This window comes from Melanerpes formicivorus, unplaced genomic scaffold (assembly GCF_026170545.1).
Source record: "Melanerpes formicivorus ecotype bairdi unplaced genomic scaffold, bMelFor1.0.p_v2 SCAF_76, whole genome shotgun sequence".
Lineage (NCBI taxonomy): Eukaryota > Metazoa > Chordata > Aves > Piciformes > Picidae > Melanerpes > Melanerpes formicivorus.
In genome coordinates this window covers 1,131,447-1,201,440 of record NW_027142428.1, presented here as the reverse complement: position 1 = coordinate 1,201,440, position 69,994 = coordinate 1,131,447, and the positions used below count along the sequence as shown (strand labels likewise).

The following is a 69,994-nucleotide window of genomic DNA, read 5'->3' as shown; positions in this document are numbered from 1 at the left end:
TGGGAAGCCTGTACTGGAACAGGGCTCAAGCATGACCTCTGGACCCGTGCAGAGAGGAGTCTACGCTGGAAGAGGTTTGCTGGCAGGACTTGTGACCCTGCACAGGGCTCACACTGGAGCAGTTCATGAAGAACTGTAGTCTTTGGGAACAATTCACATTGGAGAAGTTCATGAGGAAATGCAGCCCATGAGAGAGATCCTATGCTGGAGCAAAGGAAGAATGTGAGGAGCCTACCCCCTGGGGAGGAAGGAGCAGCAGAGACAATGTGATGAACTGACCCCAAAACCCCATTCCTCCATCCTGCTGTACCACTGGAATGGAGGAGAGAGATCAAATCAAGATTGAAGCTGAACATGGGAGAAGAAAGGGGTGGGGGAATATTTTAAGATTTATTTATTATTTTTTGTTTTCTCATTACCTGCTCTGATTTTTGATTGGTAATAAACTAATTTTTTCCCCAGCTTCTTTGCCCATAATGATAGCTGGTGAGTTATCTCTCCTTGTCATTACATTAACCCATGACTGTTTTGTTATAACTGAGGAGGTGGAGGGATAGAGCAGATTTGATAGGCACCTGGCTTCCAGACAGAGTCAATCTACTACACCTAGGAACTAGTAAAACATAGTAAGGACAACTCCTCTGTCCCTTCCTAAATGAAGGAAATTGCAGAAGGTCAGCTGGCTCTGCTAGGCTGAAGGAGTCATTCACTCTTTCTCAGCTGGTTCCCTCCAACCTGCTAAAGGCAGGAAGGAAAGAGGAGAGGCAAGTATGGCTATCCCCATGTCCTTGCCATGCAAAGCAGAGAAATCAAGTGGTGACTCAGCAGCTAAGACCTGCAAGAACATCAAGCAGGAATGGGAACCCAGTGGTGAAAAGATGAACATGAGATTGGCAAGGACTAAGTGAGCTCTGACGCAGGAAGGAACGAGGTCAGAGGGATGGAGAGAGGTAACCTCAAACCACCTTCTTATTTCAAGCAGCTTCATCATGCAAGGTGAATTCCTTAGCTGGCCTTCTACACTACTGAATCTTCTCATGCTGCTGTTAGACTCAGTCATTGTTGCATGCCCACCTCTGACTGAAATGGCTTTCAGTGATCTCACTGAGAGCTCTGTGAGAGACATTTGGCCACACTGAATAGGCTTCCTGGCAGGAAGAATTTATACCTACAGTAAGGCTCAGAAAATGGGGAGGGAAAGTGCACTCAGAGGAGCAAAATACAGCACTTGTGTGGTGGAATGCTGCTGTTGATGTGGCTACTGTTAGTTGCTGGCACAGAGCAGAGACAACTGTTTTGTGCCCTAAGAACCAGGCTACTGGCACCACATGAAGCCTCTAGGGAGTGGAGAGATGTTTGGCCAAACCTTTTCCAAAGGACAGAGACCAAGTCTTGCTTCTCTTTTCTCTCTTGTTTCCCTTGGCCCATGGGGATGGTACAGCCTCACAAAAATCTCGTTCCAACACCATGGGCCCTGGATGCAAAGGACAACAGCTGTTCCGCCCAGGGTCTGGCTTTGGAAAGCAAGGGATAGAGCTTAAGACAGAACTCAAGAATGAGACCCTGGTGCATAGCTGTAGTTGAGAGGTATGTTTAATTGCCCTGAGCCCCAGGTGGGACACTTTCAGATGTCAGACAAGTAAGTCATTTACCCATCAAGCCCACAGGCACATCCTTTACCTCCTGGTGAGGATGTCTGGAGGATTAGCTGTAGTGTAATCACCGAGGCAACATTCTGGTGTAGGTGACAGCATGAGGCCAAAAACCTTTTGCACATGTGCTTGGTGCCCCATCCTGAGCTGTGCACTGTGACTGGCATATGGTTCTTGACCACTGAGTCCATCAGGAAGCTCCTGAAATGCCTCACAGTGAGAGAGAAGCTCAGTGCAAGCAGTCATTTGAGAGACCTGCAATATCTGACGTTCCTGGATATCACTCAGTCTCTGAAATACATTTATGGTCTACGTAACAAGTGGTTTATTTTCAACACCTAGAGCACAGAAGGCAAGTGAGATGATGGGCTGTCATCTAAGGCACTTTATACTTGTTTAGTGCCAACTATGTTACAATATCATTTTGCTGCTGAAATATAAAAAGACCCAACAACAACACCCATTGCTAAACAGCATTTCTGAACAGGGAGAACTCTGGGTTTGTTTTCCCTTACACCTGCTTTTCATGACTTCATTGGCTTGTTCAGAAGAGGAGGACATAGAAAACAAGTGGGGGGCAAATTAATGCATTTCTGTAATTTTTTTAATCCTTTTAATTATAAAAGATCTGAACAAACCCTTCAAAGATACCTGACTTTGGCGTGTCAACATGTAGCAGATGTCATAAAGTATTCATGGGGGCTGGAATTAAAGCTGACATGTTTTAGAGTGATTAAATTGGAGATGATGACTAGAGCTGGTTTTTCATTATTCCCTTGACATGAGCATAGAATTTCAGAACTTGAGAGTGTCTAAGTATTCAGCACATCTCTGTGGAACCCAAACAAATGGCCTAGGGAAAGCAGTACAAGTAGTACTCAATGATGGCTACACGAGTCTTTAGCTGCATCTCTAAAACCCCATTTCTCATATGCAGTACTTTCATACCAATTTCCTTCAGAAATCAGCCACAGCAGGCTTTGCAAACAGACAATGGCTCCTTCATTTCTAGATGTCTCTCAGGAAGCAGGTGTCAAAGCATTTACCAGCTGTGGAGGGAGCAAGTGGTGCCTATCAGGGCCAGCTCTGCTGCTGTAGGAGAGACAGATACATTTACAATCATCCTCTCTAGCTATATCTGCTGGGTTTGCTACTGTGCTGCAAGTGGGACTGGATGGAGGCTCCTACCCTGGAAGCATTAGACACAAAAGATGTGGCAAAGCAGAGCCTGCACACCTTTGGGAGAAATTGCTGGACACAGAGGAAGTCTGAGGCCTCTTCGAGGATGTTTTTCCAAGCAAAATATTCTCTCTGCTTGAGTATAACCATCTGGTACCAGCTCAAGGTCTCTCTCAGGAGACCTGTCCTCAGGAAGGGTTTTGTTCCCAGAAGGAAGAACTCTGCAGAGGATCACTTTGCAAAGCAACCTGTCATGAGGGTTTGTAAATGAGCTCTGCAAGGACCGAGCGCTCCAAGACAACACTTCAGAGTGCATGGGCTGAAAAAGGTCCCAGCTCCCTGCAGGGAAGGCCAGGGAGACAGGTCAGAGGTTAACTTTTGAACTGCTGAGCAGCTCTAGGACCTAAACTCACACAAGAGGAAGGGATGGCATAGGGGAGGGTGCCCAGCTTCTTTATCCTCTTTCTCAGGACCTTCCCTATTCAAATTGCTCTGGCAAAAGCTGGCAAGACAAGACTCAAGCTTAACAGGGCAAGGGGAGTTGAGCTAAGCTGCCAAGACCGGTGGCACTGACATGAGAGAAACTCCCCAAACATTCCTTCTCTCTTCCTCTTCCTCCTCCTCATCCCCTCCAGCCCTGGCAGCACCTCTTTGCAAGGGCCATGTAACAACAGCATGCTGGCATTTGCCTAGCAGGGCTCCTGCAGCTCCTGAGTACACCCATCTTAACTGACCCACATCTTTCCACAGGCTGTTTCTGGGGCAGCGTCAGTGTTTTGCCAGCACTGCTCACATCGCCCCTGCCCTGCTAAGGCAATCTTCCAGGCAGGGCAAACGTTTCATCATCATCTCCTTCATGTTTCTTTTTCTTGCTCGTTTCCCTTTCTCCACCCTTATCTTTTTCCCTTGAATATTGCCTAATTTCCACATAGGTGCAGGCAGCGGGATGAGCTCACATCTCAGCACAGGAGCCAAGGCCAGGCTTCTCTATCCCAGCATGGGGCTGCAGGGCCCACAATAAGCCTCTTCACCCAGGGCAGCTGTTGGCCCCACTGTACTGTGGTGGGAGCTGGACCACTTCCTTCAGCATCCTTCATGAGAGGTCATGCCTTACTGAAGAGGAGAGAAGAGCATCAGCCCTACTATGGTCCTCATCTCTGTGCAAAACCAATCCATTTCAAAAGGGCTCATCTTCTCATGTTCTCCACGGTTGGGAAAGCAAAACCTTGTGTTTCCATGGGGCTGGTCACCTGGGGGTGGAGGAAGCAGAAAGTGAGCAGAAACCACACACAACTACTGGGCTAAGCTGCTGCTTTCCTGCACCTTCTCAGCTCACACCTCCCAAGAGACACAGCAGGACCATGCAAGGAAATGGTGCTTTCTGCAGGAAAAGCATTTTTTTTTTGTTCCATTATTTTCTCTTTCTACTCCTATTATTTTTCAGACGGGGGAGGGGAGTCGAGCCGCAGGATTCACTGGAACTATATATTACAGGGGAAGAAAGTATCCATTTTTTGTCCAGTAGGGAAAATTTTCTTGATGCAGACAAATATCACTGCCCAGAGGGCTGAATTGCTTCTGCTTCCAGTTGCTGAGGACTACAGTTTGTTAGATGGGAGTTTGATGAAAACTTTAAGTCGTGGCAAAAATGGAAATTTTGCAGAGATACTTGCTGGAACCCTCAGAGAGGTCATGCTTTGTGGCTTGAAAAGATGTTTCAAACCTTTCCTTGGACTAGATCTTTCAGCAGCATGGCTTTGCCAGGGAAGAAATAAATGGTTTAGGACAAGGGGATGGCACTGGCTGTCTTAGGGATAAATACACTGAGGAAAGATGAGATAAGGAATGAAGGTCTCCCAGTGCTAGCACATAGGCAGGAGGAGTGACCTAGGACTGGTGGATAAGAGTATGGCTGGGGTTTTGCTTGGGGACTTTCAGTCTCCTAATTCTAGATCTGGTACCAGCAACTTGCATTCTGCCCTGCTCCTACCCCCCTAACCCCCCCCCAAAAAAAAATTATAATATTGGTACAGTAATTCAGAGTGCTACAAAGGTGATGCTATGCAAATTTCTGGTGGGAAATACAACTGTCTCAAAACATTGATATCCTGTGGTTTCATTTATGTGGTGGATGTTAATGTGTCTAATGGTTCTGAGGAGAGCTGTCTGAAAGAATGAATTTGGAGTTGTTTTGTTTCATGAGTAGTTCTATAAAGTGAGGAAGGAGGGAATTAGTTCATATTGCAGCTAGGGCTATTTATTTAAATTACAGCCAACGTGAAAGGTGAGGAGAAAATGCTGCACTTTGATTTGGAGCAATTTACAAGTAAAATGGAGGGGAATTTCAAACTGAAATAAACATTGCAAATGTACTTTCTTGGATTTTTTCCTTTTTCTTTTTTTCTTTTTTTTTTTTTCTCAGGACAAACAATTTAGTACAACCAGCACTAATGCTCAAAACTATTTGTCACCAAATTTGCATTTTTCACACAAGGGAAGTTTCAGGTGAGAGAATTTCACCCATCCCCAGCTGCGAGCCTGGGAATTGTGGCTATCTCCCAGTCCTTTGCTACTGTGTGAATTAACTCAACTGGATGTTTGCACCCAACATCTCACTGCTAAGGACACACCTCCAGTCCAGGCTTTGCATGTTGTGTTTGAGCAGCACTGTTCTTTTAACATTTTGGCAAGGTTTCCTTCCAGTGTGGTGCCACATAAATAGCAATCAGGTGGCACACAGAGCTTCTCCAGCTCCTGGCTCTGTGTGTGTGGGTCACTCTTCTTCCCTCCACACTGAGACAATCTGTCCCAGGCCCACAGCAACTGGGTCATGAACCCAGAGACAAAGATATCTCTCCCAAGCACACAGTGTGAGGTCCCCACATTGGCTGTATGGATGCATAAAACCTGAGCCTTTGGGGCTTTGCACCCTGACGAAACTCTTCTTCTTAATGGGGAACATGGCAGCTGTTTCCCTCCACCAGCATGCAGGGCTGCAGGGGACAAGCACTCTCCTAAGGAGCAAGGGCAGATCACACAGCACAGCCCAGGTGGACCTTGGTCAGCCCTGTCATTCTGAGGTGCCAATGAAAATAACCATGGTTAATAAAATCAGGTAGACAAGGTTAGGTGCAAACATTTTTCTCAGAGGTAAGTTAAGTGAATGGAAATGGGCTTTCATCTAAAATTACCTGAAAGTCCTTTTTATAGTCATGTGCATTAACTCCTTAGTAGCAGTAATGTTTCGAGACTAATGGCTTTCATGAATCTTTCAGAGTGGGATGAAACAAAGCAGCTTCAAAACCAGTTTCTATTTTCTGAAATGTCTCCAAAAGTCACCATTTGGCTAACCTGGATTTCCCATGCCCCAGAAGCTAGACAAAGAAACTTCAATAAACGCAGACATTTCTAAGTCCAGCCCCCCATTTTTCCCTGTTGCCTGTGCAACTTAAACAGCAAAGCAGTGTGCTGGGACCTGAGAACCATTCATTAACATTTGTGAGACATAGATAATAGGGAAAGAGAGCCTTAGAAATAGTGCACACAAATACATGAAAGAAATAATATGTTCAGCCTCTGTGACTCTTCATGCTCTCAGAGCTGAACGGTTGCAGAAGTTTTCACAGGTTCAGGCTTTGATTTGATCCAAAACCACCTTCAGACCAGGCTGCTTGCTTCAGCTGCTTGGCTGTTCTGTGTAGGAAGGGGGAAGCTGTTGGACATCAGGAATTTGGCACTGTCATCGCATCACTTCAGCCATGTTAGTGATCCGAGGGAAGGTCACTCCCCAAAACACTGTGTTGGTAAATGCTACAGAAGTGTGGAGCTGGGGAGGTCCATAAGGGCAAACACTGCTTAGGTTTTACAGTACAAATTACACTAAGAACAGAAAAATGTCTTTCCATTTTTCTTGATCCCAGACATTCCTGGGAGCATAGGCCATGGCTGCTTTATTTTTAAAATCAACAAGTTCATCCGAAGAAAAAGCATTTCTTGATCTCGTGACTGCCAGAGCAGAAAGATTTGTCCCCTTGCAGCCAGGCAATGTGCTTCCTGCCAGCTGGACTCACTCGCTGCCTAAATCCTGTCCCAGCAACACAGAAGCTGTCTCTTATCGGGTAAGTCAGACTGGAGCAATGGGATTGAGACATTTCAAGATATCATCTGTGAGAGCAAGATAAATCGAGGTGAGTTGATTTGTCAATCTCTGCCGCCCTCTGTAACCCTCGCAGGCGGCACCTGGCCCCCGCAGCTCTGTCAGCCCCATGTGCTCACCAGCAGCTTCACAGCCCCCTGGGCAGCCCACCCACCCCTGCACAGCCAGGCATGGGCATACCGCTCTCCAGGAACAGAGGGGCTGCTCTGCAAGGTCAGGGGCACATTATTGCCTCATCTCATCACACACACAGACCAATACGCCTGGGAAAGGCCAAGGCCACCCTTCCTAACTGCTTTGCCATTGTGTCTCCTAAGCAATCCCAAATGTCCTGTACCAACTGAAGGAGCCATATCAGTGCTGGATTGTGCAAGCGAAGCAACCTCTTTCCTCTCACCATGAAGTTGGATGGAGCTCAGTGAAACGCCTGCACAGTATATTTTACATGGAAAAGTGTTTTGCTCCAGAAAACATGCAAAACTGATCCTGCTTCCAGATTCTGGCTGCATGCATGTTCTCCCTTATCTCTGCATTACATCATGCCGCACTGTGCCTGCAGGCTGCCACCCCATCACCAGGCTGCACCGCCTTTCAGGTGCAACCTTCTCTTGTTTTTAGCCCAGCTCCCTACTGGCTGCTTTCTACTAGTTGAAACATCTTATCTCCCTTGCTGGATCAAGGTGTCCCCGCTCTGTGTTGCAGTTTCGCTGTCTGGTACACTGAAATAGCAAGTTTCAGCCATCACCACTGTCCTGGCCCTCCCTGCAAGAAATGCCATGTTGCCCTCCTACTTGACTGTTTTACAGAACATCCTAAACCTCACCTGCTTGCAACAGGGTATAAGCCCTTGCTTCCTGCTAAGGCTGCATTCAAGCTTTCTGGTGGATAAGGAGGGAGTTAAGCCTGTGTCTCTCTAAATAAGCATCCAAGTGAGGAAATAAAGCTTGACATATGGGTCTGACAGAAGTGATGCTTGAAAAGCCCAGGGAGGCAGGAATAGCCTGGAGGTCCCATGCTACCTTCAGGATGGGGACAATTTCCACTTATTGGGGCAGAAATCCCTTCAGAACCAGAGGGTCACACAGGCAAGGTTCAGATACCCAATCTGAATGACACAGTGGCATCTGTGAGGCAAAGACAGAGCAGGATGAATAGTGAGCCCTAGCATCCTGGTCTGGGTGAGAGAAGCACTCTGCAATCAACAGTAAACTGAAAATCAGGCTGAGCTCAGCTCCCAGGAAAGCTGATGTGGGGAGGTGGGTTCAGAGGGGTCTTCCCCTCTGATGATAGACAGTATAATGCAGGCACTGCTCCTCAGAGCAACATCTCTAGTAGAGTGAATGTAAGAGTACTATGTAAGGGTAGCAAAGCAACATCCACTCTAATAACACTGTGCACTTGTAGTGGCCTCCACCTGGAGGACTCTGTGACATTAATTAACCTCTCCATCCTCTCTCAATCATAAAAAACAGTTAACCACCTTCTGCTGTGGAGTCAGCAAAGAGATGGAGATTCATATTTCCAAAGCCTCCTCTGACTTTCCACTCCCTGTTTTAACTTTGGAGCAGCATAGGCACAGCCTGGCTCCAGAGCAAAGCACAACTCAGCACCAGTCCAGCAGACCCAGCCTCTAGGAACAATCAGGGAACCCCAAGTGGAGATTGTATGAAGACCTGCAAGGCTGGTGCTCACATCTGAGACAGGCACCTGGATGGTCCATAAAGGTACTTGTAGGGCTCAACCTGCCCACCAGAGACTACTTCTTTGAGATGAGATGAAGGGCATCATTGGAGCATCTGGTTTTCTGCACTCATTACAAAAGCAGCACAATCAGCCAGTCCCATGGAATGTGCTCATGCTGGAGTACCTGCCCAAGCTCATATTGCAGCCCATCATTGAGTCCAGAGGAGAAGCACTCTACACCATTTGCCTGTTCCCCTCTTCAGAGCCACTCATTTCCTTACCAGCTCTCAGTCAGCAGATGTTGTTCTAGTCTTCACACTGAAATTGTTGGCGTTATCATTACTGCCACAGCATCTAGAGGGACCCAACCAAGACCAAAGGACTTGTTTTGCTGGATCTTACACATCACATGCTTGAAGAGAGTTTCTCTGCCTTGCTAAGTTCTTGGTCTTGCAAACTCTTACTAGCATTACCGTAATATCTATGAGAAATTACATGGAGAGGAAGATAACCAGGTCCTACAGAAATGGTCTGTTCCTGTCCCTGAGTTTAATTATAGTTTCATAGTTTCATAGTTTCATTCAGGGTTGGAAGGGACCACACGGATCATCTAGTTCCAACCCCCCTGCCATGGGCAGGGACACCCCACACTAGATCAGCCTGGCCAGAGCCTCATCCAGCCTGCTCTTAAACACCCCCAGGGACGGGGCCTCGACCACCTCCCTGGACAACCCATTCCAGGGTTTCACCACTCTCATGGTGAAGAACCTCCTCCTCACATCTAGCCTGAATCTCCCCACCTCCAGCTTCATTCCATTCCCCCTAGTCCTATCACTACCTGAGATCCTGAGAAGTCCTTCCCCAGCCTTCCTGTAGGTCCCCTTCAGATACTGGAAGGCCACAATTAGGTCATCTCGGAGCCTTCTCTTCTGCAGACTGAACAGCCCCAACTCCTTCAGTCTGCCCTCATAGGAGAGGTGCTCCAGCCCTCTGATCATCCTTGTGGCCCTATCCATGGGTTTAAGGTGCTCTGAAACACCATATGGAAGACGAAGGGAGAGCTTGGGAGGAGTTAATGACCAAAGGAGAGTGTTACTGAGCCAAGATGGTGGCTCTGCTTGTCAAGGTCCTGTGGCCACATGCTGCTCTGGGGGGGGCTGCCCTCACCTGTGGCTGATGCCTTCCACGTATTTGACTGCTCACAATCAAAGAATGAGTCTAAATGTCTCTGTTGAGACATTTTCCCTTGGTTTCCTTGGTTTACATTTCTGCCCCTTGCATGAATGTTTATTATTCCTGAGAGCCATCTTCCATAGACCCCCACACCTGTGTGTGATGGCTGCAGCACTGACCTCTCCAAAGCTGGATCTGCAGAGACACTTGAAAGTCTGTGCACTGCCTCCCTCAAACACAGAGCTGAGATCTGTAGTGACCCACTGTGAGCCACCACATCAGCAGTGCCTGGCCAGCAGCTGCCTGCTGGGAGCTTTCTCTAGCAAGTTCTCTCAATGACAGAGTTAGACCTGATCTGTGTAATAGACTTGCTCCCTCCCGAGGGAAAGCTCTACCCCATCATCTTTTTGCTTACCCAGACAGACAGACCGATGAACCCTTGAGATACTGGGAATGCTGTCTGCTAACAAGGTTGGCCGATGCCTATGATGTCTGGGGGCTGCGGGCGTCCTAGCTGAGCTCTTCCTGCTCAAGAGAAGGCTAATTAATCAGCTCTGCTATTCTGGCATCACCTAAAAGTGAAAATACTTTCTGGCAGGGCAGCAGGCACAAAATTAGCTGCTGCATTAAACTGCCAAATCTCCTTTACTCCTTTATTAGTTGCATTTGGTGATGATGAGGAGCGAGGCATTAACCGGTCCCTGATGGATAAAGAAACTATTACTCTGCTTTCTCTTTGCAGCAGGGAGGAGGAAATAGGTTTTATTACTGAGATTTCCTTGAAGACATTCACTTGACTTTGTGGCATCAGAGACAGAAGAGAAATGAAGAACACAGAAATCTTGGCGCACCAGGAGAGATTGTGCACAGATAATAAAAGGGAGGAGCACTGGGTCAGCTGGGGTCTGCAATACACTTAGATGATTGAATCCTTGCATTGGGTCGAAGCCCTGACAATCCAGACTGGGCTCAACCAATCTCAGCATTACAGCCAAGATCTCTGCGGGCCTAAAGCAGGAAACTTGCTGGGAACACACATTCATCATACATCAGAATGGGATAGAATAGAACACAAAACATGGATTATCAAGGTGTTGGGGGGGGGTGTGTTTAAGTTATTTTTCTTTTTCAAAGGAGCTAGAATTTATTGCACATTTAGCTTTAGACCTTGATCCTGACTAACATGGCACAACCCTACTAAAGGAAGATGCAGACTAGAAAAGTCTGTGTCAATCACATGTCCTGAAATCAGAGGGTTCACTCCTGAGAGATCTCAGTCCTCTGCATGTATCCATGAGTTACAGTGTATAATGGAAACCCCTCTTTAGCTGCCACAGCTGTTTCCAACAAGGACTCAGGAACCAAAGCCCCACACAGTAACTGCAGAAGGAGGTGGTGACAAGGGCATGGGGCAGCTTGGTGGCTGGGTTGCAGAACACATGGTGCATTCTGCTACCACTGCTCTAGGGCCAAAAAGAGGGGCAGGGATCAGTCAGGAAAGGGCAGAGATCTATTAAATCACTTTGGAATAAGATGCTGAATTTTCTAAGGCATAATCCAAAATTCTTGAATTTTCTACCCATTTGGAAACAAGACAAATGCAGCCCAGACACAGATGTCCAAGTGACCTAGTGTATACAGAAGCATGAGGGCGAAAATGGTACACAGTTGACCTATGCACGGTGGGGGATCAATGCTCTATGAACAAACATATGTTGGATAATGGAAGGAGCACCATAACCATGTGGGGAAAGAGGCAGCCAGAAGCAAAAAGCCAACTTGGTGAGCTTGTAGCTTCCAAAGAGGAGGTGGTGGCCCAAAGTTTTGGGGACCAGGCTCCAAAAGCCACTAGATCTCTTCCTGGTCACTGAGGGACTGTCTTCATCTCATGAGATTCTGGTGTGTGGAGCCCAGGCACCGTGAGGGTTAGGAATAGAGTAGAGTAGAGTAGAGTAGAGTAGAATAGACCAGACCGGGTTGGAAGACACCTTTGAGATCAACAAGTCCGAATCACAGGAAATTGTTTTGTCCTATCATTTCTGACATTCAAGGGAGATGACTTGGGCTGGTGGCCAAGGGATACTCTCCTGACTAGAGTGTGTTTGAACCTCCCAAGAGAGAAAATTCAGGCTCCTGGCTCAGAATCTGCCTGAAGTATCAGCGTGTCATGGGGAGATGAGCTTGCCTTGCCAGACAGGTCCACCGAAAGTGTGGTGATGGCCAGAGCTTCGCTTTAGGTAGGCCTTACTGGCTGCTGCTTGGGGCAGCACTTCCCAGCACTGCTGCACCTCCAGTCCTCCCACCTCCCTACGCCTCACTTTCCACATCTACAACATGGAGGTGAAGCTAATTACAGCCCCTAGAGCAGAGCTGTGTGGCTTGATTTTACTAACATTTCAAAAACACTCAAAGATGAAAGGTGCTTAAGAGAGCAAAGTATTGTTATTACTAATAATTACAAAAATTAACCAAATATTTGTCTAGTACACATTCATCCCTGCTACTGTTTCTTACATAAAATAGATACACGCTCTGACTGCCAAACCATAGCCCCAGAATCACTACATCAGCCCTACAGTATCGAGAAGGGGAGGAAAAAAAATGCCTTGGGTGTAAAACAGGGTTGTCTGTTCCAGCAATAAATTTAATTATCCTAAATATAACCCAGGTATACTGCAGATCCAAATTGCTCACTGACAACAAACCCAAACAGGGCCCACAGGCTGCAAAGCAGCAGGTTAAAACGCTGCTTCTGAAGCTGCTGGGTTGATCCTGGCACCCGAGTATTTTTCCTCCTGGTATTCGCCACTGCTTGCTGCTGTGGAGTTGGGCTCTTGTAAAATGTTTATCAATGCCTGGTCATCTTCCAAACCGAGAGAGGGTGTGTGAGGAGAGAAGTGTCCCCTTGCAGTCAGCAGGGATCACATTTTAATTCCTGGTTTTATAATTTCATTTCTTCCCCCCCCTTTTTTTTTTTCCTAATAAGCTCTTCTACCACCTAATAAAATCAGTCCTTTTCCCTTCTACTTACCTCCCCCTGCTGCCATCACGATTACCTAGACAAGAAAAATACAGAGCACGGGGTCCTGCAGGCTGAGGTTTTAGTGACTGATTTCAACCAGCGTGAGCAGAATCGGCAATAAACTTCAATGTCATGGTATTTTGATTCCCCCTCCTTCCGTATGGCATGGAATATCTGAAGGGGACAAACGCCAAGGAGTGAGAAGAATTCTTTTGGGTTGTATAGCCAAAAATGAAACTAAGAAAGGAGCCATTTCCAGAGAGGGAGATGCAGTCAGCTGTGCAATAGTTATCCGTAATAGATGGCATCTCTCACTGACGTGATCTCTATTATCCTCCTATCTCAGCATCTTGCAGTCTTTAAAGGATTCTTCCCTGCAGCCTCTTTGCAAGACCATGTCATTGTCCTATATGCATTTTACCAACTGGGACCAGAAGCAACAGCAGGTTAAAACCCACCTCCCCTAACCTGTGTTGGAACCCAGTTCCCACTGGTCAGAGTCTAAAAATCCATTCATAATCTAGGCATGGCACTATTTGAGCATGAATTTATTTGTGAAGGTAGATAACAGGCTCTGTGACCACAGAGAGGCAAATAAATCTCATAAAACCCAAGTTTGTTATTTCCTGCTCTGTGTTCAAAACAAAACAATAATTTTAGCAGACAATTAAACTCTATGATTTCCAAGGGAGGCAGGCACACAAATACTTTTGAGGATCTGAGCCCACATGATTATGTAAGGAATTAGCAGGAGGGAATTAACCCAATCACTGGAGCATCCTTGTGCAAAGGATCTCATCCACACTCAGGGTAGCCGAATGGGAACGTGCCAGAGTGAAACATAAAACTCAGAAATACCTAAATTGAAATCAGGGAAGGGCCAGAAAATGTCACAGCATTGCTCCAGGTCAGGGGAAGAGCTGACCTGAGCCCTCATTACCTCCTGCCTTACCACTGTGCTGCCTGTACTCCCCAAAGCCAGGAAAAACAAGCCCAAAGTTGCATGACCCCTTCCAAGCGTGCACAACCTCCATGCAGTGCAGGCAGAGCCGTGGCAGCTGTCTGTGGTCTGGTCGTCCATACATTGCCCTCTGTGCATAGACATAAGCTCTGTGTCAGCACAGATAGATACTCCCTGGGCCTTCATGGGAAGTGTGGCAAGGGGGCCAGAGGTGCCAGTGTGCCAGCCCCATGCTGAGCAGCCATGGAGATGTAGGGACAAGGCAGAACAAGCGTGAGATTTCTATGACTTGGTGAGGATCTCACATTCCTGCCTCCACTCTGGGGTTGCTTATTAAATTTGCTGTCAGATTAAAACAAAACTACTTCAAAAAATAGTAAGTAGAAGCAAGCAGAATTTGGGGAGGTAATGGGGAAGGTTGTGGGCCTGATCCTGCTCTCTCTCAGGCTGGAGTAGTGAGGAGTATTGGGTGAAGTCTCTGGGAAGGCAGGTCTGAGGCAGGCTCCTTCATTCCAGCCTGGGTGGGACAGAAAGGAGATTTGGCTCCTTTCCCATATTTAATGCTGTCACAGTCGAATTTATCATGCTGAAAGCAGTGGAATTGTTTTCAGGAACGAGGACGGCAGCAGCAGTAGCAGCCCTGGTGATGCGGAACACGGCCAGGGGCAAGCAGCCCTCCCTGCCCGGGACGGATGCAGTTCCCAAGGTGGCACTGACAATAAAAGCATACCTTTCCCGGGCAGGCAAAGGCTGCCTGAACTGTCACTTTAATTGAAACCTTCTGCAGTCATATACTTCACCTTATGTTTAATGATTCACCTCTTAAGCAGCCCACTTGTACCTTTGTAATCTCTCTGAAGGTTAACTTGTTGATCCTAGAAACTTGTCTGGAGAGAGCAAAGCAGTTTGCAGAGAGGCTCAGAAGAAGGGGGAAAAAAAGTATCGTGTTTTCTGATGAAAAGTGTTTCTCTTGAGGGAGAAGGAAGGAGGAACAAACTGCAAAGTTTGAAGGAGAAGACGAGACTTTGGAAAGAAAAAAAAAACGGAAAGAAAAGAGAAAAGGGAAAAAAAATAAAAGAGAAAGAAAGAAATACCCATTAAAAAAAAATAAATAAAATAGGAGGGGGTGGAGGGGAACGACTGAATTTAATTTACAACTCCTGGGGGACATTTCATTTCTGCTTCATAGGAATTAAAAAATGCATTTGCCATTTATGAGATGAAATAAAAATAATCCTAAATTATATTTAGGACATTGAGAGTTACGTTCTTGCAGGCAATGATCTGTTTGCAGCACTGCAATGGAATGACTGGCAATTCCACATGGCTTCAGGATCGATCCTTCCCTGTTTGCCATCTACCTATGCAAATAAATATCCCATTCGATTCATGTCCATATCGTAGTAGCTGCCTGCTTCTTCCTCGGGCCTTTAATATTTAATTATTTAAAACAAGGAGAGAATCTCAGGGGAATTTTTGTCTCAAAAAATAGCTGACTTATTCTTAGCATTGGAGAATAACAGAAAAAGGGGAGAAAATCCGATTCTTTTCAAGCCCTAAAACTGAAACTCAAATAAGAAGGACGAGGAGGAAAAAAAAAAAGAAAAAGGAAGAAAAAGAAATCTTAAACCCCAGAAACCAAACTTTCCTCCCTCCCTTTTTGCACGAATATTCTGGGGTTTTTGCTGTAGCTATTCATAGTCATACCTAAATGTAGGCTATAAATCAACTAATATATTATTTAACACTGTAACTAGTAGTATAAAAAAAAAATAATCAAATATTCTGTTGGCAATACATTTAATTGAATCCTTTTCAGAGGCAGCTTGTTATTTGCCAGGCATGCTTTTAGAGATAGGACAGAGAAATGAAAGAATTTCAGGAGGCAGCAAAACAAAACAGTTATCATTTTCACCATTACTTCCAGATACCCTCTCATGCAGTCACTGAAGGCTTTAAGTCTAAAGCAAAGGGTTTGAGGGAACAAAACTGTACAGATCACATCAAAGAATACAAAAAAAGAATACATCGGTGCTTTATTTGCAGAGAGAAATTAAAATTCCCGTAGCACTCTGCTGGCTGAGATGTCCGAGGAGTTACTTGCACAAAAAAAACCAACCCGGGCTGGTTTAGCCTGGACTTTAGAGGCCTGTGTCAAAATTATTGGGATCGATGCAAATCCTTTTTTAATTTCAATGTGCCCGTGCCCAGAAAACTTTGAGGCATCATCCTTCTTCTTAGGCTCCCTTCTGATTTTTAATATCACGGATCTGCAAGATTCTCCAAGGCATAAGAGTAATAAATAATACTATTAACCATCCAAAGCAAGCTCTGCCTTTATTTACTCCCCCCCCCCCCCCCCCAAACAAAGTAACTTGCATTTGGTTTGAACCACCTCAGCATAACTCCTTATCAGGAAAGTATCTGTAGGAGTTAGTGAGGATTTTTAAATCCTGACAGCTGAAAGCTGACAGATCTGCTGAAAAGGAAAGAGGTCAGTGGTACCACTCAGCCATGGGCCAGGGACTTGCAGCTTCCACGGGTTACACTTTTCATGTTTTCATGGGTGTCAGGAGAACAAGATTTGGGGACAAACAGAGAGAGTGAGATGGGGATGATGTTCTGGTGCAGGGTCCCCCACCACATACCTGGCCAGAAGGTCCTTGCCCGGCACAGCCTTACCAAGACAGTGCCAGGCTTTGGTCCATAATTAGTTAAAAATTGTTTGAGACAGGGGAAGGATGGGAGGGAATCATTTGTAGCTGGAAAATCTCTGGTTGAAGCCTCCCTTTTAAATAAAAGACGTGGCAAAGATGGCATGGGGCTGGAGGTGCTCAGTGGGACAGGGACGATCCTTACGCACCCCATGGTAACTGATGTTTACTCACAGAGAGTGTTTGGGAATTAGGTAGGCAGACAGGCCTTCACCCATGTGGGAGGAAAGCCATTTTTGACAGGCAAGTCTGCACTGTCTCCTGGCAGTGAGAGCCAAGAAGATATGCCAGTTATCTGGGCAATTTTACAAGAATATTATCCTGGGGTTTCATCTCAGCACGGCATGAATGCAGAGCTCTCCATCATCAGAGCAGTTCTCACAGGGTCTTGGTCCGAGTGCGATTCGTTATCCCAGGCAGGGCGTCTGCATGTGGTATGGAGGCAACAACGTGCTCTGAGGCAGAGCGGGGAGCCACATTGCTGCACCAAGGCACCGCAGGCCAGCTGCCTGCATGCCCCTCCACAGCTTTCGCTTGTCCTTCCCTCCACCTGTCCTTCCATCCCACTGGTCCCATCCTCCAGTGTGTCTTGTGCCAGCTCCCCCCCGAACTATATCAGTCCAGCTTCAGATGTTAGCGGATGCCCATCGCTACCTACAGACACCTAAAGCTTCTGCATGAGGCACGTTAGGAGCAGCACAAACTGGACTGGGAGCTTGCTGATGGGCAAGGGGTCTGTAGACTGACTGGGAGCTGGACTGGGCAGGGGCAAGGTACAATCAGGTGTGCCTGGGGTGTGCTGGAACAGTCAGGCTCTACCACAACATTCAAGTTTTTCCACTTCCAATCTTTTCCCTCACAGTAAGAACCGAGTCAGATCACAAACATTCCAATTAAAAGAAGGGGGGGAAAAAAAAAATGAGAAAAAAAAAAAAAATTTAAAAAAAATAGGAAAGAAGAAAATAAAAGAAAGCAAGAAAAAGAAGCCCCAAGGAGCATCGCAGTACTTCACTCTCTGCCATTTCCATGCGCCCGGGTGCTGCTCCCTCTTCTCCTCCCAGCCAGAGCCCATGCTTCTTCCGATACCCAGGAAAACATTTTGTTCTGCACTAAAGGCTAAAGCTAACACATGACCAGCAAGAGGCAGCAGTTTGTTTAGCTCTTGGAGTTTATTTTAATTGTGGCCTTGTTTTGTAATGAGGACGTCTGCGGCAGGGGGAGCCTTCTGGGATCCGGGGGGCTGTTCCGGAGGAGTTTCCTTATCAATAAAAAGAAGTCTCGTCTATTTAAATTAACAAGAACCGGATGGGATGTGTGCTCGGCTGTTTTGTTTTCTTGGAAGTGAAACCGTACACATTTGGTTATTAAGGATTTCAGTGGCTGGCTGGGATTGCCGGTCCCCTCCGAGTGCTACCTTGAACATCCCCAACCTCTGTCGGGGAGGAATAGGAGGGAGAGAGACGGACACTTCATTCATGCTGACAGGCAGAAAACAGCCTGGTAAACCTGAGTAGTTTGTTATGATGATACATGAAAAAAAAAAAAATGAGGAAAAAAAAGTAAAACCATGTGAATTTTATGCAAATCAGGTAAATTGGACGGTTAAAAAACCCCTAAATGTCAGGTAGATAAGATCACGTACACCTAGAGCAGTGTCATGATATTCTTTGTACATTACATGCATACTGGAAACCAAAATGTGTTACAGAAATCAGACACCCACAAAATGCTCTGAGATTGCACTGAGAACAGGTTCCTGCAAAGCACCAACCTCTGACAAAAAAGAAAGGAGGAAAAAAAAAAAAACAAAACAGAAAAAAGAGAAAGAAAAAAAAAAAGTAGGTTAGATTAGAAAACAAGATAGCTCAACTCAGCCAGGGAATAGGCTGTCCCCGTGCAGCATGCAGCCTGGCCTCGGTGTATGCACAGTAATATGCACAAAACTCCTTTTAAGTAACACTGATGCAGTGGCACCCAGTTCTGAAACGCTCAGGCTGCTCCCACAGCCCATGCTCGACTGCCATGGGGAAGGGGAGCGATTTACAGGCTCTCACCTGTCAGGCTGAATTTTTTCCAGGCTGAATTTTTTCTCTCCCAGACACCTTTATTTTGTTTTTATTTTTCCCCCTTTTGTGTGTGTCTGTGTGTATCTTTAGAAGTCCTGGCAGATATTTTGCACCGGCATGGGTAAGTCTTATGGCCTGAAGGAGTTAATTTCTAAAGCAAAAATAATAGTGGGGCACTGTTTATTTAAACAGTATTTTGTAAAAGATGAGGCAATTCTTTCCAGAGGTGTAGTTCACCTGGGAAAAATATGCACTGGCCTCGATGCTGCTCAAAAACCCGCTCCATGTACCCTAGGAAGGATGACCCAAACCCTGGTGGGCTCCCTCTTCCAGGCTGCAACTTCAGCTCTGAGGAACATCAACACCAAACTGTGGCTTTCACGGAGTGCTCAGTAATTTCACACTGCTTCATGCCCCACACGTCAACATACAGGGAGAGGAGTTGCTTTTCATCGAGGGAGGTTTTCCAGAGTGGGGGGAAATGAAGAGGCTGGAGTGGGACACTCCACAGGGGTTGCAAGGCACCTGTAGCAACGTCCAGCACTGCTCCAGCCTCCACTGCTGCTTCTCGGAGGCACTCCGGTGTGCCCAGCAATGGCCCTGACAACTCCAAGGGGACTGTTTTCCATCAGCATCACTCCTGCCCCAGCATCACCATCCATTTGCAGGGCAGTGTGTTGTGGTTCAAACCCCTGTCTGGGTGAAAGGCTCTTTGCAGGGGTGGAGGGTGCTTTTTGAGGTGGGAGGGAGGTTTGGCTGGCCCCCCACAGTAGGGTTACAGCAGCTTCCCACAGCAGGGCCCAACTGCTGCCCCTCCACATGCCACAAAGGCACCTCACGGGTGTGCAGGGGCCACTCTGAGGACAAGACCAGTGGAGAGCATCCTGCAGTCAACACGGGGGCTACTGGTGGCTTCCAAACCACCTCTGCTCCCCTGTAACCCTCCCCACTGTGGGACCACCTTCACGCTCACAGCAAAGCCACTTGCTGTCAGTCAGCAAGAGAGGCCATCCTGCTGGGATGTCATTGCTCTGTCCTCCTGGCAGCCACCACGACCACCAGTGACTGCCAAGCTGGTGCCCAGAGCTGGGACACAGATGAGACAGGCAAGAGAAGAGGATGACAAGGCCTCAGTTGGCACTGATGCCTCTGGCTGGTGGAGAAAACGGGTCCCAGGGAAATGACCTCATCCCTGGCACCCCAAAGTCCCTGGTGAGGACCACAGAGACTGCTGCTGCTGCTGCTTTTGGGAGGCAGAATGAGGCAGTGGGAGGTGGGAGCGGGTGGCAGAAGCCTCTGGGGAGTTGCAGCCAGGCCCCAGGTGACAGAGCCAGGGGAAGAGAAAGTATGAAACCAGAGCAGAAAAGGTGCCCAGGTCACCCAGTTCCCAGCATGAAGGGGATGCTGGTGGCTGCTCTCTACGTCCTTGTAACGAGGAGGGTTAGAATGGAAACTCTGATGCAAGCCCAGCTTGGTAGTGGCCAGGAAGAGCAAAAAATCTCTACTGTAAAAGTGCTACTTAGACAGAAGCCGCGCTCGACCTCAGGCCTCTACCAGAAAAAAAATAGAACCCCCAGCGGCAGCCTTCTTGCTGCTCCGGAGCGTCCCGTCCTGTCCTACAGGCGCTGGGCTCTGCTGGGCTCTGGCTAAAGCGAAAGCGTCATATGCTGCGGAGAAATGACAAACAGAAAAGATCTACCTCCCCTCAACAACCCCCCTTCATTTTAATTACAGTGCTGTAAAGCAAAACAAAACAATAAATATCAAAATCGTAGAGCAGAGTTCATATTATTGTGTCTGTTTGTCTGTTGGCCGCTTGCAGACACCCGGGAGCCTCCTTCCCTGCCCGGGAACGGAGTGGCACAGCTCAAGCTGCCCATACTAACTGGGAATTACATACTGCATTTTAACTACAGGAAAGCCATCTCTCCAGCATATCTGTACCATCTCAAGTGTCTCGGGAGTACCATCCCCGTCTTGTCACCGGGCTATTTTTAATGATGAGTCGCATTAGCAGAAGGACTTTCTTCCTAATCCTCTCTCCCCTTCCCCCGGCTTTAAAACATTTTGGTTCAAGAGCTCAACTGAGAAATCAAAATAAAAGCAGCACCCGGGGACTTTGCATCCAAGGTGACTGCTCCACGGACGGGGCTCAGCAGTGGCTGAATCAGTAGCTCTGAGCAATTGCATTAGAGGACCGAGAGCACTGTGACCCGCGGTGGTTACTCTCATAAACAAATTTCTATTAATTGCAAGGGCCCGGGAATGCCATCGCAGCCCGGAGCATGCCATCTCCCTGCTCCCTGCCACCACGCCTCGCAGTCCAAAAAACCGATGGGGAAAGAGAAATGAGACATGCAATCTGCTGATCCATTCCCCCCCCCAGCCCCCCTCGCAAGACAAACAAACCCTCGCAGCAGGCCCGCTCGGAATAAATACACAAGGCTGGGGGATAGGCAGAATCTCGAAGGATTTACATACAGGGCAATACATTTCCATACAGGTCCCAGGTAAGGCTGGGGTGTCCGGCTCCCTCCCTCTGCACCCCCCTGCACAACCCATCCGAGATACGGACTGCAAAGGCTTTGCATGATCTCCCCCACCACCCCGCACCTCCCAGCAAAGGCCTTCACTCAGCAATAGGCAAAGTGCCGAAATAAAACCCCTTCCAGAAAAGCCAACGCGGTTTCGCATCCCCGGCACAGTGCAACATTTCCGTACAAGCAGAGTATTTACAGACTTACAGGTTATTTTGCATTAATAAACAACAACAGCTACAAAGAGTGAACCCACCACTGCAGAGTCCTGGGAAGGAAAAGAAAAAAATGGCTAAGAGGAAAAAAACAAAAATAGAAAAAAAAAATGGGTTGGATCTGCAGAATCCTGGCAAAGGAATAAATAATAATAATTAAAAAAAAAAAAATTAAGTACAAATGTAAAACAAAAAGGAACAACGGAAATGGAGTGGAGGGGGAAGTCTTTGAGAAAAAAACAAAACACAACAACGTCTTTCCCCTAGAGTAAATCCCGTCGGAGGCCGTGAGCTGAGAGTGGCTCTTTGCAAATATGCTAAAAAACAAAAACCCTGGTTGAGGAAAAAAAAAAAAATATTAAAAAATTGCAAAAATCCAGTGCAATGCAGCAAGAATCCAGGCTTTGCTTTGCTCGCTGGGCTACTGTTTTTACGAGGGGGGTTGCTTTTTAAACACGAAAAGTGCCCCCCCCCGCCCCAAATTTAACGCCAAAAATAAAGAATAGCTTTTTAAAAAGCAAAGCCAAAAGCAAAAAGCAGGAAAAAAAAACCAAAACGAACAAACAAACAAAAAAAACAAAACTAAGAGCCGGTTTTGTGCTTTTTTTTTTTCCATCTCTCTTCCTTTTCTCTCTCTTTCGGAGAGGTACAGGAGAGGACAGGGGAGGGTGTTGGGGGGGTGGGATGTGTGTTTGCACCGGCGTTGCACCCGGGACCCCCCGATCGCTGCCCGCGTGTCGCTGCCGCCGCTGTCGCTGCTCCGCTCCGCGCGCGCCGGCACCGCGGCCGCGCGCCACCACCCCGCCGCGCCCCCACGTCACACACAGCACCCGCCGGCCACGTGACCTCCCGGCCGCCCGGACGAGACCATTGAGAAAGGGGAGAGGGGAGGGGGTTGATGAAGGGAAAACGACTCGATGAGACCCTCGCCGCTGCCGTCGCCCTCCCGGGTCCCGCGCCTCCCACCGCCCCGCCCGTAACGGCCGGCGCGGGGTGGGCCGCGGGACCCGGGAGGGCGGCGGCGGCGGTGAAGAAGCGCAGGGGGGAGGTCCGCGGCCCTCCCCGTGCTCACCGCGATGGTAGAGTCCGCAGCTCAAATTCCGAGAATTGGGCTCTGTTGATTCTTAGAACTGGGGTTCTTAGAAGTGGTGATGCAAGGAGTTTCTAGGAAAGCCCGGAGACCAGGTGATTGCTGCTTCTATTGCCGCGGCCGATTTTACCCTTTAATTCTCTCTCGCTCGCTCTTTTTTTTTTTTTTCCTCTCCTCTCCATTTTTTTTTTCCCTCCTCTTTTTCCCTCCCTGCCCCGCTCCGACGCCTGGCGCGGAGCCGCCTCTATATATTTCTACCCATTTATTTTTTTTCCCTCCCCTCCTCTTCCCTTCCCCTCCTTTCCCGCGGCAGGTGCTCCGGCATCCCTTCAATGTTATTCTTGCTATTCTCTCCTAAATGTTAATTATTGTTTTGTGCTTTATTTACTTAATTCCACACACACCCCCTTTCCTTCCCCGCTGTGAAAAATAGGGGTGTCTGCATGTCTTAACGCTGGGACGGTGTAGAAGGGTAGGGGAAGGGGGGGGGGGGGGGAGTGTCTCCCCTCCCCGTCCTCTCCCGGGGATTATCGGTGATCCGGGATTATTGGCTTTCCCGCACGCGTGACGGCCGGGTGGGGATGGGGAGGACGGCGGCGGTTCTTCTGCACCTGCAGCCGCCCGGCGAGCGCGGCCGCGGGGCTTGGGGTGTTTTGCGTGACTCGGGGTCGGCTCCCAATGGCTGGATCCTTCGGTCGGGGTGTGTTATTTTTGTTTCCTTTCTTTTTATTTTTTTTTCCCCTTCCCTTTTCTTCTTCACTCTCTCCCCCTCCCTCCCGGTCCACCCCCCCCACCCCCCTTTTTTTTTTTCTTTCTTTTTTTTCCCCCCCGCTCTGTGCGTGTTGTGTCGCTGTTGTCGTTCCGTCGCCGCACAAAGCCGCCGTAGAGCGGGGCTAGCGGCAGCGCGGGAGCTCGGCACCGGGTACTACCGCTCCGGCCTCTCCGCATCGTTTTCCCTCCTCCCTCTCTGTTTTCATTATTACATTAATATATCGTTGTTATTGTTATTCCGGCCCCCGATGCAACTGCGAAACGGCTGGTGCGTTTTGCAACCTGTGGCGGGGCTGCGCCGTGATCTGTCAAGCCCCGGGCTAAGAGCGGGCGGTGATGGAGAAGACTTGCGGCATTTCTGTGTCCGGGGAAGTGGGGGAGCCCGCGGGGAGGCTCGGCCATCGCCGGCTGCTGGCCCCGGAGCACGACGGTGCGCCGGGCCGGGAGGGAACCGCGCTTGCTTCGACGGTGCGTGCCGGGTCGGCCACCACGGGCTTTCGCCGACTGGGAAATAAAACGCGACGCAAAGCTCAGGAAGGGGAGAAAAAGTGTATGGAGCAACACGCAGGGCTCAAAACAACAATAATAACAACCACCCCGCGGGGAGGAGAGGGGTCCGCGGCCGGGAGGAAGGCGGCCGGCGGGAAAAGTGGAGTGAAGCCGTGCAGTGGATGGGGGTCCCGGGTGCGGGGCGGGGAGAGCCGCCCGCTGCCCCCATTGCAGCCCTTCCCCTGTGTTTACTACCGTGGCGGACTTGGCGCGGCGACAGGCGCTCGTAAATCTGCCGCCGACAGCCGCGGGGCTGGCCCCTGGCCACACGCTATTCCTGGAGCGAACGGACCGGCCGCGGGGAGCCGCGCAACCTCCGCGCCCGACCCGCGACGCTGAGTCCTCCCCCGGCCTCCCTCCGGCTCCCCAAGCACCCCAAAAGCGGGTGGAGAAATGAGAATGCTTTTATTGGTTAGCTGTGTGTTTGTGTATATATTATTTTTTAACCCCCTCCTTTAGAAAGATGGGGGAGAAAAGGACAAAACAAAACCGAAAAAGCCCAACTTTGTTATGAAAACTTTCGTGGTCGGGCGGCAGCGACCTCTCTCGGCAGCCCCCCCCCCCAACCCCCCAAGCCCTCTGCCTCGCCATGTGCCCCCCCCCCCCCCATACACACACCCCGCCTTTAGTTTGCAAAGTCACAGTATGAAATGTTATGAAATCGTCTCTTGGGAAGGAGGGAAACAGAAAGCAAGACGTTTGTTTAGAAAAATCCTCGGCGGCCTCTCAGATGTGCCTAAAAAGCTGCCTTTGACCCCCCTGTTGCATTTCCAGGGAAGAGGCAAATCTGGGCTTAAAATCATGAGTCAGAAACAAAAACAAACCCGGCCCGGGTTATTTTTTCCACTGACTTCAGTAGGCGCAGGATCGGTGCAAAAGGAGACTGGATCTAGACGTAAGAGGCTGAGCAAGAAGCACAGCGTTGGTCCGACATCTCTCTCTGGGGCCAAATTCGTACCTGTGCCAGTGGAAGTGTCAGCAGGGCTGGGTATAGGATCAGGCCCTCGTTCGATCTGGGGATGCTTATTGATTCCTCTCCTGAGGTTTTAAATGCTTTAAAAAAAAAATAAATACCGTTTGCTGTATTGTTTCAAAGGTTTAAACTGTAAGTGCTTTAAGAGCAAATACAGGCTTCTCTCTGCAGTTCTTGGGGGTGTTTACTGTTCAGAAATTGCTTTTAAAATATTTTAGGTGAAACCTCTCTCTGTACATGGAGAGGCAGAATCTGAGGTTCTGCTATTTTCTACTATCAATAGGATCTCACAAGTTTCAAAACTTTCATGTATAGATGGCAATTTCTGCCCCATGAAACAATCTTCAAACCATTAAAATATTCAAAGGGTGTCCAGCAGCTTTCCAGAAGAATGGATTATTACATTGTTCCAGTAAGAAAGGACTTCATCTCTGAGCATTCAATTTTGACTGGCAAAACAGATCAAAGATCTCTTGGGATGCATTTCAATTCCAATTCCCAATCCCCCTCAGTTCTGACTGAGTCAATATTGGGAGAGGAAGTGGAGGTTAACTGGCTAGTTATTATTGTGAAGGAAGAAGTCAGAATGAGAAGTGATTCTTACAAATCCCACCCCAAAAAAAAAAAAAAGAGGAAAAAAAAATTAAATCAGTCGAAAGTCTTTATGACACTTTTCAGACATCCCTGTTTGTAGTGCTTGGGAGGACCTCAGCCTGCTGCCTGATGAGACGAAAATAAACCCAGCAGAAACATTAAGTTTTTTCAAAACAAGGCTGGAAAAGCTCATAAAAATAATGTCACTCAGACGCGTTTTAAGAGAAACAGAATTGCATCGACTAAATTATATGTTTTCCAGGTTCGGTTGGGGTGTTTTATTTTCCAAGGGGAAAAAAACTGTTCCCGCAGCAAAGCTGACTGGTGCCATCTAGTGCCATGTGCTCTGCCTGCGCCCGGCCGGGCTAGGGCCAGGGCCAGGGCCAGGGCCGGTGCCGCCGGGCAGTGGGAACGTGTTTATTAACCGCTCGTTATAAAAATAACTTTAAAAATTAAAAAAAAAAAAAAAATGCTTGCCAGCTTGGAAGAAGGTGACAGAGGAAACTCTGGATGCCACTGAACTTACTTAAGGAGCATAATTGGAAACAACCGAGCGCTTATTAATGTCACTGACATTTCCATATGGAGCTTTCTTCGGTCTGGTCTTGAAATCACATGTGAGAATCTTTCCGAGCTGCAGTGTTAATCTGCCCTTGAATTGCTGCCCAATTTAGGATATATTGTAAAGCTATGCTTCTTGTCTCTTCTTCTCTTTTCTTTTAATTTTTTTTTTTAATTCATTGGGAGGGGAAGCTTTGAGCCCCCTGTGGCATCAGCCCAATATTAATTTGTAGAAATTCTCTATGGGTTTGTGTGTTTTGTTTGTGAGTTTTCTTGCTGGGGTTTGCTTGTTTGTTTGTTTTCAGTAAACAGTAATGTTGTCCTCATTACAAATACAGGTAGCAAAAATTGATGAGGCAGTCTTGTATTGTAAAAGCAGAGATGGGAGTCCTCTCATTTTATTGTGTGAATACAACTTAAAAGGAAAATCTTGTTCCAAAGTCTATAGATGAGTAACGCTGAGTTCTAACCAGTAGGTTCCTTTTAAACCGGGCAGCTTACTTAGCCTCATGTATTTCTGGCATTGAGGTTGAAGAACCATTTCATGCCAGTTTTTTGGGGGCTGTGAACTCCACATGAAGAGCTTTTACTGGTTCAGTTGGAGCCAGAAATGTTGTTTTCAGATTTCTGAGAAGTTTGTAAAATCTAAATTTGGTGCAAAGTTGCCTGCGTGCTCATAACCTCTTGCTCCGTTTTATGGTAGCATAGGAGTCTATAAACAGGAGCTCTGTACACCGAGTGCCTGTATTCTTTTCTAGATCTATTTTTAAACCATTCTTCTGTTTGGCAAAAAGTGACACTTGGTTTCCATGTTTACAGCAGGCATTGGCAAACCTCAGGAGTTCACAGTTTGCAGTTTGGTTAGAGGAGTATCCAAAAGTCAGCATCTGACCAGCGAATTCCTTCAGACTGTAAATTTAGACTGCAAATGTAGTCCTCCCTGCTTTTTGTGTTTCTTTTCTTTTTTCAAATCCATGCTAGACTTTCTGTGTTCCCATTGCTGCAGGATGCTGGCAGCCAGGACACACACCCCTAAATAAGAGCAAGTGTATAGTCTTCAGGATTGCTTTAAAACCCAAGCAATCACAGTAGGTTTCACATCTAAAACAGGAAGAGCTAAGAGCATTGGGACAATGGAAAAATCATGAGGCTGTATTGTTTTTCTCCCCGTCTTTCTCCTGGTCAGTGTGCTGCCTTTAGGATTCCAGAAGCAAACTTACTGAATAATTTTCTGTTGCATGCAATGGCTGACAATTACAAATCTACAGTGTGCTGCCTTTAAGCTGCACACTGGGTACCCATGAGGAATGTGGGACCCTTGTTGTGAAGAGGTTGCAGCAAGCACACTGCAGGGCAGTAGGTCCTGAAGAACTTGTCCTGTGGGACTGGACACCCCCTGAAACAGGTCTTTGTAGACTTGTTTGTCTAAACATAGTGGTGAGGGGATGTCTCTCCCCTGGCCAAGGGACCCCAGGCTGCATGTGTCCCATTCCATCCAGGTGGGGTGCCAACACAGTTCCATGCTGCCAGAATGATTTGTGCTGCCCTCAGCCCCAGGAGGACAGAGATAGGGAGGGGACAGCTGCTGTTTTAAGGGGGATGATGGGACACCACCTGGGAGCCCAGCCGGGACAGGGATCTGGCTCAGCTGTCCTCCAGCTGCACTTCACTGTCAGGTCGGCATCTTGGCACAGCACTTGGTGTTGTCCGGGCATCGTGTTTGTCCCATGTTCTTTGGAGTAGCTTCCTCGACTTTGTCTGGGACAAGGATCCTGCCTTCCCTTGAAAAATGAATGTGCTGTATTGCCTGGGGTCGTTAGAAATGTTGAAGAAAGCTTGACTCCTCACTTCCCAAGGGCTTGCACTGCTCCTGCCTCTCAGTCAGAGCTTGGCTCCATAGAAGTCAGGGGAGTCCTTGTCAGTGGAAAACATTGGAGGCAGCTTTTGTGTGCTTTCCCTCCCCTCCACTGCGTTTTCTTCTGCAAAGACCAAAACAATGCAGAGGCTTGAGCTGGGCCAGCTTTCAAGGGCAATCCTTTTAAACTCTCTTTTGAAGTACAAACTATAAAGTTCCCTGCAGTGCTCGAGAAAATATGCAGTTTTCCTGGTTCCAAAGACTGATAATAAACCCGTCCAGATAATGTATTGCATTTCCTAGAAACATTTGTTAGCTGGCAGGAAATTGGATCGGATTGAAAGTTAGCAGAGGCCGCTCGATAGAGCCAGTGCAGTCCACGCACGGAGGGGTACGATGGAAAATACGACAGGGCTTGCGCTAGTGATGCTGCTTTTCATCTGTGCTGGCAAAGTGTGCTAGGACTTCTCTGGGTCTCTTCTTGGGTTATTATTAACCCAGCCACGTTTTGGCCTAGACGCCAACCAGAAGCTACTAAATTAATAAAACTGCTGTGACAGCTAAAGGACGCTCAGTGCCCCCTGACTGCGCGACGTGGGGAAAGCTGAGCTGGGTGCTTGTGTGTCTCCAGCTGAAAGCATCCTCTTCATTGTGGCTTGTGGCACCCATGACTGCGTCCCAGGGATGCCCCCACACCGCCCTATTTTCTTGGTTGTCTCTCTGGTTCCTATTCAGGAGAAACCAGGCATTGCTTGGCAGGGTGGAGAAGCAGCTGGCAGCATGCCCTGGCAGGCAGAGGGGATGTTCCTGTGGGGCTGGGACCCTGCTGAATGCTGGGACGGAGGAGGAAGGAGAGGGCAGGATGGAGCTTCCCCTGGGCGGGCAGTTTCAGAGCACTGTGTGGGATGAGGCTATGGGGAAGGGAGACTTCACCCAGCCAACCCTCCAGGATGATGTGAGGCAGTCGGCGCTGCAGGCTCTGGAGGGGTAGGAGATTGGGGCCCAGGGAGGGTGACTTTTCCCCCAGACTGCTTTTAGCGGGTGGGAGAAAGCAAAGACCACAGGATATAGCCCACACAAAGAGGAACAGGGGATCAAGGAAGTCCCCACTGTGTACAGGATGAGAGAAGGATGGATGAAAAGGGATTCCCTATAGATGGGAGAGTGAATGGATGCAATGTTTTCCCTGTGCATGGCAGAAAGATGGATTTGGTAGGGGGAAAGTCCCTGGTCCTCCTTATGTCTTGGGGTGAGGGAGCTGTGAGGGTCTCCCCTTTGCATGGGGTGGAGCTGAGAGGGGTTCCACCACACACAGGTGCACCCTCCCTTTGCTCACTGAGCTGGCTGCGGGGAGAGCAGAGCCAGCCCTGGGCTCTCTTCCAGGAATGGGTTTTCTCGGGGAGGTGCCGGCAGGGAAAGGGCCGTTCCCTGAACCACCGGGGCAGACCCACAGCCTTCCTGGAAGGCAGCAGCCCTGGCAGTTCCATGTGGCCACCCCCTAAGTGAGCCCTGTGCCTAGCCCAGACCTTCCTCACTGGGCTTAGCAAGTCCTGGCATGCAACCCTGATGACTGCCGGAGAGCCCACACCTGCAAGGTACTGGGCAGTAAAACTGGATGGGATAGGGTTGGGGTGATGCTCTGGTCCCAGATGAGCTTGGGAGAGCCCCGTGGACTCAGGGTGGTGTGAATGCTGAAGACCATATTTTGCTGCAGTGATCTCTGTTCCCCGCCACCGATCTCTACGCCTCGCTTCTGTCCTCTTCTCTGCTGGTCTCTGATCAGGACATCTTCCCATGCTGGGTTGCAGAGTTGGTGCTGTGCGGAGCCTGGGAGGGGCAGGGTTAACTGGGCTCGGCACAGTGAGGGGAAGGAAGGTCCCTTTCTCTTTTGCAAGACTGCAGTCGGGAGCTGCTTGGGATGCACCTGCCCACCACCTGGGGCCGTGGGTGTTGCCGCAGCACTACACAGGGAAGGGATATTTGGGAGGGTGAGGAGGGGACTGTGCTGGGGTCCAGCCATGGGAGAGAGGAATCTGGATGTCTCCCCTGGCAATTCTGTGAGTAAGGGAATTTGGTGACAACAGCAACTTTTCACGTGGTACTACTCAGGGGCGCAGAGTTCATCCTGCAGTTTGTAACTTTGTTTGGTCACCTCCCCGTGTCTGTGACAGTGCGGTCACAGTCTCCGGGAGTGCGTCTGCTGGTGTGCCCAAGGTCAGGATGCTGCCCGGGTGCCCCAAAAACATGCATCCACTCATATGGGCACACAGATGTGTGCTGGGCAACTTGCAGAGTGCTGTGAGTCTCTTGGCTTGTGATTGGTAGTGAGCATGTACAGAAAGGTCAGAGACTGCAGAATTTGGGAAATGAGTCACTTCTTGCATGTTCCTTTTAAGTTTTAAGCTAGCCAGCCTCAGAGTGGCTCTGAAGATATGCATTTGATGGCTAGAATGGGGCTCTAAGACCCTCTGGGTTATGCATGTGATACCTTGCCTTAAATCTCACTTCCTCATCACACCCTGGCGTCTCTAGGGACTTGAGGGGAACTTGGGCTCTGTATCTGCACGTCTGCTGCAAAGGGAAAGGGATGCTTGTCCTCAAAGGTCTGGACAAGTTCTCTGCAAGTGCTGGCTGTCTTTGTCACCATTGAATTTTTGGGGGGTTGGTCCTGCAAATAGTGTGATGATCATTTTGGGGGTTTGTTGGTTCACTTATTTATTGCATGTATCCCCCCCACTGGAGCATCTGCCGAAGACCATCTTCCTGCACTGGTGCCAGGTCAATTGTCTCTGCTGGTTTCAAGTAAATTTAGGAATAGTAGTGTGAGTTCCGGAAGGTGGTTAACTCCTGGGTTTCCTTGTTGTGTTGCTCCAGCTGCACTGCCTGTGATGTCAGTGACTGGAAACAAAGCTTGTGGTTTAGGTGAAGGTTTTTCCAGCAGCCAGAGGAAGGCATTTGTTCTGGGTCGTCATCCGTCCCCGCCACTGGCTTCCTATGCAACGCTGGCCAAGTCGCTCTGGTACTTGACGCCCATATCCTCCCAAGGCTGTTCGTCAGTCCCATCCCAGGGTGTTTTCACTGGTGGTTGGAGCGTGTGGGTATTCTGAGAAGGGCAGTAGCTGTTTCAGAGGACTGGATTCAGGCTCTTTCCAGGTTTCTGAGTGAAGTGGCAGCAGATGTTTGAGTGTAAGTCACCTGTTAATGAGGTGCTGGGAATACGGCATTGGTCTTGGATGTGGCACTGGCCAGGAATTCAGCCTTGGCAGGGAAAGAGTTATCTCCAAAAGCAGTGGTGAGAAAATTCTCGCTTGACTTCCTTTCCCCACCTGCCTTTAAGTTCCTGAGTCATGGAAATTAAAATCGCCTTGGCATACGCCCATGGTTTGGGTTAGAGGGTGTGGAAGAAGCTATGATTGGATTCTCAAAGCCTGTGGTTGTGATAAGAATGTACTGTACCGGAAGAAACAAATGTTGCCCTTACTGGAGAGTAGAAGGTTTGTTATCTGTAGCTTTTATCCAACTGATGAAACAGCAGACTTGTGTCCTGCCAATCATTACTGGCTAATGTGGCGTTTGTTTTCTTGTGCTTTATTTGTAGGTTCGAAAGAAACTTTTGGACTGTGAATTGAGGCATTGGGTATGTAAATTTAAATTTTGTGCTTCCCCTCCTAGGCTCTCACCCCCCTCTTCCTTTACCTCGTTGAATGAAACCCAGTCTCATTTGGCATTTGTTTTCAGGGGAGCAGCTGCTGTGTGTTCATACGCTGCTGTATGTTCATATGCTGCTGAGGAAGGAGAATAAGTTGAGGTTGTAGGATGGGGTTGATGGAGGAATTTGACGCTGAAGATGCATGTTCAAGGCCAAACTTTAGGCACAGGTTGATGTGGGCTCTCCTGGGTGCTAGTTAGAAAGGTTTTGAGATGGGTCAACAGGTAGTGTGTAGAGGGAAGGCTTCATGTGAAATATTCCTCAACTAACCCAAGCCTTGCTCACTGGGAGAGACTGGGCTGTGGTATGGGTAGCAGCCCAGCAGGTTAGATGAGTTCTACTCCTCATTGCCACCATGAATTCATTGGGAAGCTGTGGACAGGTCCTCCAGAGCGGACACCACTGGGGAACAGGAAAATAGTTTGCTGTTGGGTGAGGGTTGATGATCCTCTGTGGGCTGAAATCCTTCAGCTTCAGTTGGGACTTTAAGCCTTGTTTTGTTTCTCTCACTGGATTTACAGCCAGCCAATCAGAAGACAGGTGAGGGGGGTAGCTCTTGAGGAAGTTCTGAAGGCTAGGAAGCTGTGTTTGGAGTGTTACAGAGATTAACCCAAGAGGTGGTGGGAGGAGTGGGCTGGGGTGGAGCCGCCATGGGCGAGGCAGAGAGAAAGAGGAGCTGGTTAGCTAATCCCCAGGAGGGTCTGGCTGCCTTCACCTGCCAGCTTGCTGGGTGGGTCTGAGACATGCCAGGTCTCGCTGCTGACCAGGAGACCTCACTGGACAGTCTGGCAGGTGCTTGACGCAGTGCAGGGCTCTTTGCCTTGGGACCAAGGAGCTGCTGCTGTCCCTACCAGCAGCAGTTGGCCATCTGAGCACATCCTAGAGTAGCAGCTGTTTCTTCACTGGATTTAGGGTACTTGCCTGGCTGATTCTGCATTCCCATCTTCCCTCTGCTTCTGTTTCAAGCAGACTCAAGATGGCCTCGCCAGCAGACAGCTGCATCCAGTTCACTCGCCACGCGAGCGATGTCCTCCTCAATCTCAACCGCCTTAGAAGCCGGGATATCCTGACTGATGTTGTCATAATTGTGAACCGTGAGCAGTTCAGAGCCCACAAAACAGTCCTCATGGCCTGCAGGTGAGAACTGGGTCCCATCCCTCCCACCCTGCTGTCCCAGGGAGGCTCCTGGGGTTTACAGATGGGAAAATGGAGGCAGAGTAACAGAATTGAAAGGGTCTGCTAAGAAATTTGTGCCTGTAATAGGATTACAGATGAGAGCTTTTGCCTTCAATATAGTGCCCACACCTCTCTCCTCCTTGCATGCCCACAGCTGCCAACATGCAGACAATCAGGAGTACAGCAGACATGAGGCACGTCCCTGAAGGCAGAGTACAAATGCTCTTCAGGGACAGGATAGGAGAAGGGAGGAGAGGATGCTTATTGGGGTGAGCAAGTCCTCTGTGTCTGCAGTGTCCTCTGCTGCTGCTATTTTTAGAGCTATTCCTACCTAACTGGCTCCCAAGCTGTTGGCTGCACCCACCTTTGAATTTTAATTTATTTTAGTTTTAGTTTTGGTTTGGTTTTGTTTGCTTTCCCAAGCTTTTTGGGGTCTGAAATTCCAGCTCCCTAGGATTGCTGGAATTAGTTCCTAGTGAGCGCTAATTAACATCCCACCATTGCTCAGTTGAATTACCGCAGATACATTCCAGGGTCTCCTAGTGACAAGGTATAAATATCTGGAAAAGCCAAGGTTTGACTTTTAAGACATCTGCAAAATGTTTTGCCAACATTTCCTTTTTCTTTTTATTTTTCTTTCAGTGTTTTGGTTTGGGTTTGTTTTTTGTGGGGTTGCTTTTCTCTTTTTTCTTTTTCTCTTTTTTCTTTTTCTCTTTTTTCTTTTTCTCTTTTTTCTTTTTCTCTTTTTTCTTTTTCTCTTTTTTCTTTTTCTCTTTTTTCTTTTTCTCTTTTTTCTTTTTCTCTTTTTTTCTTTTTCTCTTTTTTCTTTTTCTCTTTTTTCTTTTTCTCTTTTTTCTTTTTCTCTTTTTTCTTTTTCTCTTTTTTTCTTTTTCTCTTTTTTCTTTTTCTCTTTTTTCTTTTTCTCTTTTTTCTTTTTCTCTTTTTTCTTTTTCTCTTTTTTCTTTTTCTCTTTTTTCTTTTTCTCTTTTTTCTTTTTCTCTTTTTTCTCTTTTTTCTCTTTTTTCTCTTTTTTCTCTTTTTTCTCTTTTTTCCTCTTTTCCTCTTTTCCTCTTTTCCTCTTTTCCTCTTTTCCTCTTTTCCTCTTTTCCTCTTTTCCTCTTTTCTCTCTTTTCTCTCTTTTCCCTCTTCTCCCTCTTCTCCCTCTTCTCCCTCTTCTCCCTCTTCTCCCTCTTCTCCCTCTTCTCCCTCTTCTCCCTCTTCTCCCTCTTCTCCCTCTTCTCCCTCTTCTCCCTCTTCTCCCTCTTCTCCCTCTTCTCCCTCTTCTCCCTCTTCTCCCTCTTCTCCCTCTTCTCCCTCTTCTCCCTCTTCTCCCTCTTCTCCCTCTTCTCCCTCTTCTCCCTCTTCTCCCTCTTCTCCCTCTTCTCCCTCTTCTCCCTCTTCTCCCTCTTCTCCCTCTTCTCCCTCTTCTCCCTCTTCTCCCTTTTCTTCTTTTTCCCTTTTTTTTTTTTTTTAATTTTTCTTTTTATTTTCTTTTTTCCTTTGTTTTTTCTTTTCTTTGAGCATGGATGCCACAAGAGGCTTTTGAAAGAAATGAATCACAGTGGGAATGGGGTGATGGTAAGAACAGTAAGAGGAAAAGAAAAACAAAAAAGGAAATTTCTAAGTGGAGGCAATGGAGAGTGGGGTGTTGTTGAGCAGGTGAGGTCTAAAAGCAGGCTGTTCCAGTCAGGAAAAGTGTAGTGCAGAAGATGCTTACTAAGCTGAGAAACCAAGTTTGATAATAGGGAGGAAGCTCAGGAAATTCTGTAATTGCCTCCTCCTCCCTTCCCATTCACAAACCCCTCTGTGCTAAGGGATTTCAGATAAATTCTCCTTTTTTTCCCCCGCTCTGAATTGTCATAATGCTTTTCTTGCTTCCTCTCTACAGTGGCCTCTTCTACAGCATCTTCACTGACCAGCTCAAATGCAACTTGAATGTCATTAACCTAGACCCTGAAATTAACCCTGAAGGGTTTTGTATCCTCTTGGACTTCATGTATACATCACGCCTGAACTTGAGGGAAAACAATATCATGGCTGTGATGGCCACAGCACTGTACCTGCAGATGGAGCATGTGGTTGACACTTGCCGAAGGTTTGTCAAATCTAGGTGAGCACCATGAATGAACTTTGAAGAGCCTAAGTTGATGTGTTTGGGTGGGAGGGGGAACAACTGGCAAAGTATCTGCAAACCTATCCTTAGGAGCTGGAAATGACTCTGTCTCCATTTTTTGCCTGGTTCCAGTGAAGCAGAGATGGTGTCTGCTGTGAAGACCCCAAGAGAAGAGTTTTTGGCTGGACGGATGCTGAGCCACCCAGAGGTGATGGCTTATCGGAGCAGAGATGTCTCGGAGAATGGCATGCCTCTCCAAAATGGGTCCCTCTGCAACGGGAGGGCCTTTGCACCTGGCTTGATCAATAGTTTGTCTGGATCTCCCATTTCCTACCATGGATACAGCCCTCTCCCTCTAAATAGTTTCCTTGTGGATGATGAGTTGCGGGAGATGAGAATGCCTCTCTCTGAACTCTCAAGGGCAGGTGCCTTCCCCAAGGAGAGGATCTTGCCATGTGACAGCTCCAGAACAATCCCCACTGAATACATGAGAACCATTACCGACATCTCTGCCAACATGTGCCACGCTACCATCTATGCTCCAAAGGAAGGTGCTGCCGAAGAAGCCAGGAGCGACATGCACTACAGCGTAGCCTCTGGCCCCAAACCTGTTGTCCCTTCGATCCGGAACAATTCCTATTTCTCCTGTGACAAAGTGGCCAAAGAGGAGGAGCGGACCTCTTCAGAGGATGAGATCAGTCAGCACTTTGAGCCCACCAACACCCCACTGGACCGCAAGGGACTCATCAGCCCCCAAAGCCCCCAGAAGTCAGACTGTCAGCCCAACTCGCCAACTGAGTCCAGCAGCAGCAAGAATGCTCGTATTGGTCAGAACTCCAGCTCCCTCTTCACCAAGAGTCCCACAGACCCCAAAGCCTGCAACTGGAAGAAGTACAAATTCATCGTCCTCAACTCTCTGAATCAGAACACCAAGCAAGACAATGCTGACCAGAATGAGATGGGAACCCTCTCTCCTCGCACTTACATGCCCATGTCTACTTGCCAGCAGTCTATGGAGCCGGAGCATCTCAATGTGCAATCCCCCACCAAGATGAGTGTGAACGGAGAAGACTCTACTATCCCACAAGCAAGCAGACTCAACAATATCGTTAACAGGTGAGAAGATTTCCTCCCCCTGCCCCCAAGAGACAGGACTCCCTGCATAGTTGGCAAGGGTTTGAAATTGCTTTAGCATTGGGCTGGGGAGCTTGGCCATGAGCAGCTGGGAGCCTCTGCATTCGATGGAGCACTGCCAGTGACATCAGCTGGGTATCAGCTGTCCCCACCATAGCAGTGCCAGCCTGGACTGGCGATGGAATTGAGAACACTGGGTCAGGATCTCTGGCTCGCTTTGGCAATCCTAATTGGTTTTTTGGAACCTAGATTTGCCCAGCCTGGTTTTCACCAGACTCTGCATGCCTCAAACTTTTGTTTGGGTGTAAACATTGGAATGTCCAAACTACCTACGAATGCTATCCGCTGGACCTGGATGTTCCTAGAGAGGTTTCAGGTCCTTCGACAATGGGGACCTGAAGGGTTGAGGCTCGGGGACCTGAAGGATTGAGGCTCAGGGACCTGTTGTTGATCAGGGCTATGCTGTGCATAGAGTGTCCCCATAAAACATGGCTATGCCTCATGTCTGGGAGGGTGCAAACAAGGTCCTGGTAGCTCAAGCACAGCAAGAGCCATCTCACAGCTCTGTGTGTTGCTGTCCTTCCACAGATCCCGGGATGGGTCCCCTCGGAGCAGTGAAGGGCAATCCCCACTGTATATGCATTCATCAAAGTGCAGCTCCTGTGGTTGCCAGTCCCCACAACATGCTGAGATGTGCCTTCATACCCCTGGCTCAAACTTTGGAGAGGAAATGGGGGAAACCCAGTCTGAATACTCTGACTCCAGCTGCGGTGAGTCTTGCATCCCTGGTCACTTTTTCCAGTCAGCAGGCAAGGGGCTGTGCAATCTGGGGACCCATTCACCCAGTGTCTTGTGTCCAAATGGTCAGCCACACTTGTCTGTGATGCTGGTGGATCCCAAGGTGCTTTACTGTCTCCTTGTAACTGGCTGACCAGCTGTGTGTGTGTATGTGAGGGACACATGCATGTGGGAATTGCTTCCTTCCTCCCTTTCCTGAACACCATCCAGATACCTTGAGCAGCAAGTTAGTCATCTGCTGCAAACCTGACAGCCAAAGACAGGAAATAGAGTGCACCCCACCCCACCAGAACCACAGGAGAACAAGCCTGGCAGATGTAATAACCCTAATGGGGATTGGGCAAGATAGTGTCTCATGCATCTGTCATGATATCTTTGTTATCAGGGAACCCAGCGTGCACATCTGGAGAAATGCAGATAATGAGGCTTGCAATCTTGTTGCAAAACTCCACAAGCCCAGAGACAAATATCTGTGCACTCACCTGCCCATAGCTCAGGGAGGGGGAATGCATAGTTGTCACCTGTGGTGTGGGCAGAGATCCACAGAGGAAACTCCACTGTGGTGATGCTGAAAGCTACATATAGTATTTAAGTAAGGCACCTTCTTACTGGGGTGGCCTGCCTTGTACTTCAGATGCTGCTGATCTTCCCATGCTCAAGGAAGACATCTGTACATGTAAAGGTTTAAGACCTCTAAAGGTGCTGGAGTTGCTCCAGAGTTGAGCATCCATCTTTCAAAGGATGCCTGATAACTTGAAAGCCTTTGAGGACCTCTCTGAAAGATGTCTAGGTGAGATGCTGGCTTCTTGGAAGCAGAATGTGTTGCACTGAGGCTAGTGACAAGTTTGCTTTCTCAAACTGTGCATGTTGCTGTATGCACAAGGAGATCAGGGTGTAATGACATGGTGGAAGCACTGCTGACAGTGAATATCTGTACTCTGCTTCTTGTTCTAACACTTGCTCTAGCTGCCCCTTTCCACCATCCCAAACCCATCCTGTGGCCCAATGAGAAGCTGACCCCCACAGTGCCCGTCTCATTGCTCTGCTCTCCGTTTTCCCAGAGAACGGAGCCTTCTTCTGTAACGAGTGTGACTGCCGGTTCTCTGAGGAGGCCTCTCTCAAGAGACACTCTCTGCAAGTCCACAGTGACAAGCCCTACAAGTGTGACCGCTGCCAAGCCTCCTTCCGCTACAAGGGAAACCTTGCCAGCCACAAAACCGTCCACACAGGTACAGCATCTGCCACAGGGACGACTTGCTAGGGAGGCTGTGGGCCATGTGGGCATCTATGGCTGCGCTTGTCCCAGGTGCAGCATCTCATGCTCTGTGTCACCTGCTGTCCCTGATGGAATGAGCAAGGTGCTTTTCTCAGCTCTGCCAGGGAGTCCTTGGGCAGAGCACCAAACCTGGAAATGGGGAGGACAGTGACTGGCCTCAGCAGGGCCGCAGCTCAGGCTCCTTTGCCATAAAGCACTGGACAACACTGTTTCAAAATGCATGGCTGGAAGCAGATATGTGGCCTTCAGGTTACTTGTGATAGACTTAAACCCCAAACAAAACAAACCAAAACCAAACAAACAAATGACCCCCCCAAAAACCAACAAAACAACTAACAAAAAAACATCCTAGAAATCCAGATCCTGTCTAGCCTGGCAGGAACTTTACTGATGGGAAGATCTGCTAATGGATGGAATCAGCACAATGAAAGCTGAAAGGAAGGGGATGTTGAGGGTTTAGTCATTTGCTGACAAACTTAACATTTGTGTGTCTTTGGGTTTTTTCTTGCTTTTATTAATGCTTAACATATCAGCAGCCAGTTCACCAGCTGGAGAAGAAAAGTGTGCTGATAAGTTAGTGCCCTTGCACCACATTAGACATAAATGCCCCCTGTCTCAGCAGAAGTCCAGGAGGGTTGTGCAGGTGAAGGAGACAAGTGCCAAGGGTGTGTGGGATCAAAGCCTGGAAAGAAAAGAGAAAGACAGAAAGGGATGGAGGATGACTATGTCCTACTCCCTATCAAGCCTATCCCAAACCATCCTAAAGAAACCAGTTAAAACCTTTTTGCAGCTGCCCCATTTCTTGGAGCCAGCAGTGGTGACTGTAACCAAATAATGACTTGGGAGCCGGGTTGGTGAATGTGCTTTGGCTTTCCACTCTATCAGCTCTTTTCACTGCTCTGAAGAGGTGATGAACAACTAAGCTGGGATGTGCTGGTGACCGCAAGGAGCCTGAAGGGAGCCATGTGGCCCTGTGTGGCTTACTGATGGCTGTAGGGAGGTGCAGGTAACAGCAACTGTCACAGGGCCAGGAGGAGCAATGCTGTTAATCCTTACTAACAAAGCTGCCTAATTTTTCTTCTTTTTTTTTTTTTCCTTTTGCACTGAAGGCTGCAGCTCCCAACACCCCCAAAACACCCAACAAACAAATACCTGCAGTGCTTAATACCTCCTGAGCTCACCCTGCTCTGGGGACACTGAGCTGTCCTAATCAATGCTTCTTGTCCACAGCCATCTCCAAAAGGGACAGGAGTCAGGGCTAGTACTTCATGCCATGGTGTCTGGCATCTGAAGGGACTTTGGGGAGTGCCATGGATCATGGAGGCTTAAGCACACCTCTCCTCTTTGTTTTGGACTCTGCAGGAGAAAAGCCGTACCGCTGCAACATCTGCGGGGCACAGTTCAACCGGCCAGCCAACCTGAAAACCCACACACGCATCCACTCCGGAGAGAAGCCCTACAAGTGTGAGACCTGTGGGGCCAGATTTGTCCAGGTACCTGTGGCCTCTGGGACCTGCACTGCCTGGGGAGGTGGGACGTGCCCAGACCTTCTGCCCAAGGATAGTGATGCATCATGGTGGGGAAGAGACTGATGGGCCATGCCTTGGGCAGCTCATCCCATGGGCAGCTCTTCTGTGGATAAACAGGGGCCTTAAGGTCCGTGTGGGCCATCTTAACGTAGTAACAAGCCTGATCGCTGGTTTTAGCTCCTCTCCTCCATTTTCTGTTAAGGACCAGAGATAGTGGACCTGAGAAACACATGGCCCTGACTCACAGCTAGAACCCAATCGATCAAATAAGACAGCCAGCTAGGCAGAACCTTGTTCCCAGTGGGATGCCTTCACTCCCAGACATTATCCCTGGGGCTGTCCTCACCCAGAGCTGCTCTGTCTAGGTGGCCCACCTCCGTGCTCATGTGCTCATTCACACGGGAGAGAAACCCTACCCCTGCGAGATCTGTGGCACACGCTTCCGACATCTGCAGACCCTCAAAAGCCACCTTCGAATCCACACAGGAGAGAAACCTTATCATGTGAGTGACTGCTTCTTGTTGGTGTTTGTGGTGAGGGCTCTCACCTGGGGCCAGGGGGAGGATGCTGCTAAACCCAGGGGGTGGGGAGACAAAGACATTCACATAGGCTAATTGCAGTTAGCCATTGGAATGGGCTGCCCAGGGAGGTGGTGGAGTCACCGTCCCTGGAGTTGTTCAAGAGGGGATTGGACATGGCACTTAGTGCCATGGTTTAGTAGTCATGAGATCTTGGGTGACAGGTTGGACTTGATGATTTTTGAGGTCTTTTCCAACCTTATTGATTCTATGATTCTATGTAATGCCCTTCACTGACACTTGGAAGACCCACACCAAGGTTATGTCCCTGCTCCTCATACTCCATCCAACTCTCACACATTAGCTGATGCTCACGAGTGGCTATGTTGGAGGTGCTGGTGTGCAGCCAAAGCTGGGTACATCTTAGCTGCTCTTCTTTCCTTCTATCCCATCTGAAAGACAGTCACGCTTCTCCAAATAGCTCTGGTTTAAATTACAGCTGCCCACTTTACGTGAGGATGAGAGAAAAGAGCAGACAGGGTGTTCTGGGGTCTTCTGCCAGTGCCACCTGCACCAAGCCAGCAGCCCACCCACCTTGCTTGCTGCCCTCAGGACTTTGAGCTCTTTGAGTCTTTTCTCAACTTTCCCATCTGCTAGAGAGGCAGTTGGAGCAGGGATTATCATCTAAACACGCCTCTGGAGCCATCCAGGTTTATGGCAGTCAAAAGCATCTGCAGAAATAGTCCTGTTGCTGGTTTGAGCATCTAGCCTGCGATGGGGTGCCCCCAGGTCCTGTTTCTCCCACTACGTGCCCACTTTTCCCTTGTCTACTGATACAATGGCTGCAACACGGGATCACAGACTCATTTAAGTAGGAAAAGACCTTGAAGATCACAGAGTCCAATTGTTAACTGAGCACAGCCAAGTCCACCACTAAACCATGTCCCTAAGTGCAATATCCACACTTCTTAATGCTTCCAGGGATGATGACCCTATTTCCCTGGGCAGCCTGTTCCAATGTTTAACAATGCTTTGAACAAGGAAATGTTTCCAGATACCCAATCTAAGCCTCCTCTGGTGCAGCCTGAGGCTATTTCCTCTTGTCCTATTACTTGGGAGAAAAGACCAACCCCCACTTCACCTCCTTTCAGGGAGTTGTAGAGAGTGAAAAGGTTGCCTCTGAGCCTCCTTTTCTTCAGGCTAAACTGGAACAGGAACAGCTCCAATTCCCTCAGCCACTCCTCATAAGATTTGTTCTCTAGACCCCTCACCAGCTTCACTGCCCTTCTCTGGACACCCTCCAGTATCCAAGGCTCGTCTTCAAGAGCCAAAACTGAACCCAGTATTCGAGCCTCACCAGTGCCAAATACAGGGGGACCATCACTATCCTCATCCTGCTGGCCACAGTGTTTCTGACAGAAGCCAGGATGCTCATGGCCCTTTTGGCCACCTGGGCACACTGCTGGCTTGCGCGCATCCTGGAGTAGCTGTAGGACTGATGGGAAAGGCCTGCTGCCCTTACCATTTAATTTCACACCCTCTGCCTTTGCCTCTTGTCCCGCAGTGTGAGAAGTGCAACCTGCATTTCCGCCACAAAAGCCAGCTGCGGCTTCACCTCCGGCAGAAGCACGGGGCCATCACCAACACCAAGGTGCAGTACCGCATCTCTCCAAGCGAGGTGCCTCCGGAGCTCCCCAAAGCCTGCTGAAAGCAGCGGATTTCCCAGGAGGAGGTCATCTGGGCGGCAGGGGAGCAGGGGCAGGGAGGGGGGGAAGAAGAAGCTGTCCAAAGGATACTTGCAACACTTTAAAAACAAAAGTTTGGAACAAAAAAAAAAAAAAGAGAGAAAAAATAAAGAGGAAAAAAAAAGAAGGAAAAAAAAAGAAGAAAAAAAAAAAAAAGAAGGAAAAAAAAAGAAGGAAAAAAAAGAAGGAAAAAAAGAAGAAAAAAAAAGAAGGAAAAAAAAAAAAGAGGGAAAAAAAAAGGAAAGAAAGAAAAAAAAGAAAGAAAGAAAAAAGAAAAAAAAAAGAAAAAAGGAAAGAAAGGAAAAAAAGGAAAGGAAGGAAAAAAGGAAAAAGAAAAGGAAAAAAGCAAAAAGAAAAGGAAAAAGAAAAAAGGAAAGAAAGAAGAAAAATAGAAAGAAGAAAAAGCAAGAAAAAAAAAAAAAGCAAGAAAAAAAAAAATCATCACATGATGGAGTGCCTCTAAACCCATAGTGCAGACAGGTGGAAAAACACAAGAAATGAGGAAAAAAAAAAAATCAGACAAATAACACGGGTTTTGTTTTTTTTCCCAGTGATGTGAAACGAAAAGAAAGGATAAAGTTATTCAGATCTTGCTGTATATAAAACATAACAAACCCAAGAGTAAGTCATTTTAAATGTCCGTGCCGTGGAGTGCTGATGAACTCTGGCGTCTGACCCTTCACAGCCTTTGCCGTTTGAAGATGAGGAATGTAACGCTGATCTATGGGAACAGATACTTTTTTTTGTCGTTTTTTTCTGTTGTTTCCTTTCCTTTTGGTTTGTTTTGTTTTCTTTTGTATGCAAAAACGTCCGATGCTGTTTTAAAGAGAGAGTTACGCTATTACCAGAGAGGGCTTTAACTTTTTTAACCAAAGGTGAAGGAATCTATGGCAAAGTTGTAAATATATATAGATATAAATATATAAATATATATATATATTAAAACAAACAAAAAAAAAAATCTCTATAGACCCTTTAAAAAAAAAAAAAAGCCAACAAAAAAAAAAAGGCTATATTAAAAAAAAAATAAATATATATATATATATATATAAAAATGCATTAAAGGCTCAGTTGGACTCTGCAGGCAGAAGCCACTCTGAGAATCTTTATTATGATAGAGCACTTAAGGAGATATTTTAAAGTATTGCATCTGTACAAGTAAGAAAATATTTTGTCTAAATGCATCAGTGTATTTGTATTTTTTTGCAAGTGAAGGTTTACAATTTACCAGAGAAAAAAAGAAAAAAAAAGACAAAAAAAAAAGAGTGTGTATTAAACCAACAAAGCTGCAGAAGGAATTTAAAATAATAATAAAGTGTAATATTTTTGGGTTGGTTTTTTTTTTTTGGGGGGGGTGGGGGGGTGGGTTGGGTTGGTTTTGTTTCGGTTTCGTTCCAGTTCTCAGTCTGTATATATGTAAAATGTGGTTTCGCACGGTGCCTTTCTTTTCAATGGAAGTTTTCAATGTCTGGACTATATTGAGCTCAGATTCTTCAAGGTACAGCCTGATGTTGCAAAAAGGAGTTTCGGTGGAACTCTCTGTTGGAGAATGTTCTGGGGTTTGGGGTTGGTTGGTTGGTTGGTTTGTTGTTGTTGGTTTGCGTTTTTTTTTCTCCTTTGGTTTTGTTTTCATTTTGTCGTTGTTGGTTGGGTTTGGTTTTGTTGGTTGGGTTTGGTTTTGTTGGTTGGGTTTTGTTTTGTTGGTTGGGGGTTTTGTTTTGTTGGTTGGGTTTTGTTTTGTTTTGGGGTTGGGGTGGGTTTTTTTTCGTGTGTGTGTGTGTGTGTGTGCGTGTGTGCGCGTCTTATTTTACATGCTTGTGTTATAAACAATCTCGGGAGACAGGGTTTGGGCTGTGTCTAAACTGCATTAATGCATTCTGTAAAATATAGCTGTACAAATAAAAGAATAAAATGAAGAAAAGTGAAGTATGATGGAATGTGGGGTCTGTTCTTGCCCGTCCTTAAGTACCCTGAGAGCCAGTTGGTGCCCTGGGAAGGAGCTGAGCATCCCCAACCCTGACCTGAGCTCTTGGCTTGGTAAGCAGATCCTTAAATACCTTGAGAGCCAGTTGGTGCCCTGGGAAGGAGCTGAGCATCCCCAACCCTGACCTGAGCTCTTGGCTTGGTAAGCAGATCCTTAAATACCTTGAGAGCCAGTTGGTGCCCTGGGGAGGAGCTGAGCATCCCCAACCCTGACCTGAGCTCTTGGCTTGGTAAGCAGATCTGGCTGGAGCAGCCTGTTTCAGGCTTGAGTGAAGATGGTTTCTAGCATGATGGTCTCAAGCTTGCTGTTTTTCATCCTGGTGGGGGCTGTCCCACTGTGCCACATCCTTTTTGCATTTGCGCCAAGTAGTGGCAGAAATAAGGCAGAGCCTGGGTGAGATGTTTTGCTGACCGGCTCAGGGCTGGTTCCAGATGGCTTGGTAGTTATTTTTATTTCCTGGAAACTGAGACAATTGCCAGAATTATTCATGGAGGAAGGCTCTCTGCTGCTCCTCTTGTTTTCCAGTGCCTGGGGTAGGGGCTGCCTTGTGCAATGGTTCAGTGGAACAAGGTTGGTAAGCCCCTCTAGGAACTTGCTGGCTGATTGCATCTCTGGGCTGCCAGCCATTGCAAGCTGACTGTGGGCCAGCGCTGAGAAAACCCAGCTTTGAGGACTTCCCCTTGTTTTCCTTCAGAAGGGAGACAAGATACTTTGGTCTGTTTGGATGGCTGTTCAGAGCTGGAGGGGGTTGAAGCCATGGGGTGACCAGGACCTTAGGAAGTAGAGATGCTGGTGGTGTGGGCAAGTTTCTTGTGTTCTGTGCAAGAAATCCAGCGCTGCTTTGCTGGTTGCACAAAACCAAAGAACCTCGTGCAAAAAGTTCTCTGAACTGAACAGACTGTAACCAGTGCTGGTGTGGAGCACGGCTACTGGACGACCAAGCCTAGACTGGAGTCTGAGCCTCACAAGGCTTGTTTCATTTTCAGCTAATTAATGGCCAGTTTTGGTGCAGGGCTTGTGGGCTGATTCATGGCGAGGGCATTCCAGCAAACCAGCTGGAATGGGAGGGTCTGCCTGTTGGGAGTCTGCCTGTTCGCAGGGTCGGGAAGGGCTGCAGTAAGCAGGAGCTGGACTTGAAGATGGGCTGTTCAACATGCTATGGGACAGAGGTGGATATGAGATATGAAAAGAAGCCCTGTGTGGAAGGGAATTGCCAAGTGGGAGAGCCAATTTGCAGCACAACTTTGCAGGACCTGCTGCACCTCTGGCTTGTGCCCTAGCAGAGCAGATCTGCTGGTATGTGAAGAAACACTGCAAATAAGGAGGGCTGAGCCAGCCTCTGCCTCCTCCTGCTGTTGGATTTGGCTGGGTAGGATGGCTGCTTGGCAGGGGGCAGAAGGGCAGGCCTTTTGTGGGGTGAGGTCCTCCCAGGCAGGAGGCTGTCATCCCTCTCTGGGTGCTGCCAGCCGATGGCTTGGCAGGGCTGAGCCCAGCATAAGCTTTCACCAGCTTACACATTAGGCGCAGGAAAGGGAAACATGACAGCAAATGGGGCACTGCCAGAGCATTTGGAATAGCAAAAAACTGCTTCCCCACCTTGCTCCCTCACTTGCTTCCCCTCTCCACTTCTCCTCCATAGATTTTAGTGTTTAGTACAGCTGATTGTCTTCATGACAAGGTTTTGACATGTATATTGTTGTCATTTGACACGTGTACTTGGATTCCTCCCCTCTCTTCTTGAAGCTGCCTGTCTTTGTGCTCTCTACTTCTCTGATTACTGCAGTTGTCACTTTTGGATGTGGCTGGCAGCCCTGCTTGCCCCAGACAAGCAGGCTGGGTAACCACCACCTCTGTTTCCCATTGAATTGCATGGCTGTATCTGCAAAGTTTGTTGCATTTTCCTGGGCAATGGCTGCATTTCCTCCTCCTGATGGATTATTTTTTTCATTGAAACGATGATGTCATGGCTTTTCCAGGCAGTTGAGCTGAAGCAATAGCAATTGCTCCCCTGCTATTCACGGGGCAGAGGTCTGCAGACATCTGGCAGGGGCAGGCAGAACGGGTGAGCTTAGCTCAGCAGAGTGTTTGCAGTGCCAAGGAGCAGTCACACACTGGCTGCACTACCATGGGGATTCGAGTTCCCTGGGTCTGAGCAGGCCTCTGAAGGTGCCCATAGCGATGCCGTGAACCTCTGTGGTGAACCTGATGTGCTCACCAATTTGTTCTCCAGTCCTTGGACCTGGTTTTGGCGTCGGAAATCCTATGCTGGGTGTAAATAGGCGGGAGGGCCCGCGGGCTCTGCTGTATTCTGCTGGGTGTCCACTAGAGGGCAGGACGAGACGAGCTTTGAGCGAGGAGTCCTCGGAACAAGAGTTCCAGCTGAACAACTTCGCTGAACTCGAGAGATGCGCCAGCCCTCTTATCATTGCTTTTTGGTTTTGGGTTGGGGTTTTTGTGTGTGTGGCCTCCTCTGGACCCGCCACAACAGGTCCATGTCTTTCCTGTGCTGAGGACTCCAGAGCTGGACACAATATTGCGGGTGAGGTCTCGCCAGAGTGGAGTGGAAGAATCACCTCCCTCTATCTGCCAGTCACACTTCTTTTAACACAGCCCAGGATGCAGTTGGCCATCTGAGTTGTGAGTGCACATTGCTAGCTCACATCCAGCTTTTATCCACCAAAACCTCCAAGTCCTTCTCCACAGGTCTGCCTTCAATCCCTTCATCCCCCAGCCTCAGTTCATAGCATGGATTACTGCAAGGCATGTGCAGGATCTTGTACTTGGCCTTGTTATCTTCATGAGGTTTACACAGGCAAACGTCAAATTTGTCCAGGTCCCTCTGGATGGCAACCTGTCCCTCAGGTATGTCAATTGCACCATGCAGCTTGGTGTCAGCTGCAAACATGGTGAGGGTACACTCAATCCCACTAAGTCATTGATGAAAATATTAAACAGCACTGGTCCCAGTGTAGACCTCTGAGGATCACCACTTCTCATTGACCTACATCTGGATGTTGAGCCACACTCTGGATATGACCATACAACCAATCTTACAATGAAGGGGAAGGTTGGCAGAAGGCAGAAGGCAGGTGCGTGTCTACATCTTGTTCCTAGGGCCATCCCATGCCCTTCTCAACATGAATCTGCTGTGGGGAATGACTATCTGCAGCCCAGGGTGGCCAAGAGCAGCCTGAAAGCCCACAGGCAGATTGCTGTGTCACTGGGATGCACACTGTCTGATTGTGGGGTTGGACCCCACACAGGGAAGGGAGGCCCAAGCTCTTGCTGTGGAGCTGGTGTTTACAGAGGAGTGTTTTAATAATGAGAGAAAGCAGAGCCCTGCATTATTTCATGATTTCATGTGCTCACCCATTTGAGGTTATCATCTCCTGCCTTACACTAGTAACTCCTTACAGCACAGGCCAGCATCTGTTTGTACAGTCCCTAACTCAGCCTCATCCATGGTTCCTAGTAGTCACTGAAGTAGTAAAAGTAAACATGCTGGTACTGCTCTTAGATCACCCTGTTCCTCTTTGCTTCTGCATGTTTATGTTGCTCTTCCACTTGTCTTACTTCAAAGGGGCTGCTTTCAGCCCTGCTGATGCCATGGCAGCATTCCAGGAAGCTGAGACTGGGAAGGAATCTCAGACAGTAGCAACAGAAATCCTGGTACAACTTGGGCACTTAAACAGAGGCATCACAAAAATTAGGTAGCAGGATCCCTCCTACTTTGTTATTTGGAGCAGGAATCCCAGAGGCCTATAATTAATGAAGAGTTAAATTCTTTTGGATTTGTGCCCAAGTTTTACTACAGGAACAGCAGTTTATCCAGAAACCACTCAGGGGTGTTGCAAGTCCATGTACAACCCCGACACTAGCGCTCTCCATATGGCCTGTCCCAGTAACACGTGGTACCATTTGGCAGGAATTTCTCACCCTTATCACGCTTTAGGTTTTCATTATCACTCAGGCATGACTGACTGCTCATCTTCTGCTTACTTGTATCTCCAAGGGCAGCATCACCCCTTCACAAGCAGGGACCTGCTCCACGAGGTTTTTGGCAGCTTTCTCACTGCTCTACAGCACTTGCTGCATATCCAGAGCCAGGATGAGGAACTACAGGGACATCTATTTCATGGATGGGGGCAATCTTTATAGCAGGGACTGTTGTGGCAGAACAAGGGGTAATGGCTTTAAATTGAAAGAGGGGAGATTTAGACTAGATAGAAGGACGACATTTTTTACAGTGAAGGTGGTGACCCACTGTCACAGACTGCCCAGAGAGGTGGTAAAAGCCCCATCCCTGGAAATGTTCAAGGTCAGGCTGTATGGAGCTTTGAGAAACCTGATCTAAGTAAAGATGTTCCTACTTTCTGCAGGGCTGTTTAACTACAAGGCCTTTAAAGGTCTCTTCTAACACACAGCATTCTATGATTCTATGGCTCTGGCTCCCAGATCACAGCATAAGCCTGCCAGGTTGAGGGCTGGAATGTAAGAAAAAGGGATTTTCCCTACTGGCATGGTAGTGATATATGGCAAAACTGTCCTGCTCATGAAAGCAGAGCTGAAAGGATTCAGCTCTGTTGGTGCTAGGCAGGGAAGTGAGCCGCCGTGAGAGCTAGTCTTGTGGCCATGATGACAGCAGAGGGCACGCTTTGCTGGTACAGTGCTTAGCCTACAGCCTGCGTGCACAGTCCCAGGCATTGCTGGATTGCTCTGGATCTGTAGAGCAGGCTGGAAACGTAGGGGTAAGGAAGCAGTCACCGGAATTCAATGCAATTCAATCGTCTGCAAAGCCACATGCCCTGCAGCGCTGCGGCAAAAAGAAAGGAACAAAATCGCCTTCACTGCAGCCCAGCGGATGATGGATTTATCTGGCTAGGGAATAAGGGTAAAAAAACTTCAGAGCACACTGATCCCACAGAGGAGCTGGGGGAAGGGGAACTGGTAAAGCAGCCTGCAACTTATTCGTCTCTGCATGCCTGTGACAGAGTCAAAAGGATGTCTAGAGGTCTGCCTTTACCTCTTCCCCAGGATTTCTTCAGTAGGAGTCAGTCCAAAGATGTATAGAGCAGACAGACTCCCTTTCTCCAGTCCCTCATTGCTGGTTCCTGCATAAGATGATTTTTTGGACCAAAGCACTTGTTTTCATCTTTGTTTAAATGGTACTTTTCCTTTAGATATTCCTTGAAATTACATGTCAAAACTTCTCAGCATCAGTGATTCTCAGAATCAGAGTCATTCTCTAAATCACTCTGAGATCATGAAGAACTTCAGTCCATTCAACAAGGCTCAGACTTGATGGCAACACAGTTTCTCTTCTTTAAACAGGCTGAGACTTTTCTAGGCATACATTCCCACCAAACCCCTAACTCTGGTCCTGGTTCTACCTGCCTCACAACCTCAGTCGAATCCCAAGAGGAGAAAACTAGCAAAGGTGGGCATCAGAGCCCTCCTGAGGCTGCTCTGGCTCAGGATCTAAGTCATCTCCTGATGGGGTGCAGGACCAGAGAGCAAAAAACAAGCAGACCCCTATTTCCTTGGGTAGGTATCTGAAATTCAATGGAACAAATACAAGACATTTCCATGAGGTAAATTTCCTGTTGCTAGAGGTCGCCACTGTAACTCCTTTAGCCTCCTCCAGTCAGCGAGGAGCAGGGGAACAGACACTCAGCTCCAGTGCTGCACAGAGAGGTGGAGCCAGAGACAACCTGTCTTCCAGACTCCATCCCTATGTGGCTGGAAGAGCCACAGGAGCCAAAGTGGCCATTAGCACCAGCAATCCCCAATGTGACTAAGGGTCAGTGCTTGCCTGGAAATGGGTCCTAAAGATGCTAAAATCAAACACAATTTCCCATCCCATGCAGCAGTCTGTGGCTGTGCTCAAGCACATTTCTATACCCTGGGAAACAGACACTGATCTCCTGATACATCAGTGCAGATTCATAGCTGTTTCAGCTCAAGCAGCACATATCCATTCCACTCAGGAGTGGTGGAGATTCCCCGTGTTTCCTTCCCTTTAGGATGACAAGATAAATGTCAAAAGAGTGCCAGGCTGGACAGCTGTCTGTTGTGTGACGTGGCACAGAACATTAGGTAACAGCTTCCAGCAACCACAGAGGAGTCTTAAGTAACTCAGTTGCTGCCTCCAGTTTCCATCTCTGCTCCTGCATGACACAGCACCCAAGCAGGCTGCTCTGCCCTGGGCTGTGGGAGCTGGGATGAACTGCTGCAGGGTGGAAGGCCTTTGCAAATCTGGTCCAGGTGGGCATTGCAGCATGGCACAGATGGGTTGTACTGTGCTGAAGAAGAGAGCCTGAGGGCTGCAAACCCAGTCCATTCATAGTACAAGTAAACTGGAAGAACCAAGTTTTCTGCTGCTGGCACATCTGGAAGAAGTGGGGAAATTGGCTGGGAGAAATCATACCTAGAAAATTTCTTTTGAAGGCAGGCAAGAGAGCCAGGATAGGTTTGACACCCTGGTATCTGCTGCCTTGACCATTTTCCACACCTAGGACTGGCTCTGTTTCCTTGACTACAGGAGGAAAGAGACCCTAGCCCAGCTGCTATCATAGGGACAGGGTAGAGAGCCTTGGCAGGAGGCTGCATCCTCTGCCTGTAACAAAGGAATATGTCTGAACAAGAGCAGGGGCTGACTTCTCTCTACCATTTCCCCTAGAGCAACACCAGTGCTAGAAGACAGACAGGGTCCCAGAAGTGCAGGACTTGGTCTCCTTCAGGTCAGGCAGCTGAGGAAAATCTGACTATAAAAGCAGCCAACTCACAGGGGCTCCTGGGCTATAAATGAAAGCTTTTCTCATGAGTGTCATTCATTTTGCGCCATGATTTGGAGAGGACACAGAGGATGAAGGCTGAGTGTGGTTGCCGGTGTCCACACAAAGGAAGTGAGGCACTATCCAGGGAAGGCAGTTCCAGCCCCGAGGTCTGCCTGGTTGGAAAGCAGTGGCCAGCACCAGTTCCCCTTGCTGTGCTGTAAAGCAGAGCTTCATGTTCCCAGCCAAGTTTCAGCATCCCCAGCCAGCAGCACCAGAGTTGAAGAGGAGGGAGGCACACTGATTTGAGATCTTTGTGTGGTACTTGGGTCCTTGTCCCCACAAGTCTTTGACTCTTCAGCTGCAAACTGAGACAGGAGAGAGCCCCTGATAGCCCTTTTCCTTGCACTTTATGCACTGGTCCTGCCAGCTGGGAGAGATCTGAAGAGACCTGTCCTTCAACCTTCAAGGTGACAGGACCTTGCAAGCAGCTTTGCCCAGTGTGGGCATCAGCCAGGTCATGGGATCAGTCTGTATCATGGTATCACAATACATTAGAGGTTGGAAGGGACCTCCAGAGATCATCCAGCCCAACCTACCACAGCAGGATCACTTAAGGTAGTCTGCAAAGGAATGCATCCAGGTGGGTTTTGAAAGCCTCCAGAAAAGGAGACTCCACAACCTCTCTGGGCAGCCTGTTCCAGTGCTCTGTCACCCTCACTGTAAAGAAGTTTCTCCTCATGTTGAGGTGAAATCTTCTATGTTCAAGTTTGAACCTGTTGTTCCTTGTCTTATTACTGTGCTCCACTGAAAAGAGCTTTGCCCCCTCCACTTGACACCCACCCCTCAAATATGTATACACATTGATGAGATCCCCTCTCAGTCTTCTCTTCTCAAGACTAAGCAGCCTCAGGGATCTTATTCTTTCTTTATGGGAAGATGCTCAAGTCCCCTAATCATCCTCGTGGCTCTCCATTGGATTCTCTCCAGCAGGTTCCTGTCTCTCTTCAGCTGAGGAGCCAAAAACTGGACACAATATCCCAGGTGTGGTCTCACCAGGGCAGAGTAGAGGACCTCCCTAAGAACCTCCCTGTTCCTGCTGGACGCACTTTTCTTGATGCACCCCAGGGTATCATTGGCCCTCTTGGCCACAAGGGTACATTGCTGTCCCATAGATAACTTGCCGTCCACTAGGACTCTAAGGTCTTTCTCCATGGAGCTGCTTTCCAGCAGGGCAGCCTCTAAGCTATATGGTGCCTGCTGTTATTCCTCCCCAGATGCAGGACCCTGCACTTGTCCTTATCGAACTTCATGAGGTTTGCCTGCACCCAGCTCTCCAGCCTGTCCAGATCTCGTTGAATGGCAGCACAGCCTGATGGGGTGTCAGCCAACCCCCCAGTTTTGTATCATCAGTGAATCTTGTAGGAGTCAGGGAGACTGGCCATCTAGGTAGGACAGGCACATCCCTTATGATACCAGCAGGTCCAACTGTCTTAAGATGGATACAGGCATTCCTGCACCCTCAGCCAGGGCTCTGCACACCCCAACCGAGGCACGACTTTGCCATTGCTTCCCTGAGCTGCAGAGATATGGGAGAACCGGGACACTCTCCTTGGAGGCTGCCGGCAGCCAGCAGATCTACCCCAGCAGCCGGGGACCGGGAGGAGTGTCTGGGCAAGGACAGCTGCTGAAGAACCTCGTAGGGGCCGAGAAGGCAGTAAGAACCGCCGGGGACAGTTCAGCATCACCCATTCCATACTGCAGCCGGGTGCGATCTGCCCTTAAGGGGACCTTTTCCATCTCCCCGGGCTCTGCAGCCGTTTCTTACCCGAGGGAGAGGGAAGACGTGCTAAGGTGAGCGCCTTTGGCCCCGGCACTGCGGGGTGTTTGGCGCTTCGGCCTTGGGGTCAGACCCACGGTGTGGGCGGTGTACGGTAGGCACCCCCTCACAGCCGCACCACGAGGGGCTTCGTGGCTGGGGAGAAAGGAGCGGAGGAGCAGGATGGACGGCTCCAGAGGGGCGATGATTAGGCGAGAAAATGCGCCGGGAGCCAGACTACGGCCCGTGGGCGGCCAGATGTGGGGTACTCTGGTGGCACCGTGGACGCTTGGCCGGCCTCGGGTAGAGAGGAGCATCCACGGCCCCGGCCCCCCCTGCATGCCGGGCAGGGACCCACCCCCGGCGGAGTGGGGCGAGGGGGGCGCCCCCGCCTTGACGTCAGGAGAAGGGTTTATAAAGAGGCGGGCGGCGAGGAGATCCCCAACACCGGAGCTGAGCCGCAGCGGAGCCGCCAGCGCCTCCCCGCCGCCGCCTCTCCGCGCCCGACCCGCCGGCGAGATGCTGTCGTGCCGCCTCCAGTGCGCCCTGGCCCTGCTGTCCATCGCCCTGGTCCTCGGCACCGTCTCGGCCGCCCCCTCGGACCCGCGGCTCCGGCAGTTCCTGCAGAAGTCCCTGGCTGCCGCCGCCGGGAAGCAGGTGAGAGCCCCGCGTCGGGGCTGCCACCCTGGGCACCCCTCAGGCACCCCGCTGGGCACCCCGACGGCCCTGCTGCAGACCCCTGATTCTCCACTGCAGATCCTCGCTTCTCCTCCAGAAATCCCTCTGATTCCCCGTTGCAGACCCCCAACAAAGTCCCTGGCACGCCTATTGCATTCTCCCAGCTTCCCAGCTGCATACCCCCACTAGACCTTTTTACCTCAGTACCCTCAATGCAGACCTCCAGTTCCTTACCAGAGCTCCCCAGTGACCCCATTTCAGATCTCCAGTCATTTGCTGCTGACTCCAATTCCCTGACAAAATCCCCTGGTTCCTTGCCAGGGCTGAGCCAGGGACAAGCTGGACAGCTGAGGGTGAAGAGGCGGCACAGCTCCTCAGCCCAGTTCTTCTGGGTGCTGGTGGAGTATGAGGAGCAGCCACTGTTGGGGCAGTGAGCCTCTCCAAGGCTTCTCTGGGGCACTGAACCAAGGCATCTGTCCTGGTGCAGGAGGAGGACGTTCTTATCCTTACAAGAGGGCAGCCAGGACTTAGAGGGACAAGAGGGAAAATAATCCCCAGTGATAGGGTGACCTGACTCAACCTCACGTTTCCCATGTTGCTTTAGCAGCAGCTTCAGAGACAGCATCCTCACTGAGTTCACCACAGTGTGCTGGAGCAGTGGGAAGGCAAGGTGGGGTGGTGCTTGGTTCAGTTTACTTTCTGTCATGACCAGGACAGCAACCTCTTCCCCATGTTAGGGCTCTTCTGCTCCGTTCTATTCCGTAGGCACAGCTGCTGCATCGCACCTGTCAGGCTGTGCTCTCTGGAGAACCAGGGCTCCTCTTCTTCTCCAAAGTCTTGCATGTCTAATCTGAGCACAGATGTGTCTTAGAGGGACAGAGAAGTAAGACCCCAAAAGCCAAGGAGTAATTGTGGTCTCTCTCTCTCCCTTTCTCTTTCTCACCCCCATTCCCCCATTCCTGCTCCAAGGAACTGGCCAAATACTTCTTGGCAGAACTGCTCTCAGAGCCAAGCCAGACAGAAAATGAAGCCCTGGAGTCTGAGGACTTGTCCCGAGGGGCTGAGCAGGATGAAGTGAGACTGGAGCTGGAGCGTTCGGCTAACTCAAACCCCGCTCTGGCACCCCGGGAACGCAAAGCAGGCTGCAAGAACTTCTTCTGGAAAACGTTCACATCCTGTTAGCTTTTGAAATCCACCTCTTCTCCCCATCCATCCCTGCCTTCTTCCTATCCCCCCCACCCTGAGCAGAACCTTCACCACAACAGGCGAAGACTGTAAATACACAATCCACGGTTATGGTGAAATTAAGCAAACAAGGAAAATTTGAGTTCGATTTCCAGTTGTTTTAATAAAACTTTCTGTTCCAATTGTACATGATTTGCTTGAGTTGTGATTTCTGACCAGTTCTTTAATGACATGCACTCTGCAGTTCTTTCAGATGTACTATTTTTAATCCTTTGTTGCAATAAAATTTATGTTTCAAATGGTGACGCTGAGGCTGGGTGGTTAATGAGAAAAAAAACTGTCCCCTCTCAGGCGATTTGTCTTCACAGTGCCTCATGTCTCAGGGCAGCAGCAGCAAAGAGCATCCACAACAGTATATGCACACGCACACTTTTTTACCTTGATTTATTTAGTTAGTTAGTTATTTTTTACTATGGAGTTTCCAAGGGACCTAGAAACACAGCGGTATTTTAGCTATCAAAGCCCTCTAACTGCGGCTGAGTCAAATCCACAACCCCGACACTTCAGTCAGTCTGGAGGATTTACACCATCACCAAAGGCATCACAGTAAATTACAGCTGTGTATTCCAGGCGATGGGGATGATAAAAGCAGTTCACAGCACGCATTTGCTCCCTGCACACCTCCTTCCCTCCTTAGTCACAAACACTACCTGGCATATTTTAGTCCTTGCAATATCCCCTACAAACACTCCTTCTGGGATTCCTTTGGAAAGTTTTCCTTTGTTCTGTTGTGCAGGGGGAGATTTCACATCTCTGTAAGGCTGAGGTGTCAACTCCATGCTCCTAGCCTCTCTCCAGCTAATAAACTGGTTACAACGCTTTCTTTCTACTTACTACATCATCGTTAAAGGCAATATTCAAAGACTCGCAGGGGTAGGAGACGGCATCAGGAGAAAGACGTGCTTCTCTCAGTGGAAGAGAAATTCTTTGTGGGAAGTCTGTTCCCTTTCTGGCCGCGCTGCTTTCAGAAATGAGATCGTGGGTGAGTTGAGCTGTAGAGCATGCATCTGCACAGGGAACCAGTGTCGCTTTGATGAGAAACGCATCATTCAGGATTAAAGCTAGCAAACACTTTTAACCATTATCTGGGAAGAAAAGGTGACAAATAGAGGATCTTAGAGATGTTAATAGGTGGAAGACTGAGCACATTCCAGGTGGATACCGATTCGGTGGATGTGGATTCCCAAATTGAGGGCGTATGAAGTTGTCTCTGTTCTGCGGCGGGCATCGATCTCTGTGGGGTGTCGTTCTTCAAGGGTTGTGGGCAATAGCATTCATTCTTGATCTGCCTTTTTTTCCTCTGTGGGCAGGGGTTTGCTAGATTCGAGTTGGGGACACTTGAATCTCTTGTCACTGGTAATTATAGAAGTGCCAGCATGGATTCCCAGCCCTGCCACATTCCCTCACCATAAGGCTTGGCCAGGCTGCTCCACAGCCGACTGGCAAGAAGCAAGGGTAACAGGGATATGCTTGGGGGGAAGTTGCTGGCATCACATCAGCCCCTCTGAGCTCAGAAGCAGGGCTGGATGTGCTGCAGGCAGGGGTTAAGGACTGCCTACACCCTGCCTGGCTGCTGCTGAAGAAGCTGGATCCTGCACCTGCTGCAGAAGCCTTCCTGTGATATGATCCTATGTTTTCCCAGCTCTTGAGAGCACCCTCTTGTCCTCCCTTGGAAGAGGGATAGGTTCTGTGGTGTGATTCAGGACAATGCATGGTCCTCCAATGCCACTGGTGGAGTGAAGTGCTCTGCTTTCTGTGTTGAAGCTGAGTGTGTTGCAGACTAGGCTGGGAAGTGTGATCCTCCTGTCACTTTGGAGCACCCTTCTCCAGCAGCGGCCAGGCAGGGTGTAGGCAGGCCTGGATTTCTGTGGCTGGTGTAGTTGTGGAGGGTGCAATGTTCACTCACCTTTGGGAAAGGGGCAAGGCAGGCACTGCTGGAAAGGAAGCCTCCAAAAAGATGTTTGAGAAGTGCAGGTAATGTAGATAGTTTCTCAGCCCTAAAAGCCAGTCTGGAGACAGACTCTCTGAGGAAAAAGCAGTGGTCCTAGCTCGTGTCTGATTTCTTTTCTGCTGTGCATCATCAAGAAGTAGTTTTTATGGGATTCATTAAAGGCCTCTCCATCCCTGGCTGCTTGCTCCTGCCTTGACTGAAGTTCCACTTAGCTTCCAAAAAGCAGCTAATTCTTCTGTGCTGAGGCAGCCTCAAGACAGCAGCTATAGGAAAAGAAAGGGGGTGGGAGTGCCAGGGGCTTGAATATTCTTACTCACCAAGTCCATTTTTCATGGGATATAAATAGACCACTACTTGCTGGAGGTTTTTCCTCTTGGCCACTGTGCTCAGCCAGAGCTTCTGAAGGGAGTTTAATCCTGCCAATTGCTGTAGTGAAACTCATCACAAATACGGATGGGGATGATCCTCAAGCACAAGCAGGACTTAAAGGCAGTGATTCACATGCTACACCAGCCTGTTTCGGCAACACATCTGGCGTCATGTCACGGCAGCCCCTACAGAATTTAATGAAGATATACTGGTGGTGGCTTGTTTGAATGTCCTCAGTTCAGAGGCAGAAAAGAAACCTGCTGTTTCTGTCAACTCAGGAGCTCCTGGAGTTTGGGGAGAGGGCTCCCAGGCACTGCAGCAGCACTGGCAATCCCAGGTGCTAGAGCCATACAAAAACAGTGTGAGAGACAGTCTTGCCCTGCTTGAGCTAAAAAGACTAGAAAGACAAAGACAGATTTATTGTTTCTCCTTGAGGTGAGAGTTATGGAGTAAAGAGTGAGCCAGGCTGGGAAGACACTTGCTGAGCAAGGCTGAATCTAGGATGAGCAGATAGATATGGTCAGTTCCCGTGGGCCAGAGCTGCTGAAGGTGAGAACAGTTTTTGAGTTGGATTTTCAAGTGATATTCTCTGCAGCTCACAGCTGAGCTCTACAAAGGAGCAGCTTCAACACAGGCCTGGGGGAGGTGAGAGGCTGTGATGATCCACGTGGCTGATTCATCTCCCCTCTTACACTCAGTGTCACAGGCAGACCAAGAGCAATCCCCATTCCAGCAGGTACTTTCAACCTGGTGATTCATCTGCAACAATGCGGGGAAATGTCCATGAGGAACTATATAAAAAGCCTTGAAACAGCTGTCTGAAGAGCTGCTTTTAATGAAAACCAGAAAAGGTTGTATAAGGCCTGGAAACACACATCCCCCACTGGGAAGTCAGTGATGAGCTTCTTAGCCATTCCCAGCAGCAAGTTCTACAACTAACAATGCCAGGGGAGGTCATTCACTTCAGCAAGTAGGATGGGATTTTTTTCATCTCCTTTCCAAACTGGTAAAAGAGACAAGTCTACCTTGCCCCAGAAGGCTTGTTGGTGACAGAGAGCTTGAAGTGATCCTAGCTGTGGTGTAGAGTAAATAATTCTGGGATCCAGATTTCGTAACCTGGGTTCCCTTTGGTACCACCTAGCTCTTTTTAGCTCTGCAGAAAAGACCAAGAGCCTGGACCCATAGGCACAATTACCCTTCACTCAGCCTGTAAGATGCTCTGTGCTGCCTTTGTCTTTGCCCCTGTGGCTTCTAGCAAGCATTACACCATCATTCTGATGTGCAGCCACAGGGAGCATCTCAGATTCCCAGACCTCTGCTTTCACCACAGGAATCTTCTTCACTCTCATCCTGCCTAATCGCAGCACCTGTATGGGTCAGCACCAGGTGACGGGGAAGAAGCACTTGCTGCTGCAACTGAATCCTAATTCTCTGAAAGCAAAGCAGCAGGATGTTTATTGACCAGGGTGAGAAAAGCTATAGCTAGGCAATAGAAGTTATTTGAAAAAGGAACAGAATGTACTCTGCTCTCTGAACACCCTTCTGACTCTTTGATGGCTTCTCACCAGAATAAAACAATAAAGCTCACTTACACTGAGCATTTTATTCTCCCTTGTCTTCGTTTTACTAGGGAATTACTTGTTACATTTTCTCAACTCCTAATTGTACTTCTGAGAATAGCTGTTTAGCCAGGTGCTGTGGGGATCTCGGAAGGCTTTTGGATCCCAGTCCTAGGAGATTTATCCTATAAACAACCTGTAAAACACACACAAAAAAAAGGGGTGTCCCCCCCCCAAAAAAAAAAGAAAAGTAAAAATCACCAAGCTCAGTTTTCCTCATATGCATAGTACAAATTCCAGTTTGTGTCATGAACTACTATTTCAAGGATCATCTGATGAAGAAGAAACCCACCTGATCATTCCATTCACAAAATTAATTTAATGAAGGTCCCTAGGATTTCCTTTGGAGAGATTCCCTCAGAAACCATAGAACAATGCAATGAAATTCCCATTTTGCCCATCACCTGAGCTGGCTGCTGCACCAGGGAGAGAGGAGGTTGGTCCTGCACACAGCACCAGAGCATCCTTCCCAATGCTTTCTGCTGCCTGCTTCCCGCTCTTGCTGTCAGCAGCCTGCTGCAGTTTCTTGGTGCAGAGGGAAGAAATGCTACTGGCCTCCAGCCCTGGAAAAGCATTCCTGGGAGGTGAGCTGAAAGATGCTCCTGGGCCCTGCCTTGCTGGTCCCTCAGCCCTTGTTAGGAGATTCCCAGAGGGGAGCAGAGCAGAAGTCAGTGAATCCCTTCCAGTCAGCAATAAGCTGGGTGCCACTGTGCCCCGGGGTAGAACATTTGCTCCCTTGCACAGCTCGGTGTTGTGCCTTCAAGGAAAATCTCGTCTGAAGAAGGAAGAAAAAGGATCCCTCTGGAAATTGGCTGTTACTATTGCAAGACTCTTCTGTAGATCTTTGCTGCTGCCTCCTTCATTCCCTGTTTTACTCCTTGTGCTTGCCAGGGTTTGTGATTCTTCCCAGCAGCTCAAGCACAGCATTTATTTTGCTGCATCTCTGCTCTCCATGCCAGCCAGCTCCCCAAAGGGTGCGATGCTGGGGGGACATTGCTGAGCACCAGCCCAGGAACGGGGTGCACTGCAGCCAGCAGAGAGAGCCAAAGAGCACAGATTGTCCCATTTATGGTCTGGACCTGCCAGAGCAGATGCTAAGGATGGATGACCTCTGTGCCAGGGGCTGTCAGAGCCCTGGGTACTACCTCACCACAGGGACACAAGCTGGAGACAGGGGTTCTGCAAAGCTGAGCTTCCCATGGAGCAGCACTTTTGGGGACCAGAGCTATGTGAGCTGCTGTGCTGGCAAAGATCTTCCCCCAAAACTAAATTTCATTTATAAAGGGCTCATGTCAGAGCTGCACAATTTTAATGGGTTAGAAGAATGTTAAATAACATGACCTTTCTAACTGGGGTTAAATGCAGTGGGGTTTGATCTATTGGCAACCTGTAAGAAGTTGTTTCTGTGAAAATCCTCTTCCCTTTGCCAGCTTTTTGCTATTGTTAGCAACCAAAGCAACTCCTTTTTCACTCAGCTCTTATGAAACTTCACAGCCTAAGCAACAAAAGCATGGACAGAGGGAGGAAGGGCTGGCTAGTTAAAGGCTCATGGACCTAGATGACCCACGGTGGTGGTGCTTTGGCACAATATGTGGCAGATACACTTTCCCAAACATGAGAGCCCCAGGCTGAAGGAGAAAACCAATTTTCCACACCTCCTGGAAGCAGTGGGAGCTGGAGGTGATGTTACTTGTGCTGATGTCTCATCTCAGCTGCAAGTGGTCCTAGACCCTGTGGACCCATCCCTGTAGGAAGCATGATAGCTGCTTGTGGCAATGGGATTCTGCCACAGAGGTGTGGCTCCCTGAAGGCTGTCTCTCTAGTGCAGCCAAAGTTGCACCAATCTTACAAAAGATGGTGTTCTCTGGGGCTGTTCCATGGGCTCCATGCCCTCTTACATCTCCTTGCATTTTGGCATGGCCTAGAAGCAGAGACTCACAGTAATACTCTCTTACTCCTGGTTTGGGGTCCTCATAAGGAAATCCCAACATCCCTAGCAGGACAGAAGTCAACAGCAAACAGGAAAAATTGGCTCAAGCAACAAATTTAAATGGAGAGCTCAGCAGAAGAGTGTTGGGAAAAGGTCAACCTGTTCTCCCTGCACACAGCATTTGGAAAGCAAGAACAGGAAAAAAGGATTTTCATCATGAATAGCCTTCAGAAGGCTGTCAGGGAGATGAAGAAAAGTGAAATATTGTGCCAAGCTCTGGTAAGACTGCTGTCACAGGGACACAAGGAAATAAAGCTACAGGTGATGCAGAAGATGCTTCACATCATCATGTTGTTAGCCCAGAAAGGAGACTCCAGCAGAACACCTGCTTAAATTGTTCTGGAAAGTGTGGTAGAAATGATGAGAGATGTGTTAAGATCCCTGACAGCTATAGCAGAGGCCTATACATTACCTTGGACTGGGAAAATAGCAATGTTGTTGGCTCTGTTGGATCTGTTCAAGAGCTTGGACTGGTTGTCAAATGCTATTCTGGAGTTTGGATTTGCAGGGATGGAGCCCTAGGAAAGCCTTGAAAAGGATAGCTGCCTTCCTTGGAGACCAAGACCAGCATTCACAGTGCTGGTCACAACTTGCAAAACTCATGGGAAAGCTTTGCTCAAGGTGGTTGGGGATGTTCCAAAAAAACATATGATGGTGTTTGGATACATTGCAAAACAGGAAACTGGCAGGTCAAGAGTTCCTTCAGCATGAAACCTCGGCATGATTCAAACACAAGATGTGAAGTCACCAGCAAACAGCAGATGCATCCTCAAGGCTAGAGCCCACCTGCTCTCAAGGAGGAACTTTCAGTGTGGTGCATGTGGATCCCCAAACTCTGCCTTCACACACAGGTGAGCAAGTTAATGGTGTGGTCTTCAGAAATACAATGACTGAAGGATATAATCGCATTAGAAACCATCCCTGAATTTCAAACCCTGCCTATCTCCTCAGACACTGATGACACATGTCATAATGTCACCTCCACCATTAATGCCCTTATTTGTTGCATTTGCAGTGGTGATACTGACACCAGCATCCAAATAATGAAAAAAAAACCTGAGCTGAGTCTGAGACAGAAGGACAAACCAGAAGCCATGTCTGGGCACATTAATGAGCTCCTTGTAGCCAGCTTTCAATCACTGAAATTTATCAGCCAGCAAAAGGGAACAACAGATAAGAAGTAGGGAAAGGAACAAATCATTCTGTCATGTAACTGTGTCATCAAGGCCTATAGCTCTGAATTCCAGAAGAAGAAACTGGTAAAGGAGGCCTCAGTGGAAGTGCTGTAACACTATGCTTCCTGGGCAGAGGCACAGAGGAAGATCAGAAGCTCATACAGTCCCTTAATGTCCTCATGAAGAGAGTACTGGAAAAATCTGATCAAATGAATATTTTTTTGGTCTTGCTGAAGCTGCTCCAAGGCAGCCCAGTTAGGTTTTATGACCTGCTGGTGAAGTGCCCATGGAGGACCACATTGCTTTTTCCCAAGCACCATCAACCTGATGAAATTCTGCTGGATACCCACATGCTCATGAAAACTCTCTCAAAGCAAAAAGTGAGGCAACATACAAACAGGTTCCTGCTGTGGGCTCTGAAAGCTCAGCAACACTAGTGCAAGGCAAAAGGAGTGAGGATCCTGGACCACCTCACCTAGAGTGAGGATGCAGCTGGGTCTAAGGTGGAAACTTACCTCCAAAAAATACAGTCCTACTACCAAGCAGGGGGCAAATGAAACATCTGTAGGAGCAGGGAAAGACATTCCCTAGATAGCCTGCAGGGTTGCAAAGGACAAAACATGTGATGATTTAGAGAAAATCTTCTAGAAAACTTGCTCCAAGGAGAGCTGAAGGAGGATGTAGCAGATTTCAATGAATGTAAGAAAATAGGACCCAAGGGAAAGCTGTTTTTTCCTAGAAAAGCTCTCCCTCTTTTTGCAGAGCTCTGTGAAGCAAAGCCTGGTCATCACCTGGACAGAACAGGACATGAGAGAGCCTCTTCTTTCTCCTCCCTTAGGGACATACACCATGGTAGAAGCATCTCCCCTTAGATCGACATGGAGCTGAGGAGGGACCATAAAGGGGAAAGAGGTGATGCCATCCTGCCACATGGAAAATCTGCCATCAAGGGGTGCAAGGAAACAGAAAACTAAATTGCTTCTCTTTCCAAAGTCAGAGAGTGCCAGCCCAGACAAAAGGAAAAGGGTCTCCCAGCTTTTCTGCACACTACAGGGAACAGCTCTAGGGTTTGGTTTTTTTTCCCCAGAACTTAAATTCTTCACATTTCCATGTCATAGTCCAACTTCAGAAAAAGCAAGCTGGGTGAGACTGATGCCTGAGGGCAAAACTGAACACAGAGCACACAAATCTGGCCCAGGGCACAGGGCAGAGAACCAGCTGAGGTGCCAACCCTGCCCAGACAACCTCCACAGCAGTCTTTCTAACATAGGATTTTTCCAGTCAAAATATTCGTGGTTAGTAAAATACCAGATCAACAGTGCTCTGGTTCCCAGCTGAGAGCTGCCTGAAGAGATGAGGGCTTTCAAACAGCATCTCTGCCTTGCTGCACAGCCACCAGCCACCACCAGTTGCACAATGTACCAAAAGGAAAGGTTATAATAAGAAATTCATTAGGGAAAGTGATTTGAACAAGTTTCTGGGTTTTTTTCTTAGGTAAAATCAATAAGACATAGACTTTCAAACTCACTTCTACTTGTGAAACAGAAAGAGTTCAAGAGAGCAGAGCTGCTATAGACAACTACAGAATGCCAATGCCTCAGTCCAGCCCAGCCCAGCCTGCTACTCTCATGTAAAACCGCCCTGATTTGTATTTAACACCCCTCTTGCCTCTAAGTTCCTGAAGGCAGGAGTCTTCAGCTCTATGTCAGGTGTAACAGCAAGTCTTTCAAGGACGCTCAGTGGTTTGCAAGGATTATTTACTAATAAACAAATCAGCCAAAGTGCTATTAAGCTTTTATACACAGGCAGGGTGAGCTGGCCACCTGGAGAATATGGCAAACCAATATTTTTTATTAAAATCAGAACAAAAATAAATATATATGGTCTGATTACTGGCCAGTGAGAAGAACACACCCCGGACATCTCAGAGTGAAATTACTGTTTCTGCATAGCCAAAATGCCTTGCTTGCTACAGACTATAATTCTCTTTACCTCTTTAGTGTAATAACAAAGTCCTGGTCATCCCCTCTCCCATACCCCACTCATCCAGTGCTGTATCTGTCCAAGGGCAATTTTAGTACCCATACTAAATCCATATCTAGCTTCTGGTACTATCTGGCCCTGGTAAATCCATATCTAGCTTCTGCCTTATTTTCTGTCTGGTTACCAGGAGGATCCACAGTGAGAACATCACTGAAGCTTCCAGGTTTTCTATCCTTTGATTCCTTCCTGCTCTGTCCCTAGGACACCCTCTTTTTGTACTAAGCAACATAAGCTTGGAGGCTGGAGTGGAGCTGTGTGGCTTACAAGGGTGCCCTTTATGTGGCCTTCTGAAAATAAATTCATATCCATGCTGAGCTCTGAGCTCAGGAGACTGGACATGCTGTTCCAGGAGATTTCCTTCAATGTTGTACTCCCTTTTTCCTAGTGGCCAGTGCCCTACAAGCAGCTACTTTTATAGCTTTCTCTCCACTAAGTCCTGAAAAAGCTCAGTACAAATGCCCAAACAGCCCTCCAGCACAGTTACCCAGGAGAGCTGCCCATCTACTGCTTTGACACTGAAACTTGCCCAGTAACTCCTCTTGCAAAAGCCTATTCTGGTGTGCCATCATCAGGGTCTCCTCCTGACCCATACCACAGCAGTAGTGCTTCATCTGGCACACTGCTAGAGACATTAACCAGCAGACAGCACTGCTAAGCTAAGGCCACACACTATGTTGTAGTCAGGGGATACAGGGATGATTCTCTTCTATAATGCTGAAGTCCTTAAGGGTTCCAGAGACTGCAGAAAATGGGAGAAAGTCAAATGTTTGGAAGTCTTTTAGTATTTGCCAGGCAGGTAGCGTATTCATCTTGCTGCATTGTGTTATCAGCGTGTCTCAGGGCTCTTGTCAGCAGCCAGAAATCTCCCATAGTGGGTGCAGCACAAAGTCAGAGCAAGTGACAGTCCCTGTCCTGCAGATACTACATGTGATAGGAGATGTGTACCAGCAGAGATGCCTTGGAGTCCTACAGCATCAAGCAAACTTGTGACTACTCTCATTCATTGCTTTCTCATGAGTGCTCCTCCACACAGCCTCTGAGAAAGAAGCAGGAGTGCCCTGAGCATCAATATGATGATATTCAAGTTATTCTTGCTTGCACCTTCTTGCCCCCAGCAGAGAACAGTATGTAGCATGGTATGATGGTCCAGCATGGGTCTGGGTGCTTATTCTGGATTTTACCCAACAGTCACATTCAGGTAGTGTTACGAAAGAGAGCAAGGCTTAGAAATATGATTTGCGTTCTGATCTGGACAGTGGAGGACTGTGCCCTGAGAGAACAGTTTCCAGCACATGTAACTCAGTCTGACATGAAATCATGCCTTCTGGCAGGGAAATTTTACATTTTCAGAATCCTCTAGGTTTCTATCTGTGAAGTAACGTTTGAGGAACAGATGCTAACACATAGGATGGGACCTCAGAGTCCTAGGTTTTCTGGAAGGCAATTGTATTTTCCCCCATCCTGCCTCACAGACAGCTCGTCCTCCAGACTGTTCATCCTCCCCCACAGCCTTGGGGAAGTGCAAAAGAGCACCTGGGTCAAGAGGTGAAGATGGAGCGCTGCAAAGAGCTCATAAAAGAGAGCTGACCTGGTACCTTTTGCTCTTTCCAGGTTCAGTCCTCTTCCATTTGCTGAAATCATGACCAAACTGGATGCCCAGGAGACAGCAGGGTCAGGGAGATCAATGAATTATAAATAAATGCATTATAAACAAATCAATCAGGGGGATAAAAGCATTTGACATAGCCACAGTAATTAAAAATATAATAATCCAGATAGTGGACATTTATTTAAAATGGTGCAATTACAGCTTTTAATCATCCAGGTTTAAATTAACAGCAGCAGCGAAGCGGCAGTGCAAACGTGTTCTGTGTAATGAACCGATATTAGAAAGCCAGCTTGGTGAGCTCTCCCCCTCTCAGGCTAATTCTCCCTCCTCTCGTTGTAAAATAACCTTTTGGTGTCATTTTCTTGTGGAGTCTTGAAGATGAAGACACAATATTAGAGCTAAATTAAACCCTCTTCACATATTTCTCTTCTTTCAAGCTGTAAAAATTGCTGGTATCAGTCATTCAGTCCCTAGTGCTGACGCAACCACACTTGAGGAGAACATCTGGGGGCCCCAAGAATCATTATAGGGAAAATAAAATGCTATATTACAATCAGTCAGCAATTAAAAGGCAGGATGCAGCAGGGCCAATCCTGCAAGATGCTGAGGAGGCTTGGTGGGAAAACCAAATGGCAGACATGCAATGCTCTGGGGCTCTTTCCTTCTTCACTGTGAGGACTGTGAGGAGACCAGAAAATGTATAATTCTGCACAAATGGTCTTGGAAGTAGCTCATGTAAATTCAGGTCAGTGCTGATCCCGAGGCCACAGGTTTAGTGCCTATTCATCACCAGCTAGCCCAGTTTCATAGTTTCATAGTTTCATTCAGGGTTGGAAGGGACCACACGGATCATCTAGTTCCAACCCCCCTGCCATGGGCAGGGACACCCCACACTAGACCAGGCTGGACAGAGCCTCATCCAGCCTGCTCTTAAACACCTCCAGGGACGGGGCCTCGACCACCTCCCTGGACAACCCATTCCAGTGCTTCACCACTCTCATGGCGAAGAACCTCCTCCTCACATCTAGCCTCACATCTAGTTTGCAGAGCTGTGGACCCAGCCTTGCCTCGACTTGGCAGGTCCCAGCCAGGCATGACATTCATAGAAACACAGAATGCTTTAGATTGGAGAGGACCATTACAGGTCATCTAGTCCAACCCCCACACAATGATCAGGGACATCTTCAACTAAGTCAGGTTATTCAGATCCCCATCCAGCCTGACCTGGAATGTTTCCAGGGATGGTGTATCTACCACCTCTCTGGATAACCTGCAGTAGTATTTCACCACCCTCATTGTAAAAAATGTCTTCCTCAAACCTAGTCTATATATCCCTTCTTTTAATTTAAGATAATCACCCATTGTCTTGTCCCAACAGGCCCCACTAAAAACGACTGTCTTCATCTTGCCTATAGCCCCATTTAAGTACTGAAAGGTGGCAGTTAAGTCACCCCAGAGCCATGTCTCCCACAGGCTGAACAGCCCCTGATCTCTCAACCATTCTGTCTATGAGAGGTGCTCCAGCCCTCTGATTATTTTTTTTTCCAAATAGAGATGATGTGGCTGAAGGCAATGATCAGCTGGGCATGTGAAGCCTCTATGGTTAGAGTGGACTCAGTGCAGTCACAGACAAATCAGAGACCTGAAAGCCCTCTGCACTTAGCATGGTTCTGACATAGCAAAGCGATGACTTTTACCTGCTTTGGGCAACAGTCAGGATCTTTCTTGCCACATACGTATCTATACCTGACCTGTAGAAGCATCTTCCCTACAAAAGAGCCCAGTGTCTACCAGCCAAGCTGGTTAAGTGCTCAGTGCAGTGATAGAGCGAGGAGATGTACAGACACATCGCAAGTAAAACTATCAGAGGCAAAGGACATGGCAGTCCTGAGGTGTGTTTGAACCAGTAGCCAAGGAGACACAATTCTCTGCTGACTGCAAAAGCTCTCCTGGTCTGCAGTCTCTCCTTCCTGACACAGAGCACACTCAGCTCTGCTCTGCTCCTGCCTTTGCTCTGTCCCTTTGTAACACTCCATGCTGGGGGAGTCACAGCAGGGCAGGAACCACCCCCAAAATTCTGTAAGCATGCAGAGATTTTGGTATTGGAAAAGAGCACTACACAGGGAAGAGCATGTATGTGTGGTTGTGCCTGTGTGTGGGCACCTGTGCCTGAATGCATACTTCTGCATGTCTAAGTCATGGCCCCTTCCAGAGCTGCTCTCTCACTACTGATTCTTGGCCATTATCACCGAACACAGCCACCTACCTGCTCCTGTAGTCCTGAGCACTCAATTAAAATCAGGAGCCCTTTGGAAAGAGAATTTCCTCCCTCTAATTAGCACTAAGACCTCCTCGCTTTCCTGTTTGCCTGAAGGATGTTCAAACATCCAGCAAGGGAGAAAGTAAGTGAGAGTCACACAGTCCTCACCACCACAGGCAGTGTAATTGCCTGGCCTGCGCATTAAGATGAGTAAATATTAACTTTACTTGTGTTTTCACTGTCCACCTAGGATGGGAACAATGAGCTTTACTACTTAATCGAATTAGAGCTATAAAATTATTTCCCTTTTAGAAGGTTCACTTCTGTTTTGCTGGCAATTAGTGCTGATGATGTGAATCCCATCTTCAAAAAAAAAACCATCGTGAAATATGGAAAGTGGCAGAAGTGCCACAGCGCATTAATGGAGCCATAACACACATCAGGTAATAAAGCATGAAGAGCCTGTTTACTTTAACTACTCTAATTATTTGAGAGCTTTAAAAAAAACCCCAAACACAACAAAACAACACAACAAACCAAAAATCAGATTCAACATTAAAAAAAAAAAAAGTAATTTAATTTGAATTAATTAAAAAACCCAAACAACTTCCCCTTTTTGAAGTGTTGCTTTGAAATTCCCTTCAACTAGGCCAGGTCCCAGGTAGACACTGCCAAGCAAATTTTCCCTTTTTTTTTCTTGTTATCTTGATTTTTTTTCTCCCCTCAGGGTGTGTAGGGCAGGGGAGACCAATCTTACATTACGTGATCGCACAGCCACTCCTGCGCCATCCCTGAAACCATCCCAAGGACTTAATGCACCGTCTCACAGGAGACTCCCAGCCCTCGTTGAGCTGCAGGGAACAGTCACTGTCATTGAAAGTTTTAAGAGTTCTGGCAAACCCTTCCAACCCTTATCACAACCCGTGTAAGTGTTCAGCAGCTGTGTCTTAGCCTGAGATACAACTATCCTATGAGGCAGAGGCAGCTCCCACAGCTTCCTTGCCTCTGAAGAACTAGCAAGGTTAAATTCCTCTTCTCTTTAAATCAGCACCAAAGCATCAGCACAACTGAGGCAGGATGAGACCTCTGGAGATCTGTGATCGTCCCCCATGCACAAAGGGGTTAATTTCAAAGTTAGATCATGTTGGTCTTGGCCTTGTCCTGCTGAGTTTTTAGTATTGCCAAAGGTAAAGACTGCACCACCACTGCTCTTTCTTGGGACCACACTGCTTGTTATGAATTAGTTTTTTCATTAGACATTGCCCCTGCTGCAGCCTGTGCTCATGGCCTCTTGGCCTGCTGCTGTGCACCTTTGAGGACAGTCCAGCTCCAGCCTCTCAGTTCCCTTGGTGTAGCTGTAGCTGGCAGCAATATCCTCCTTGTCCTTCTTGTCTTTAGGCTCAAACAAACCCAACACTTCCACCTTGTCTCAAACATCTGGCTCTGCCATCTCAGTGGTTTTTCACAAGCATTCTCCAGCTCAGTGTGCTTTGAGCCACATCATTCAGCCAGTTGTCCTCCCACCCACTGGTCCTCCCTTCCTGCTTCCATCTCCACCATTTGGCTACAGCCACAGAGAACACAAAATTACACAGAAGAAACCAAATTGCTGATACCAGAGAGAGGAAGCATGGCCAAATCCTTGCAGTCTCCCTTGATGTGACTCAGTAATGCCCACAAGTTGGCTAGGGCCAAACTTTCTCATACAGCACTTACATGGCTCTTCATATCCAAGCACACTGTTTTCCTGACCCCATTGCCTGCATCTTAGTGAGCTCTCCATGGTCTGGGAGAACTCAGCCTGCCTCAGCCCAGATGGCACACACTCACTCTGGTCAGATCAGGCAGCGCCATACAATGATGGAATTAGCTGAAAACCTTTGCAAACAAAGAACAAGGCAGGCAGAATCTGTCTCTGGATCTGATGGCCTGTTTTTGTAAAGCATGGCTGCTCTCCCTGTTGCAGTACATGGATTCCTTCAGCAGTTGAGTGTATTTGCAAGACTATACAAGTCAAGACAAATTTGCCCCCAAAGTAATAACTTTTCAATTACCTTCATTATTCCTTGCTCAACACAAGAACAGTACAGCACCTCCTAAGAGAGCTGCTGAGTATTTCTCTCCAGGGTGCACATTTATTATTTTAAGAATCATTTAATTTTCCATCTGAACAAAAAGGGTGAATGTAGGTCCTGAATGACTCCAGGGCCCCGTTCAATACACTGCAATGTTATCCATCACAGCAATTACATAGTGCTAATTCATCTCTGAGAAACTTCAATATGCAGATCTGAGAGCATTTGAGGTACCTGGAATGGCTTACAACTCTTCAAGACCATGAAAAGAAGGCATCAAGACTAGGAAGCATGCCATCATGCACAAGAAACTCAGTCTAAGCCTTTAGTAAGAGGACTTTTAGCATACCAGCACCCTGCAGCTTGGCTTTCCAAGGTCTCTCCCAAACTCTGCCCTCTCTCTATACACATTCATCCCTGCAAGTCCCATTGCTGCAGCCAGTGTGATTTACAGCATTTACACAGTGATGCTCTTCACAATGAATTCCCTGTTAAGTCATGCAGGGCACATCAATGTTTTCTCCACAGAGCTCACTGGAGGCAACCTGAAAGTTTGGCTAATTGAAAAATCATCTCAGTTGGCTGTGAAGGTAAAGGGCTGCTCCTGAATTATCACTGCTCAGAGAACTACTACTAATGGGGGTTTAGAGAAGAG

At 48.2% G+C, this 69,994-nt stretch overlaps 2 protein-coding genes and 1 pseudogene across 3 annotated transcripts; all 3 read left to right on the top strand.

Moving 5' to 3' along the window:
• Nucleotides 1-22,474: 22,474 nt before the first annotated feature.
• Nucleotides 22,475-43,678, top strand: BCL6 (BCL6 transcription repressor). Of its 2 annotated transcripts, none has more exons than XM_068163948.1 (10): nucleotides 22,475-22,543; nucleotides 31,350-31,388; nucleotides 32,430-32,597; nucleotides 34,525-34,746; nucleotides 34,882-35,865; nucleotides 36,472-36,653; nucleotides 37,743-37,910; nucleotides 39,320-39,450; nucleotides 39,852-39,989; nucleotides 41,569-43,678. In XM_068163948.1, the coding sequence occupies exons 3-10, from the start codon at nucleotides 32,437-32,439 to the stop codon at nucleotides 41,710-41,712; spliced, it is 2,130 nt and encodes a 709-aa protein (XP_068020049.1). In that variant the 5' UTR covers nucleotides 22,475-22,543; nucleotides 31,350-31,388; nucleotides 32,430-32,436; the 3' UTR covers nucleotides 41,713-43,678. The 2 variants fall into 2 exon arrangements, with proteins under 2 accessions (XP_068020049.1, XP_068020050.1); XM_068163949.1 differs by having other exon boundaries at nucleotides 22,484-22,543; nucleotides 32,427-32,597.
• Nucleotides 43,679-52,786: 9,108 nt separating this feature from the next.
• Nucleotides 52,787-54,499, top strand: SST (somatostatin). The gene is made up of 2 exons (XM_068163942.1): nucleotides 52,787-52,982; nucleotides 53,973-54,499. Exons 1-2 carry the CDS (start codon nucleotides 52,845-52,847, stop codon nucleotides 54,183-54,185), a joined length of 351 nt encoding a protein of 116 aa, XP_068020043.1. The 5' UTR covers nucleotides 52,787-52,844; the 3' UTR covers nucleotides 54,186-54,499.
• A 5,463-nt stretch (nucleotides 54,500-59,962) lies between these two features.
• Nucleotides 59,963-62,000, top strand: LOC137454091 (cytoskeleton-associated protein 5-like; annotated as a pseudogene).
• Nucleotides 62,001-69,994: the final 7,994 nt, after the last annotated feature.

What these genes read in the sequence shown, in the direction of transcription:
- BCL6 (XM_068163948.1), top strand. Translation starts at nt 32,437, where the DNA reads ATGGCCTCGCCAGCAGACAGCTGCATCCAGTTCACTCGCCACGCGAGC. An exon ending in CTCAACAATATCGTTAACAG is followed by an intron (nt 35,866 to 36,471) that starts GTGAGAAGATTT and finishes GTCCTTCCACAG; the next exon opens with ATCCCGGGATGGGTCCCCTC. An exon ending in CAGGAGAGAAACCTTATCAT is followed by an intron (nt 39,990 to 41,568) that starts GTGAGTGACTGC and finishes CTTGTCCCGCAG; the next exon opens with TGTGAGAAGTGCAACCTGCA.
- SST (XM_068163942.1), top strand. Translation starts at nt 52,845, where the DNA reads ATGCTGTCGTGCCGCCTCCAGTGCGCCCTGGCCCTGCTGTCCATCGCC. An exon ending in CTGCCGCCGCCGGGAAGCAG is followed by an intron (nt 52,983 to 53,972) that starts GTGAGAGCCCCG and finishes TCCTGCTCCAAG; the next exon opens with GAACTGGCCAAATACTTCTT.